This window comes from Dermochelys coriacea, chromosome 6 (assembly GCF_009764565.3).
Source record: "Dermochelys coriacea isolate rDerCor1 chromosome 6, rDerCor1.pri.v4, whole genome shotgun sequence".
Lineage (NCBI taxonomy): Eukaryota > Metazoa > Chordata > Testudines > Dermochelyidae > Dermochelys > Dermochelys coriacea.
This window is the reverse complement of record NC_050073.1, coordinates 48,187,920-48,260,008: the sequence shown is the minus strand read 5'-3', so window position 1 is coordinate 48,260,008 and position 72,089 is coordinate 48,187,920. Positions and strand designations below refer to the sequence as shown.

Here is a 72,089-nt window from a genome sequence, read left to right as displayed (position 1 = left end):
TCTGATTAAAAAAAATAAAGGCTTTGATGCTGAAATGATATAGGGCCAGAGTCTTCATCCATTCAAGTCAACAAGAAAACTTTTCATTGAATTCAGTGCGGTCAGCATTTCACCCAAGCTGTTTCTTTTCCTTTTCCTTTACTGTCAGGCTCTCTGAACAGCCTGGAGAATTTTCCTCATCCTCCATTAGTTCAGAGTCAACAGGCATTAGAAAAAACCTCCAAGAGTTCTTCCTCCTGAACTATCCATCACTAATGGCAGATAGCAGAATGATCAGTGGATTTCATGGTGCCCAGAGCAACTACAATGCAGTTTGATTTTCACTGACTTGATGCTGCCGAGATGGAAGTAATAATACAATATTTTATCCAACTTGCATTGCAAGTTATAAGTACATGTCAAGAGACATTAGATCCATGCAGGTGGACCCTTGCTTCCAAATAGAGCCTATTGTTTTACACAGATAAAAGAATCTGCTGGTGTTGATCTTATTGCAAAATTACAGTCTTGCTATATATTCATAGAATCATAGAATCATAGAATATCAGGGTTGGAAGGGACCCCAGAAGGTCATCTAGTCCAACCCCCTGCTCAAAGCAGGACCAAGTCCCAGTTAAATCATCCTAGCCAGGGCTTTGTCAAGCCTGACCTTAAAAACCTCTAGGGAAGGAGATTCTACCACCTCCCTAGGTAACGCATTCCAGTGTTTCACCACCCTCTTAGTGAAAAAGTTTTTCCTAATATCCAATCTAAACCTCCCCCATTGCAACTTGAGACCATTACTCCTCGTTCTGTCATCTGCTACCATTGAGAACAGTCTAGAGCCATCCTCTTTGAAACCCCCTTTCAGGTAGTTGAAAGCAGCTATCAAATCCCCCCTCATTCTTCTCTTCTGCAGACTAAACAATCCCAGCTCCCTCAGCCTCTCCTCATAAGTCATGTGCTCTAGACCCCTAATCATTTTGTTGCCCTTCGCTGTACTCTTTCCAATTTATCCACATCCTTCTTGTAGTGTGGGGCCCAAAACTGGACACAGTACTCCAGATGAGGCCTCACCAGTGTCGAATAGAGGGGAACGATCACGTCCCTCGATCTGCTCGCTATGCCCCTACTTATACATCCCAAAATGCCATTGGCCTTCTTGGCAACAAGGGCACACTGCTGACTCATATCCAGCTTCTCGTCCACTGTCACCCCTAGGTCCTTTTCCGCAGAACTGCTGCCGAGCCATTCGGTCCCTAGTCTGTAGCGGTGCATTGGATTCTTCCATCCTAAGTGCAGGACCCTGCACTTATCCTTATTGAACCTCATTAGATTTCTTTTGGCCCAATCTTCCAATTTGTCTAGGTCCTTCTGTATCCTATCCCTCCCCTCCAGCGTATCTACCACTCCTCCCAGTTTAGTATCATCCGCAAATTTGCTGAGAGTGCAATCCACACCATCCTCCAGATCATTTATGAAGATATTGAACAAAACGGGCCCCAGGACCGACCCCTGGGGCACTCCACTTGACACCGGCTGCCAACTAGACATGGAGCCATTGATCACTACCCGTTGAGCCCGACAATCTAGCCAGCTTTCTACCCACCTTATAGTGCATTCATCCAGCCCATACTTCCTTAACTTGCTGACAAGAATGCTGTGGGAGACCGTGTCAAAAGCTTTGCTAAAGTCAAGAAACAATACATCCACTGCTTTCCCTTCATCCACAGAACCAGTAATCTCATCATAAAAGGCGATTAGATTAGTCAGGCATGACCTTCCCTTGGTGAATCCATGCTGACTGTTCCTGATCACTTTCCTCTCCTCTAAGTGCTTCAGGATTGATTCTTTGAGGACCTGCTCCATGATTTTTTGCAGGGACTGAGGTGAGGCTGACCGGCCTGTAGTTCCCAGGATCCTCCTTCTTCCCTTTTTTAAAGATGGGCACTACATTAGCCTTTTTCCAGTCATCCGGGACTTCCCCCGTTCGCCACGAGTTTTCAAAGATAATGGCCAAGGGCTCTGCAATCACAGCCGCCAATTCCCTCAGCACTCTCGGATGCAATTCGTCCGGCCCCATGGACTTGTGCACGTCCAGCTTTTCTAAATAGTCCCTAACCACCTCTATCTCTACAGAGGGCTGGCCATCTCTTCCCCATTTTGTGATGCCCAGCACAGCAGTCTGGGAGCTGACCTTGTTAGTGAAAACAGAGGCAAAAAAAGCATTGAGTACATTAGCTTTTTCCACATCCTCTGTCACTAGCTTGCCTCCCTCATTCAGTAAGGGGCCCACACTTTCCTTGGCTTTCTTCTTGTTGCCAACATACCTGAAGAAACCCTTCTTGTTACTCTTGACATCTCTTGCTAGCTGCAGCTCCAGGTGCGATTTGGCCCTCCTGATATCTTTCCTACATGCCCGAGCAATATTTTTATACTCTTCCCTGGTCATATGTCCAACCTTCCACTTCTTGTAAGCTTCTTTTTTATGTTTAAGATCCGCTAGGATTTCACCATTAAGCCAAGCTGGTCGCCTGCCATATTTACTATTCTTTCGACTCATCGGGATGGTTTGTCCCTGTAACCTCAACAGGGATTCCTTGAAATACAGCCAGCTCTCCTGGACTCCCTTCCCTTTCATGTTAGTCCCCCAGGGGATCCTGGCCATCTGTTCCCTGAGGGAGTCAAAGTCTGCTTTCCTGAAGTCCAGGGTCCGTATCCTGCTGCTTACCTTTCTTCCCTGCGTCAGGATCCTGAACTCAACCAACTCATGGTCACTGCCTCCCAGATTCCCATCCACTTTTGCTTCCCCCACTAATTCTACCCGGTTTGTGAGCAGCAGGTCAAGAAAAGCGCTCCCCCTAGTTGGCTCCCCTAGCACTTGCACCAGGAAATTGTCCCCTACGCTTTCCAAAAACTTCCTGGATTGTCTATGCACCGCTGTATTGCTCTCCCAGCAGATATCAGGAAAATTAAAGTCACCCATGAGAATCAGGGCATGCGATCTAGTAGCTTCCGTGAGTTGCCGGAAGAAAGCCTCATCCACCTCATCCCCCTGGTCCGGTGGTCTATAGCAGACTCCCACCATGACATCACTCTTGTTGCACACACTTCTAAACTTAATCCAGAGACACTCAGGTTTTTCCACAGTTTCGTACCGGAGCTCTGAGCAGTCATACTGTTCCCTTACATACAGTGCTACTCCCCCACCTTTATTAGGCAAACACCTTTATTAGGCAAAGGTGTACTGGTGCAGAAAAAATAAGAACCCATGGAATTCTAAACCCATATTTGAATCAAACAATTGTAATTTGAATATGTTTTTCATATCCCCTTTTCAGATGACTCGTGAATAGCAAGTGCCAAAAAAACCCTCTTCTTGAAGTGGTTCTAGCCAGGGTGAAAAGCAGACATGCCAGAAATCTGCTAAGAACCCATGCTTCTGTGAGATTTCCAGATCCCCAAAGTGTCCAATTTTGGGTGCTTATGCAGACAAAAACAGAACTCTCTGCCTATTCCTCATCATTACTTTAGCAGTCCATTTTCACAGGTTAGTATGTGCTGCTGCAAGTTGAATTGTTCTGCCAATATAAGCAGATGATTATAAGCCAAGTCTTCTCTGAAAGGGAGACATTTCCAGCTCTAGCACAAAAAGGTTTTAAATTTCTCTTCTATTTACTGTACTAAAATTAGGTGTCTTGTAATTTAAATTACATTAATTATAAATTTCAACATTTAAAACATATCTATCTAATCTATATCTATTTCTAGATATACATATAATCTTCTTCTAGTAGAGATATAGTAATGAGCTGCAGTCTGCCAAACTGTGAGCAATAATGATTTCAAGGTCATGGACTGCAATATCATAGGGGGGTCGGGGCAGTAAGGCTGCTAAATATCAAAGACCGAAATGATATCTCCTTATCCTCAGGATCTGCTGAAATCATGTTAACTACAGGAATTTGTTTAAATAGCTTGGCAAGAAGGAAATTAGTGAGTTTGCTAGAAATGGCTTTGCATGTACATTTTCCCTTCTCTATTGATTCAGAAACTAGCTACAAAAAGGAAAGAAATGAGGAAATTAAATAATTGATTTTTTTTCTCCAGATTTAAAAGACATGTAAAGAAAAAATACACACTTATATCTGAACTTTTTTGACAGCTGCATCCATATTGGCTCCAAGGAAATGAGATGAAGTCTGAACTAGTGAGAAAGGCAGCATGGTCTGGTTTTTGGTATACAGCATTAGAAGCCAGGACTCCTGGGTTCAGTGATTGCCTGTGCCTCTGTTTCTCCATCTATATAATGGAGTTAATCTATAATATCTGAAACCCAACTGTAAAATGGTAGTTACCTGCTCTATTCGCTAGTGTATTATGGGGTTTTATTAATCATTATAAATCACTTTTCAGACCTTCAGAAAGGTGCTATGGAGCATCACAGTGTTGCTATTACTATTCAGAAAACATATTTTTCTAAGAAAGTTCCTTTAGAATCCCTTCATTTTCGTCCATATTTATTTCCTATCCCTCCCCCCAGGTTTTTGCATTTCAGTAAGACTCCCTCACATGAGAGGAGGGCTTCACATAACCTTCCTTGGAGCTTTTGTACCCTGCCTTGCCTGGCAGCTAGAGAGAATCTGTGGAGAATAATGGCCAAAAGCAGCTAGTTGCAGCTCCCTGATCTTTGACTGCCCAGTCCTGGAGGAACAAGAGGGAGTCTACTCTCAATCTGCTACTTCCATAAATTCTGTAATGTATCTTACATTGGCTGAGGATCAGGGTGTGCCAGTCCCTGCCAATGACACACCCCCAAGCATAGGAAGGGCAGCTCATGTAGGAGGCAGCTTCTCTGGTGGGAATCTTCAGCTGGTTTAAAGTTTTGTAGTGGCCTTAGAAGACCAGAGAATCCAGCCTTAGATACTCTTCTTTCAGAGACTGAGTGCATTGCATCTGCAGAGCCCCCCAGGATAAGAACATCAGGTTTACCACGTTATATCAGACCATTGGTCCATCAAGTCCTTCAGTAATGCTTAATACCTGATAATTAAAATGAAGAGCACCCATAAAGCACCTAATATTTATGTAGTGCTGTAAATGTGGGGAAATAGTTCTTCCTGATCCCTGAAATTCTCAGCTTAGAACATGAAGTGAGACCTTTGATCATTCTGACCTTTGATCACCCTGACCTGCATGCATAAATAGAAATTCAAATAATGGTTGTAAATTTTTCCAGCTCTTAGGTACATTATTTGACTCAGTGACCTCCTGTTGCAGTGAATTTCAGATATTTAGTCTACTCTGCATGAAGCAGCTTTGCATATTAGTGATAATATCAAGTAATCAAACAAATACTGCAACAATAGAATGACAATTCTTCATAAAATATAGTTTATTCAATTGACATTAGTATTACTTAATTTAATTACTTATATTTGAAGATGAGTTTAGAATCCAATAAGAATTTCGACTCTCCAAAAATTATTGAAGTTTGGCTCTGAGATTTCAGTTCAGGCCCATTATAGTAATAAACTCCTGAGTTACTAAATTCAGATCTGTATCTGGACCTTATAAGTAGTTCCTCAAAGTTCAGGGAGTTCAGATTTAGTGATCTAGTTCAGGCCTGTCTCTGTTTACAGCATGTCATAGTTCACTACTAAATGTTCTGCAGTGAATTTTGTAAAAAAAAATGCTGTTAGAGACATTAAGAGTAACAAGAAAACATTCTACAAATACATTAGAAGCAAGAGGAAGGCTGGGGACAGGGTAGACCCATTACTCAATGAGGGGGGAACAATAACAGAAAATATGGACATGGCAGAAGTACTAACCGACTTTTGTGCTTCAGTTTTCCCCTAAAAGTTTAGTAGCGATTGGATGTCTGACATAGTGAATGGCATTAAAATAAGGTAGGATCAAAAGCTAAAATAGGGAAAGAACAAGTTAAAAACTACTTAGACAAGTTAGATGTCTTCAAGTCACCAGTGACTCATGAAATACATCCTAGAAATTCAAGTAGCTGACTGGGGGGATATTTAAGCCATTAATAATGATTTTCAAAAAGTCATGGAAGACTAAGGAGATTCCAGAGGACTTAGTGCCAATCTATAAAAAGGGGAATAAGGACAACCCAGGGAATTACAGACTAGTCAGTTTAACTTCAGTACCCAGAAAGATAATGGAGCAAATAATGAAGCAATCAATTTGCAAATACCTAGAAGATAATAAGGTGATAAGTAATAGTCAGCATGGATTTGTCAAAAACAAATAATGTCAAACCAACCTGATAGCTTTCTTTGACAGGGTAACAAGTATTGTGGATAAGGAGGAAGCAGTAAATGTGATATATCTTGACTTTAGTAAGGCTTTTGTTACTGTCTTGCATGACTGTCTCATAAACAAACTAGGGAAATATAACCTAGATGGAGCTATTATAAGGTGGGTGCTTAACTGGTTGGAAAACAATTCACAGAGAGTAGTTATCAATGGTTCACAGTCAAGCCAGAAGGGCATATTCAGTGGGGTCCTGCAGGGATCAGTTCTGGGTCTGGTTTTCTTCAATATCTTCATCAATGATTTAGATAATGTCATGGAGAGTACACTTATAAAGTTCATAGACAAAACCAAGCTGGGAGCAGTTGCAAGTGCTTTGGAGGATTGGATTAAAAATCAAAATGATCTAGACAAATTGGAGAAATGGTCTGAAGTAAATAGGATGAAATTCCATAAGGAAAAAAGCAAAGTACTCCATTTAGGAAGGAACAATCAGTTTCACACATACAAAATGGAAAACTGCCTGAAAAGAGTACTGCAGAAAGGGATCTGGAGATCATTGCTAAATATAAGTCAACAGTGCAACACTGTTGCAAAAAAGAAACATCATTCTAAGATGTATTAACAGGCGAGTTGTAAGCAAGACACAAGAAATAATTTTTCAGCTCTATTCTGCACTGATTAGGCCTTAACCTGAGTATTGTGTCCAGTTTTGGGCACCACATTTCAGGAAAGATGTAGACAAATTGAAGAAAGTCCAGAGAAAAGCAACAAAAATGACAGAAGATCTAGAAAGCATGACCTATGAGGAAAGACTAAAAAAATTGGGTTTGTTTAGTCTGAAGAAGAGATGACTGAGGGAGACATGATAATAGTTTTCAAGTACATAAAAGGTTGTTACAAGGAGGAGGGAGAAAAATTGTTCTTGTTAACTTCTGGGGATAGGACAAGAAGCAATGGGCTTAAATTGCAGCAAGGGCCATTTAGGTTGGACTTTAGGAAAAACTTGCCAACTGTCAGGGTATTTAAACACTGGAATAAATTGCCTAGGGAGTTGTGGAATCTCCATCATTGGAGGTTTATAAGAGCAGGTTAGACAGTCACCTGTCAGGGATGATCTAGATAACACTTAGTCTTGCCTTGAGTGCAGAGGATTGGACTAGAAGACCTCTAGAGGTCCCTTCCAGTCCTATAATTCTATGATTCTATGATTGTCGTCTTTGCCAAATTAGGCCCTAAGTTAGACATCACTAAAGCATTTTCTATTTTATCTTTTCTGATAAGTGGAGAGAGGCAGATGAACTTTTGGTGTTAATTTTTTTTATGCGTATGATTAATTGAAATTACACTTTTTTAATCACTTGACAACCCTACTTCATTTGTTTCGTTCCCATTCATTTCATCCAGTGACTCTGATTTCTGTTATGGAGCAGGATTAAAAAGAAGAACTTGATCAGTTTTCATGAACTATCATAATATTTAGCAACAACTCTAGCTAGCTTTATAAGAAATGGATTCATCATCTCCTATCTCTAGTCCAAGTACCAAAACTGGGGGCACATCTTTTAGTTTTGAAGAGCATCTCTTGATCACTCAGCCTATAACTACTTATTTCTTTAACACTCTTTTTTTATGGGCTTGTCAAATCTTTCAAGCTATTATGTCCACCCTTTTCTGCCACAATATAAACTATTTCAGATACCTCAATGAGGTTAGTGAGTCCCAGTTTCCTCTTGAAAGAGCCAGGTTGGCGTGACTGTGTCAGGCTATACATACTTATTTCACTCCTTAATTAGACTGTCTGTGAATTTCCCCAGAGCAGAGCTGAGATTTCCTAAGCTATATATCCCAGGGTTTTCCCTGGCTTCTGTTTCAGTACAAGGAATCACACAAGTGGCCTTCCGATCTTCAAGAATGGTACTGCATATCTTCCTCATTAAGTCTGCTACTTCACTTTTTTTACTTCAGACCCCTCAGATGAATACTATGCTGTCCTAGTTGTTGAGCTCTCCATAACTTCTTCCTTAGAGACTTCAGTCTCTGAAAAGGCCACGCTCTGATTTCCATTAAAAAGTGTCCTTGGAATAGGAATTTCCCTTTTGGCTTCTACAGTAAAGACTAAATGATTTTATTTTATTTTTTGCTTCAGCTTGTCTGCTACTCCACTCTCAGCTTTAATTGCCAACATCAGCTGTATTCCCTCATTGGTCTAGAGAATCCTCAAGTTACACATGCAGCTCTCTTCTCTCTAATATATTTAATGTTTTATTGTTTACTGTGACATCCTTGCCTATGTGTCTACACTATGAAATTAGGTTGATTTTATAGAAGATGATCTTTAGAAAGAAATTGTTTACCGTTGATTGTGTATGTCCCCACCAAGGGCGTTAAGTCAGCAGAGTGCATCTTCAATACCTTGGCTAGCATCAACTCACGGAATGGTGCACTGTGGGTAGCTATCCCACAGTCCCCGCAGTTTCTGCTGCCCATTGGAATTCTGGGTTAAGCTCCCAAAGCCTGATGGGTCAAAAACATCGTCACGGGTGGTTTTGGGTACATATCATCAGTCTCCCCTTCCTCCTTCCCTCCCTCCGTGAAAGCAATGACGGACAATCGTTTAGTGCCTTTTTTCCCGGGTTACCCATGACAAGCCTGGAGCCTGCTCAGCTCACTGCTACTGTTGTGAGCATTGTGAACACCTTGCGCATTATCCTGCAGTATGTGCAGAACCTGGCTAGGAGATGCCAGCATGAGGACGATTGTGAGGAAGACATGGACACAAACATTCCTGAAAGCAAGGGATGTGGCAATTGGGACATCGTGGTGGCATTGGGGCAGGTTGATACACTGGAACGCCAATTCTGGGCCCGGAAAACAAGCACAGACTGCTGGGACCGCATAATGTTGCAGGTATGGGATGATTCCCAGTGGCTGCAAAACATTTGCATGCATAAAGCCACTTTCCTGGAACTTTGTGAGTTGCTTTCCCCCCGCCCTGAAGTGCAGGAATATCAAAATGAGAGCTGCCCTGACAGTTCAGAAGCAAGTGGTGATAGCCCTGTGGAAACTTGCAACACCTGACTGCTACCAGTCAGTAGGGAATCAATTTAGAGTGGGCAAATCTGCTGTGGGGGCTACTGTGATCCAAGTAGCCAGTGCAATCACTGACCTTCTGCTAACAAGGGTAGTGACTCTGGGAAATGTGCAGGTCATAGTGGATGGCTTTGCTGCAATGGGTTCCTAACTGTGGTGGGGTGATAGATGGAATGCATACCCTGTCTTGGCACCGGACCACCTTGCCAACCAGTACATAAACTGCAAGGGATACTTCTCAATGGTGCTGCAAGCACTGGTAGATCACAAGGGACATTTCATCGACATCAATGTGGGATGGCCAGGAAAGGTGCATGACGCTTACATCTTTAGGAAGTCTGGGCTCTTAGAACAGCTGCAAGAAGGGACTTACTTCCCAGACCAGAAAATTACTGTTGGGGATGTTGAAATGCCAATAGTTATCCTTGGGGACCCAGCCTACCCCTTGCTCCCATGGCTCATGAAGCCATACACAGGCAGTCTGGACAGTAGTAAGGAGCAGTTCAATTATAGGCTGAGCAAGTGCAGAATGGTGGTAGAATGTCCTTTGGACCCTTAAAAGCTCGCTGGTGCTGTTTGCTGACTAGGTTAGACCTTAGTGCAATAAATATTCCCATTGTTATTGCCGCTTGCTGTGTGCTCCATAATATCTGAGAGAGTAAAGGGGACATGTTTATGGCAGGGTGGGAGGTTGAGGCAAATCGCCTGGCAGCCAATTTTGAGCAGCCAGACACAAGAGCGATTAGAAGAGCACAGCTAGGAGTGCTGCCCATCAGAGAGGCTTTGAAAACCAGTTTCATGACTGGCCAGGCTTTGGTGTGTCAGTTGTATGTGTTTCTCCTTGTTGCAAACCCACCCCCTTTGTTGATTTTAATTCCCTGTAAGCCAGCCACCCTCCCCCCTTCGATCACAGCTGGCAAAGGAAATAAAGTAACTATTGTTTTGAAACCATGCATTCTTTCTTTATTAATTAAAAGAAAAGTGAGATAACTGACAAGGTAGCCCGGTGGGGTGGGGAAGGAGGGGAGGAGGGAAAGACAAGGCCACATTGCTTATTGTAGCCACACTACAAATCAAAGCTGTTTGAATGATAGCCTTCTGTTGTTTGAGCCATCCTCTGGAGTGGAGTGCCTGGGTGCCCAGAGCCTCCCCTCCGCGTTCTTGGGCATCTGGGTGAGGAGGATATGGAACTTGGCAAGGAGGGCAGGCAGTTATACAGTAGATGCAGCAGCAGTCTGTGCTCTTGTTGCCTTTCTTGCAGCTCCACCAGACACCTGAGCATGTCCATTTGCTCCCCCATTAGCCCCAGCATCACTTCACCTAATGCTTTCCTGGCCTCTGATGCAGAATGCCTCCATGCATTCAGCTGTGCCCTATCAGTGTGGGAGGACTGCATGAGCTTGGAAAACATGTCATCACAAGTGTGTGTTTTTTGCTTTCTAATCTGCGATAACCTCAAAGACGGAGATGATAGGGGGAGCATAGAAACATTTGCGCCTGCGGGGGGATAAAAAGAGAGAGTAAAATTTAAGATGATACATTTCTGAGAACAAAAGGGAGATTCTTTCATAGTGAATCAAGCAATTCACAGCAGACAGCACATGTGCTTTAGGTACAAGGTCACATTTTGCCTTTTATAGTGAGAGCCTGCCAGTATGGTGACACATCACACATGGCTGGGCAACAGAATTCGGATTCCAGGCAGCAAAGGTAAGCCAAAGGGTATGCGGGTTGGCTTCTTCCGCCTTCATAATATGTGGAAATGGTTTCAAACTGCAGCGCCCTCCTTCCATAACAAGCAATGCTGGTTGGGTTTGCCATTTAAAAGGAGGGGCTACAGTTTTGGGGTTGATGTGCAGCACACCCCTCCCCCGACCCCACCGTGTGGCTATTCTCTGAGATGATTCCTTTTAGCCAAGCGCAAACAGCCCAGCATGAATGAGTTCCTTTTATTGTTCCCTTACAAAAATTCCCCTATTTCAACCAGGTGACCATGAATGAATGATATCACTCTCCTGGGACTGACACAGAAAGACAAAGACCGAATGTTGCTTGAATGCGACCAAAACCCAGGACCATTCGCTGCCATGCTTTCTTCTGCTATGATTCCAGACTACTTGCTACTGGCTTGGCGTTGTAAAGTGACCTACTGTGGAGGATGAAATAAGGCAGTCATCCCCAGAAACTTTCTGCAAAGGCTTTCAGAGTACCTCCAAAGAGCTTCATGGAGATGTCCCTGGATTCCCTTTCCATCCCCAGACATGTTAACAGACTTTTCCAGTAGCTGCACTGGCCGCGAATGCATCCCAATTCTTCAAGGCAAATCAAACATTAAACACAATTGCTTTTAAACCCTGTACTGTAGTTACAAATGTGCACTCACCAGAGGTGCCTTCTCTGGCTTCAGGGGCTGGGAACCCAACTTGGGAGGATATTGGCTCCAGGGTATGAAAAGGTCCTGGCTGCCAGGGAGAATGGATTCTCCACTTGCCTGATGAGCATTCTCCTCCTCCTTATCCACAATATCCTCCTCGCTGTTGTGTGAGACTCCCCCCTTGCAGGTCTCCATGAACAGTGGTGGGGTAGTGATAGGGTCCTCGCCTAGAATGCCATGCAGCTGATCATAGAAGTGGCATGTGCGGGGGTCTGACCCGGAGCAACCATTTGCCTCCTTTGTCTTTTGGTAGACTTGCCTGAGCTCCGTAACTTTTACGCAGCACTGCTGTGTGTCCCTGTTGTAACCTCTGTCTACCATGCCCTTTGCAATTTTGGCATATATATTAGCATTTCTTCTTTTTGATCGGAGTTCGGTCTGCACAGATTCTTCTCCCCATACAGCAATCAGATCCAGTGTCTCCCGTTCACTCCATGCTGGAGATTGTTTGCAATTCTGCAACTGCATGGTCACCTGTGCTGCTGAGCTCACCACGCTGACCAAATAGGAAATGAAATTCAAAATTTCCCGGGGCTTTTCCTGTGTAGCTGGCTAGTGCATTGGAGTTGAAAGTGCTGTCCAGCGTGGTCACATTGGAGCACTCTGGGATAGCTCCCGGAGGCCAATACTGTTGAATTGCATCTGCACTACCCCAAATTCGACCCAGCACGGTTGATTTTAGCACTACTCCCCTCGCTGGGGAGGAGTACAGCAGTCAATTTTAAGAGCCCTTTAGATTGACTGAATGGGGTTGATTGTGTAGAATCATAGAATCATAGAATCATAGAATATCAGGGTTGGAAGGGACCCCAGAAGGTCATCCAGTCCAACCCCCTGCTCAAAGCAGGACCAAGTCCCAGTTAAATCATCCCAGCCAGGGCTCTGTCAAGCCTGACCTTAAAAACCTCTAAGGAAGGAGATTCTACCACCTCCCTAGGTAACGCATTCCAGTGTTTCACCACCCTCTTAGTGAAAAAGTTTTTCCTAATATCCAATCTAAACCTCCCCCATTGCAACTTGAGACCATTACTCCTCGTTCTGTCATCTGCTACCATTGAGAACAGTCTAGAGCCATCCTCTTTGAAACCCCCTTTCAGGTAGTTGAAAGCAGCTATCAAATCCCCCCTCATTCTTCTCTTCTGCAGACTAAACAATCCCAGCTCCCTCAGCCTCTCCTCATAAGTCATGTGCTCTAGACCCCTAATTATTTTCGTTGCCCTTCGTTGCACTCTTTCCAATTTATCCACATCCTTCCTGTAGTGTGGGGCCCAAAACTGGACACAGTACTCCAGATGAGGCCTCACCAGTGTCGAATAGAGGGGAACGATCACGTCCCTCGATCTGCTCGCTATGCCCCTACTTATACATCCCAAAATGCCATTGGCCTTCTTGGCAACAAGGGCACACTGCTGACTCATATCCAGCTTCTCGTCCACTGTCACCCCTAGGTCCTTTTCCGCAGAACTGCTGCCGAGCCATTCGGTCCCTAGTCTGTAGCGGTGCATTGGATTCTTCCATCCTAAGTGCAGGACCCTGCATTTATCCTTATTGAACCTCATTAGATTTCTTTTGGCCCAATCTTCCAATTTGTCTAGGTCCTTCTGTATCCTATCCCTCCCCTCCAGCGTATCTACCACTCCTCCCAGTTTAGTATCATCCGCAAATTTGCTGAGAGTGCAATCCACACCATCCTCCAGATCATTTATGAAGATATTGAACAAAACGGGCCCCAGGACCGACCCCTGGGGCACTCCACTTGACACCGGCTGCCAACTAGACATGGAGCCATTGATCACTACCCGTTGAGCCCGACAATCTAGCCAGCTTTCTACCCACCTTATAGTGCATTCATCCAGCCCATACTTCCTTAACTTGCTGACAAGAATGCTGTGGGAGACCGTGTCAAAAGCTTTGCTAAAGTCAAGAAACAATACATCCACTGCTTTCCCTTCATCCACAGAACCAGTAATCTCATCATAAAAGGCGATTAGATTAGTCAGGCATGACCTTCCCTTGGTGAATCCATGCTGACTGTTCCTGATCACTTTCCTCTCCTCTAAGTGCTTCAGGATTGATTCTTTGAGGACCTGCTCCATGATTTTTCCAGGGACTGAGGTGAGGCTGACCGGCCTGTAGTTCCCAGGATCCTCCTTCTTCCCTTTTTTAAAGATGGGCACTACATTAGCCTTTTTCCAGTCATCCGGGACTTCCCCCGTTCGCCACGAGATTTCAAAGATAATGGCCAAGGGCTCTGCAATCACAGCCGCCAATTCCTTCAGCACTCTCGGATGCAATTCGTCCGGCCCCATGGACTTGTGCACGTCCAGCTTTTCTAAATAGTCCCTAACCACCTCTATCTCTACAGAGGGCTGGCCATCTCTTCCCCGTTTTGTGTTGCCCAGCACAGCAGTCTGGGAGCTGACCTTGTTAGTGAAAACAGAGGCAAAAAAAGCATTGAGTACATTAGCTTTTTCCACATCCTCTGTCACTAGCTTGCCTCCCTCATTCAGTAAGGGGCCCACACTTTCCTTGGCTTTCTTCTTGTTGCCAACATACCTGAAGAAACCCTTCTTGTTACTCTTGACATCTCTTGCTAGCTGCAGCTCCAGGTGCGATTTGGCCCTCCTGATATCTTTCCTACATGCCCGAGCAATATTTTTATACTCTTCCCTGGTCATATGTCCAACCTTCCACTTCTTGTAAGCTTCTTTTTTATGTTTAAGATCCGCTAGGATTTCACCATTAAGCCAAGCTGGTCGCCTGCCATATTTACTATTCTTTCGACTCATCGGGATGGTTTGTCCCTGTAACCTCAACAGGGATTCCTTGAAATACAGCCAGCTCTCCTGGACTCCCTTCCCTTTCATGTTAGTCCCCCAGGGGATCCTGGCCATCTGTTCCCTGAGGGAGTCAAAGTCTGCTTTCCTGAAGTCCAGGGTCCGTATCCTGCTGCTTACCTTTCTTCCCTGCGTCAGGATCCTGAACTCAACCAACTCATGGTCACTGCCTCCCAGATTCCCATCCACTTTTGCTTCCCCCACTAATTCTACCCGGTTTGTGAGCAGCAGGTCAAGAAAAGCGCTCCCCCTAGTTGGCTCCCCTAGCACTTGCACCAGGAAATTGTCCCCTACGCTTTCCAAAAACTTCCTGGATTGTCTATGCACCGCTGTATTGCTCTCCCAGCAGATATCAGGAAAATTAAAGTCACCCATGAGAATCAGGGCATGCGATCTAGTAGCTTCCGTGAGTTGCCGGAAGAAAGCCTCATCCACCTCATCCCCCTGGTCCGGTGGTCTATAGCAGACTCCCACCATGACATCACTCTTGTTGCACACACTTCTAAACTTAATCCAGAGACACTCAGGTTTTTCCACAGTTTCGTACCGGAGCTCTGAGCAGTCATACTGCTCCCTTACATACAGTGCTACTCCCCCACCTTTTCTGCCCTGCCTGTCCTTCCTGAACAGTTTATAACCATCCATGACTGTACTCCAGTCATGTGAGTTATCCCACCAAGTCTCTGTTATTCCAATCACGTCATAATTCCTTGACATCACCAGGACCTCCAGTTCTCCCTGCTTGTTTCCAAGGCTTTGTGCATTTGTATATAAGCACTTGAGATAACCTGTTGATCGCCCCTCATTCCCAGTATGAGGCAGGAGCCCTCCCCTCACAGACCTTCCTGCCTGTGCTTCCTCCCGGTGTCCCGCTTTCCCACTTACCTCAGGGCTTTGGTCTCCTTCCCCCGGTGAACCTAGTTTAAAGCCCTCCTCACTAGGTTAGCCAGCCTGCTGGCAAAGATGTTCTTCCCTCTCTTCGTAAGATGGAGCCCGTCTCTGCCCAGCACTCCTCCTTCATGGAACACCATCCCATGGTCAAAGAATCCAAAGCCTTCTCTCCGACACCACCTGCGTAGCCATTCGTTGACCTCCACGATTCGACGGTCCCTACCCAGGCCTTTTCCTTCCACGGGGAGGATGGACGAGAACACCACTTGCGCCTCCAACTCCTTTATCCTTCTTCCCAGAGCCACGTAGTCCGCAGTGATCCGCTCAAGGTCATTCTTGGCAGTATCATTGGTGCCCACGTGGAGAAGCAGGAAGGGGTAGCAATCCGAGGGCTTGATGAGTCTCGGCAGTCTCTCCGTCACATCACGAATCTTAGCCCCTGGCAAGCAGCAGACTTCTCGGTTTTCCCGGTCAGGGCGGCAGATAGATGACTCAGTCCCCCGGAGGAGAGAGTCCCCGACCACCACCACCGCCTTCTCCTCTTGGGAGTGGTGGTCGTGGAACCCCCAACCTCAGGACATCGCATCTCATGCCTCCCAACCAGCGGAGTCTCCTTCCGCTTTCTCCCCCCAGACATATCATCTGGTCCACTCTCCGCATTGGTACCTGTGGAGAGAACATGAAAGCGGTTAGTTACCTGTGTCTGTGTTACTGGAACCCGGACATTCCGCTTACCTCTTCTGGAGGTCACATGTTGCCAAGCTTCTTCACTGGCCTCTTGGCTCCTCTGTGCAACCTGCTCTATATCTTTAGAGCTTTGTGCCCCTAGAAGGCTATCCTGAGTTTGGTCCAGAAAATCCTCAGTCTCTCGTATACAACGCAGGGTCGTTACCTGTTGCTCCAGACCTTCAATCTTCTCTTCCAATATGGAGACCAGCTTGCACTTTGTACAGACAAAGACACATTGCTTATAACATTGACCTAATGCGGCTAAATTTGACCTAACCTCATAGTGTAGACCAGGGATCTGGCTTTATTATTTCTGCTTCCCATCTTGCCAGCAGGAAATGAAAATCAACTTGTGTTGTCTGAGCAATCGGGGACCTCCCTGTTAGTGCAGCTACAATGGAGCCACTATGCCAGAGAGCTGCGGGGAGCCCCAGAAGTCTCCTTCTAAGGCTATGTGCAGGGGTTTTCACAACATATTTTTGGTGGCCTCAGAGTATGGCCACCAACTCTTGCTGGTGGCCACTCTGAGAATTTTTCCTAAAATACTTAATTAACTTTAGGAAAAAACAATAAATATGCACATGTACATGTCCTGATCATTGTAATTTATTTATTGTGATACAGGAGGGCCAGGGAACAGTGGTAGAGTGCTAGAGGGGAAATATATAAGCCCTAGGCTAATTAAGTGGTTCCCTGTAGACTAGGGAGGGTGGTTATAGGTTAATTGGAGAATCTGCAGTCAATTAAGGTCCTGTCAGGAACCTAATAAAACCTCCTGCTTCAGGCAGTCAGGGAGAAAGAGGAAGGAGAGAGGACTGGAGCTTGGAGGTGTGTTATGAGACTTGAAAGATCAGAGAACTGAAGTAAGGGAGACCCTGCCCCAGCAGGAGAGGAAGACTCCCTCCCCTAGCATCTAAGGACCGAAGGTACCCCACCCAAGGGGGAAGAGGGTAAGAATCCACAAGGGCTGAGTGGGGCTGGGGCTCAGAGTGAGGAGCAAATCCAGACCCCTCCCCCGCTTACCTCCTTTACCACCTTCCTGGGCCACTAGCGGGGCCCTAAGTGCTCCAAGAGCAGGGGCAAGGGGTGGCATCTTAGCCCCTGCCAAGAAAAGCGCAGGACCCACCATACTAACATAGGCCATCTTGTCACATTATTAAAACATTTGGGGTTTTTTGCAGACTCAATAAGAAAAATAATGTACAGTTGTCTCTATTCTTTACTGGACCTAAACAGAATAGAAACAAAAATAAGGTGCTTTGCATGTTTTGATTTTTTTTTAAAAAATATTGCTAGTTAGTAAGACTGCTACTCTGAAAAGTGATATTTGTATATTTGTTCATATCACTTTTCACAGCACACTTATCAGCCCTGGCATGCTGGGGGACAAATTAAGCCCTGAATGAGGAGGTGTGTAAGGAGGCAGGGAGGCCAGGGGCAATGGGGGTCTGGAGGAGGCAGTGAGGATTGAGGTGATGGTGGTGGGTGAGACCAGAGATGGAGTCCCAAACCCTGCAGCTTGGGGACAGAGTCCGCCGCTGCATGGCCAGAGCCTGCTGCCCACCACCTCAGGACTGAAGCCTGAGCCACACCACCCCTGGGAAGGTGGGGAATTAACACTGGTTACCTGTTCCTACAGTATTTGTAGCTCCGGAATGGGGTAGGGACCAACCATTGCAGGCAGCCCCAGGGGAGGAGCCGCTGCTTTGCTGTCCCCTTCCCAGTCACAGCTGCCAAGAGGCTGTGGCTGCAAGAAAACCCCTGGTGGCCGCATTTGCGAAATGCTGATGTAGACGCTTCAGTGACAGGAGGGGTTCTCCCATTGGCACATGTAATCCAGCTCCCTGAGAGATTGTAGCTAGGTCAATAGAAAAATTCTTCCATCAATCTAGTGATGTCTACACCAGGGGCTAAATCAGCTTAACTATGTGTGTGGATTTTTCACACCCCTGAGAGACATAGATATGCCAATGAAACTTTTCAGTGGGGATCAGCTAAAGCAAAGTAAGGTCACTTTACTTCCACACACAAGGCCCACATAAATTTCACCAACAAAAGCACCAGTGTGGACAGCACTAAGTCGCGGGAGATGCCAACATAGCTACTGCCACTCATTGGGGGTGGTTTAACTATGCCATCTACACAGGAGACATTACAGTGGCATAGATGCAGCAGTACAGATGTGATGCTGTAAGGTCCATAGTGTAGATATAGCTTAATTCACTTTAACTTCACACCTTTATTTAATTCACCTTAACTTTCCTGAAGCCTGGTCTACACTAAGAAATTAGGTCAATATAACTATGTCTTTCAGGAGCATGAAAAATCCACCCTCCCCACCAAATGATGCAGTTAAACTGACCAGTGTAGACAGTGCTAGGTCAACAGGAGAATCCTTCCATCAACCTAGCTACCACCTCTCCGGGACGCATAGGTAGCGTTTTCATTGAAGAACTATAGCAGCACCGCTGCAGTAGTGTTTTAAGTGTAGACAAGCCCTGAGTGTCCCCGTGTAGACAAGCCCTTACTTCCTTGGGGAATTTCTGAGGGAGAACTGAGTAAAGACTTCAGGATTTGATTCAATGCTTGTAATTTAGTCAAGATTCTCATAATCTGAGGAGGGTAGCAATAAACAGTAACAAAGCTACCATAGTGAATTTAGTCATGCACATTGGGAGACAGTGGCACTAGTGTATTGCTTTGTTTTCATGAAGTAGTATCCATATTTTTCTGAAAGCTGCATGAGAATTACCCAGCCATTATGAATAATGCTATCAATCTAATGATGCAGTAAGGTACAATGAGTGATCTCTCCCCATTTCACTGATGGTGTTTGTTCACTATTGAATGCAGTGTTGCAGCTGTGTTGGTCCCAGGATATTAGAGTGCTGGGTGAAAAAACATCACATCAGCTGTGGGTGAACACTTTTCACAAAATGATCACTCTATATCTGACCTATCAGTCCACATCCTCAAAGGAAACCTGCACGACACTTTCAAAAGATGAGCCTGGGAGCTTAAATTCATAACTTCGCTAGACACTAAAAATCATGGTCTTAATAAAGACATGGGATTTATGGCTTATTACAACAATCTGTAACCCACTTACCCCACTTTTGTTCTATGACTGCAGTTAACAAGCCACTTCACATTTAATGGTCCCTTGGAATATGTGTTAACTACTTATGTTAAACTGTTCTACCTCTATTTAACTGTGACACTCTGGGTATGTCTACACTACGAAATCAGGTCGAATTTATAGAAGTCGTTTTGTAGAAAGCGTTTTTATACAGTCAAGTGTGTGTGTCCTCACACAAATGCTCTAAGTGCATGTAGTTGGCGGACTGTGTCCATAGTACCAAGGCAACCGTCGACTTCCGGAGCTTTGCACTGTGGGTAGCTCATGATCAGGAGACAGGGGAAGAAGTTTTCTAAGGTTCTGTCTCCACTAGTACTTTTGTCAGCAAACTTTTGGCGGTAAGGGATGTGAAAAAACCACACCCCCGATGGACATAAGTTTAATCAATAAAAGCACCAGTATGAACAGCACAATGCTGGCAGGAGAGCGTCTCCCACCAACATAGCTACAGCTACTTTAAATATGCCAATAGGAGAATTCTCTGCTGCAGGCATCTTAGAGCAGCGCAGTCACATCGGTACAGCTGTACCACTGTAAGGTCTGTATTTGAGACATCGCCTATTTGCAGATACATGCCATATCATAAGGAACCTGTGGGAAGGATCCTGCTTTTGCATTCTTGGCATGCCATTTATGTATCATGTCAGAGTTAACTATTCAACATCTTCCTTATCTTATACTGGACATGCTTATCTTGGCATGTTGGATCAGTATAAAATAATTTATCCAGGTATTGCATATCTCGTTCATAATTTCTTAGGAAAAATATAAAGATAAAGGGTGCTGAAATTTTGTTTCTCTCAGAAGTGCCGAATAAACCACAGCTCCAGGAAAGGAAACTGTGGATACCTTTAACCTCTGCAAATCAAGTCATTAGTATTCTAGGTACTTTATAATTCATGGTATGCCCAAGTCTTGACATCCAAAAAAGGAATGTTTCTGCCCAATGTAAAGCATTCCAGCTCTGCAAATTCAAATCTGTATTCCTCCTGATGTGACTTCCATATACGCTGTTATCTGAAAAATAAGATTAAAGTAAAAACCATATGAGAAGTGTCAAGTTAAACTTCCAGAATGTGCTCACACACTAAAGGTATGTTCACACTACAGGCACAACACCAGTACAGCTGTGGTGTGCATCTGTGCCGCTGTAGGGCAGACACTCGCTACAGCGATGAAAGGATTTTTTCCATTGGTGTAGTAGTTAATCCACCACCTCAAGAAGCAGTAGCCATTCTCAAACTTTTGTATTGGTGACTCTTTCACATAGCAAGCCTCTGAGTGTGAAACCGCCCCCTCCCTTATACATTAACAACACTTTTTTAATATTTAACACTATTATAAATGCTGGAGGCGTAGCAGAGTGTGGGGGTAGAGCAGGGCCGGTGCAAGGATGTTTCGTGCCCTAGGTGAAACTTCCACCTTGTGACCGCCCCCACCCCAGGAACCCTACGGTAGCTCCCCGCCACCACCCCCCCTCCCCTCGGCCCGGCGAGTCCCCGCACCCCCCTGCTCCAGCTCACCTCTGCTCCACCGCTGCCCAAAACCACTTGGCACCCTAAGCAACCGCCTAGTTCACCTAGTGGTTGCACTGGCCCTGGGGTAGAGGCTGACAGCTCATGACCCCCCACATAATAACCTTGTGACCCCCTGAGGGGTCACGACCCCCAGCTGGAGAACCCCAGAGCTACATTGTTGTAACAACTAGGCAAGGTACTAACAAACTTCAACTTTATTTTTAAAGTGGAAACCTCTTTACCAAGCTTGCACCCTCAGTAGCTCTCACTCTGCCTCCTCAACTTCCCCCCTCCTTCCTGTTTCCTGTCCTTTCAGACTCCCAACAGCCAATGCTCCTTGTTCTAATCATTACAAGCAACATCTCCTCCTCTCTTAAGAAACTCTCCCAATTAAAATAAACGTTGTTCTAACCACAGAAACAAATTTGAAACAAGACACTATACTGTTGCCAGAAATATTACACTGAAAACACTGTAGATACTACATAACATAGTCTCTAGTCCAAACAGGTGGTCGTCTGGGTCTGACAGGCCATCTCTCAAGCCCCGGTTCCAGTGCAATGTCTTGTTATGTTGATACTACAGTGAAATCATCCAATGCAGACTGGGTGTTGGCATAATCTCCTCTTGGTGCATAGGCAGGTGCAAGATAAGAAACATTCCATACCCACCCATCAGAAAGTAGATAGGTGTAAGGTCCCTTCTTCTCTATGATTTTAAGAGGAGCTGTGAATTTATGGTCCCCTTTGCATAAAATTTCAGGTTTTCGTATTCTAATGAAGGAACCACACTTGAACTTTGGTTCCTTAGCACCCCGCTGCTTGTCTGTGAAAGCCTTATACTTTGCTTGGTTCTGTTCAACTGTTTTTCTCACATCATCCTTGGTTGGGGCATCAGGTCATGTCTTTAACAATCCATCAATATTCAGTTTAATATTCATCTGTTTCCCATGCAGTAATTATGTGGATGATCTTTGCGTTGTGGCACATCGTGTAGCCTGGTATGCTTTCAAGAAATCAGTAGTGAAGGTTATCCACAATCACCCTTCCAGTTTAGCTGTTTGCAAACTCTCTTTCAAACTTCTGTTAAACCATTCAATTTCCCCATTGGCTTGAGGGTAATATAGGGTTGATCTGTGTAAAATGTTCCTCTCTGTTAGAAAAGTTTCCAACTCCAGGGAAGTAAATTGACTACCATTATCTGAAACCAGTTCTTTGGGGTTACCTTCTATGCTAAAAACTGAAGAGAGGAACTTAATTACTGTAGCAGAAGAGATTTGTGATATAAATGCTACCTCAGGCCATTTACTGAAATAGTCTATTAAAGTGATAGCATAATGGCAGTCACTTGGAGCAAAGGGTCCTACAATGTCAATCGCCACTTTTTCCAATGCAGATTCAGGAAGAGGAATAGGCTTTAATGGAGGGGTACATGTCACTGCTGTCTTATCATCATATCACTGGGACTTGGTCCTGCTTTGAGCAGGGGGTTGGACTAGATGACCTTCTGGGGTCCCTTCCAACCCTGATATTCTATGATTCTATGATTCTATGCATTTGGCAAGTGACACAGGATTTTATGAGTGCTTCAGTTTGAGAGGCCATCCCTGGCCACTAATACAAATCCCGTAGTCTTTGTTTGGTTCTGACAATTGCTTGATGAGTATTGTGTGCCAGGTGTATGAGTTTTGACTGTAATTCTTCTGGCACAAATTGCCAGTGTGTTCCTTGTAGCACACAGCCATCAAGCAAAGAAAGTTCATCCCAAACTCTAAAATAAGGCAGCAAAACTGGGTCAAGGTTCTTAGGGTTACTGGGCTATCTCTTTGTCAGAAATTCCCATAGTTTTTGTTGAATTGGACACACTAAACAAGCAGCTTGAAATTGTTCTTTTGTAACTGCAGTAAGAGTGCTTGTAATAAGAGCAACTACTACATCCTCATCCTCCAGTGGACCATCTGGTGAAGGCAAAGGCAGGTGAGAAAGGCAATCATCTACCACATTTTGGTTTCCAGGCTTATATTCCAGCTCATAATTGAAAGAGTAGTCTTGCAGACCATCTAACATTATGATATCCTGCTCTTCCCAGTCCTTTCGTGGTGAGCAACATCATCAAAGGGCTCTGGTCTGTGCGCAATTTGAATGTGCGCCCCACAAGTAAGTCCATTTTTCAGTAGCCCAGACACAACCAAGTGCTTCTTTTTCAACTGTAGAATATTTCCTCTCAGCATTACTTAGTGTCCTTGAAGCAAATGCAACAGTCCTCTCTGTGTTGTCCTCATGAAGTTGTGTGAGGACAGCCCCAAGTCCATAATCAGAAGCATCAGTAGTTACAATTGTGGGCAATGCAGGAGTGAATAGTGCAAATACTGGACTATGTACAATCAAGTCTTTCACAGTTTCAAAACTAGCTTGTGCATCCATTGTCCACACTAAGGTTGAACTTCTCCACAGTAATTCTGGTAATAGTTCCATGACAGAAGCATAATTGGGAATGAATTTTGCATACCAGGAGGTAAGACCCAAGAAGGAATGTAAGGTTTGCAAATATGTTGGAGGAGGAACATTTGAAATTGCCAGGATATGATCTGAATCAGGTTTTAGTCCAGCCTGTGAAATTGTATGCCCCAGAAAGGAGAGTTCAGTTTGTCTAAATTTGCATTTGAACCTAGTGAGCTTGAGGCCTGCTTTGCTGATGCAGTTTAGTACAGACTGCAGGTTATTGTCATGCTCCTCAGAAGTATTTCCAAACACAATAATATCATCCAGATAGCACTGAACTCCATGTTTATTCTTCAGAATCAATGACATCATTTTTGGAAGGCACTTGAGGCAGATGTGAGATGGTATGGAATATGTTTAAAACAAAATAGTCCCTTGTGTATAATAAATGCTGTGAGGTCTCTGCTATCTTTATGCAACATAACCTGGTAGAATGTGGTCTGCAAATAAAGAGTAGAAAACGTCTTTGCTCCATGGAGTTCTGCAAATACTTCTTCTATATGAGGAAAAGGATGGCTGTCAATCACAATAGCTTTATTTGACTCCCTTAAGTCCACACAAAGGCGAATGCCTCTATCCTTCTTCTGTGTCACTACTATAGGTGAAACCCATTCCAAGGAGTCGATCTCTTCAATAATGTCCTTTTGAACAAGTTTTCTAAGTTCCTCTGAAAACAGCTTCCCTGACTGAAAATGGTAAGCGCCATAACTGCTGTCGTACAGGCATCACATTATTCCGCATTTTAACTTTATTCAGAAACCCATAAGCACAGCTGAGTTTCTTCTCAACCTGGTGTAGGGTCCCAGATGAAACTGGTGTGTGTATCACAAGAGTGCTTTGCTAAGGAAGATCAATTCGTCCATTAACTACCCTGAGATTTAAAGCAGCCAATAAATCTCTGCCAAGGACAGGAGTGCCTTTGTGGACAATGTAGAACTCTGCAGTTGCACAGCAATCACCAAAAGTAACTATTGTTAGCAGGCAGCCATGTACTGGAATACGTTTTTTCAAATAGCACACCAAGTGAAGTTTGGTTTCAGTAAGAGGCACATCTTTAAAGTAGTGGAAATAGATTGAATCATGTAGTATAGATACTGCTGAACCAGTGTCCAACATTAGAGGAATAGAGTGTGATTTGCCTGAGGGTATGGCAGAAACGTTAACAGTGCACTTTATTTGTTCAGGAATATGTGCAGTAGTGATTTTGTCCAAGCTCAGCACAGTAACATCTGGTATTGTAACTGCATGCACCTGTTGCTTGAACTAGCTGCTGCGACATATTTTAGCAAAATGTCCAATCTTTTTGCAATGATTGCACTGAGCTACTTTTGCCGGACATCCTGTGTAGCTTGCAAGGTGTTGTGGGGATCCACAGCGAAAGCATGCTTTTACTGTATTTTGAATTTGCTGATTCGGTGGTTTTCCATTATTTCTCCTCTTGTAATCATTTGCCTGCAGCGATAGTGAACTTTTCTCAAAGAAGCCCCAGCCTGGACAGTGCCTCCTGTATCCATGCTCATTATTTTGGCTTCAGCTGTAGCTGAGTCAATCTGAGTAGCAATGGTTATTGCTTTTTCTAGTGTAAGTTGTGGTTCTAGAAGTAAGCGTTTTCTTACACGAAGCATGGTTGTTTTCTCAATGAGCTGGTCTCTAATCATCTCATCTGACATATTCCCAAAGTCACAAGTTACAATCAGACTCCTCAGGGAAGCAATATACTGCATTATAGTCTCCCCTGATTTCTGCTCATGCTGGCGAAATCTTTAGCGATTCACTACTACATTCACTTTTGGCACAAAACAGTTCTTTAATGCAGTGAGTGCAGTCTCATATTTATCATCTGCCAGGGGAAAAGTGTAAAATATACGCTGCCCTTCTGCTCCAAGGCAGTAGATTAGCAGAGCACTCTTTCTTACTTCAGAAATCTCTGTAGCAATGATTGCAAGCAGATAAGTCTCAAACATATGGATCCAGGCAGTAATAGCAATGGAGGCTCACCTGGGCTTTGCAGAAATGATGCAGGTGGAGGCAGAAGATCCATCCTCATCACCAAAATGTTGTAACAACCAGGCAAGGTACTAACAAACTTCAACTTTATTTTTAAAGTGGAAACCTCTTTACCAAGCTGCTGCTGCACCCTCAGTAGCTCTCACTCCGCCTCCTCAACTTCCACCCCCCTTCCTGTTTCCTGTCCTTTCAGACTCCCAACAGCCAGTGCTCCCAGTTCTAATAATTACAAGCAGCATCTAAACACCACATATATCAACAGAAGAATTCTTCCTTCAGCCTAGCCAGGTCTACGCTGGGGGTTAGGTCAACCTAACTATGGCATTCAGGGCATGAAATGTTTCACAACTGGCATAGCTGGGTCAACCTAAATTTTAGGTGTAGACCAGGCCTGAGTGTCACCAATCATCATTATAATCCTACACTGCAGGCCCATGGAAACATGCATGTCAATTGGTACAATAAAAAAATGTACATGTGCATGTGTGTACACACAGTCACATGTACACACACACTGTTTTCAACTCAGCTTTAACTAAGTCTCTGATGTTGTTCCTGCACATTTACAAGCTCTATATAGGTCATTTAAACATCTAACCAACTAATTTCCAGGTACAGTCATGTACCTAGATATTTAAATTATGCCAGTTACCACCTCAAAATATAACATGCATAATTCTGTCCTTAACTTGCAGTGTCAAAAACAGAAGCTAGTATTTCCCTTTGCTGCTCATTATTTTATATATAATCATTTGAATACTTATTGAAATTATAAGCAGAAATAATAGTATGTGATCATGAAGTTAAAAACTATCATAATGCATACACACATGGGGGCCAAATTAAGGTTACATGGGAAACCTCAACTCTGGCATTTCCTAACTTTTGAGTGCTTGACTTTGCAACATAATGTTATTTTAATTTAAATTAATTATATTAATTAATATATTAATTGATTAATATACTTACAGTCTGGTATATTATATCTTAACTACCATGAATGGCTTATTTCCCATATTTTGCTCTGATCCTAAATAATTTTAATGACAATGCAGGACAATATAAAAAGAGCATATTGATCACATTCATAGTACTATTATTGCAATATAACTCTAGGTTTGTATGTTGTCTAAACTAGCTAACTTAATGGCATAGAGATACAATCCATAATCTCCTATTCCAAGGACACACTTCTTTACGTTTTAGCTAGAAACTCTTTGTTGGCTGTTAATACAGGGTCTATGACAAACAATTGAGCAGTTCAGATACCAACCAGTAGAGGGCAGAGGTTCACATACATTGGCTGATTCATTCAAGCATTTCAACCTTCTTTCCTGTCTGTTTTATACTTAAATGCTAGTTAGTAATAACCCCCACCATAAGTAGAAAACAAGAATTTCTGCAGGTTCTGCATAGGGATAAATCCTAACATAGGTATGGGAAGGCCCTCTTAAAGGACTTTATTGTCCCCATAAATATATGTTACTGATATCTGAAAATTGTATCTGACCTTCTTTAACACTGCCAATCAGTATTTCACTATTGGATTTAGGTTTAAATGTGGGGTAGGAAATAACTTAATATACGACAATGAAATAATTACCAGGGCACATGAGAGCCACACAGAAAGGTGGGGGGAAACTCCCGGATAGCCACATGTGGAAACAAAGTATGAATAGCTTTGAGGGGAAAGCTTTTGTGTGCTATCTGTAAAGAAAATCCCCAAGCTTTACTTTACACAAGAGTTTTCAAAAGATCCTTGGCTTTTGTTGAAAAGAGAGTCTAATGAATAGCCTATGTGAAGCCATTTACAGCTCGAAGACATGCAGATCCTTTGGTAAATTCTGCTAATAGTGCTCAACACTCTTTCCATTCAGCATATGCTTTGGTGGCTACTCCTCTGAAGCTTCTGGGAGCCTTTATCTCTTGATATTTTTAATTACCAACTGGGCCAGTCACTGGCTGATGATATTGTTCTGGCACAAGAATAATAGTACTTGGCACACAGTGTTCCCTCTAATTTTTTCCATCCATGTGGGGAATAAATTTTGTTATGTGCACTGAGGTATGTGTGGATGTGCGCCACCGGTAGAAACAAAAAACCTAGGTATAATATATATTTTTAAAAAGTGGCCATCGGGATAATTACTCCAGCCAGAACAGATTAAGCATTTTAGAACTCACTACTCAAAGAATTCAATTTAAGTGTAAGAGAAATAAAAATTATGAAATGCATAGACCAGTCAAAGCACTAAAATAACACACTTCAAAAGAATAAAATTACAGATAATATGTGTGCATTGCAGGAAATACCAAGAAGTAACAACAACAATAATACAAGTATGTGTTGGAAGGTGAGTGTGAAAGAGACGCTGTGTGTGTGAGTGTGACACAGAGAGAGACAGGCAGAGCCAGAGACTGTGTGAGCTGGCTGCTGGGGAAAGCTCAGAAACAGTGCACTCTCTCTTTAAGAAAAGCACTCAGTGCTCACCGCAGCAGCTCTGAGTCCTGAGGCAGGCTGTATCCTCTGTCCCCTGCTCTGCAGAGATGAGGTACCGGGCTGGAGGGAAGGGGGCACCCTGCCATCAGCACCCTCCGCTCCTTCCACCACCCCCTCCTCTGCACAGCCAGCAGGATGGTCCTGAGAGCAGCTGCAGAACGGAGCAACGTGGGGGAAGGGCACCTGAACACCTGCTGCTGGCTGCAGGCGCTCTGCTAATCAGCTGGGCGGCATTTGAATTTCTCCTGGGCATCCCACAAGTGCGCAGTTTACAGGGAACACAGCTTGGCAGTTATATAACACATTAAATTTTCAAAGGCTGCAAAAGCATTATTTTTCACAACACCCAGATAAGTATTATTAGCTGCATTTTTCAGAACAAGACGTTGTGAAAACAAGGGATATAACAAGGGAAAGTTACTCACCCCAAGCCATGCAGAACAATTTAGTGATAGATGGGGATTAGAACTTTGTAGTTTTTCACTCTCAGATGTGTGTTTAGGCCACTAGACTGTGATTACGTGTTTCAGAAACTTGATGACCTTTTACAGCTTATCTACACTTGGAGATTTAGCAAAACAGCTATTCTGGAATAATTATTTCCATATAACACTCTGTGTGGACATTCTTATTCTGGAATAGCCTTTTTAGTAACTTTGCAAATGTAGACAAGCCTTTAATGAAGCTTCAGAGTTTTGCTATGAACTCGTAACATTTGATGAAGTGCCTGGGAGCTTTGTAGCTCTATAGCTATGAATCTCTGGGCCTGTTCTTATTCACACTAAGAGTACATCTACACTGTACATTGAGTAGACATGCCCACACTGCCCTGACTGAACTAACATGGTAACAACAGAAGTATAGCCATGGTGGTGCAAGCAGGTAGGCACCCAGGGTATGTAACTAGGGTCTTGGATGAGATTGCATTTGACTGCTTGTGCTGCCACAGGTACATTTCTATTTTTAGTGCACTCAGATCTAGTGCAGGTATGTCTCCTCAAACTGGAATTAAATCACCAGCTCTGGCAGTGTAAGTAGGCCTTAAGGTTGAAGTAATTTACATTTATGTCCACTTTAAGACCCTTTTACACAGCCAGGGATTTAGGACCTCATCCAAAGCTAATTAAAGTCAATTTGGGGGTCTTTCCATTTACTTCAGTGGGCTTTGGATCAGGCCCTTAGTGTAAATGAGAATCTATGTCAATCTTGGGTGCATGAGTTAAGACGCATAATTTTCCATTTGGGTATTAATTCCAATGCTTAAGAGTGAATTTTGGCCATATTTAAGTCAATGAGTTGGAGTTTTGCCAATGAGTCCAATGGAGCCAAGATTTTACCCAGATCCCACATTTAGGTACCCTCCTCAGTTCAACACCCAGATGCCTAAAACTGCAGTTTGGGTACGTGAGTGTACTAATAACCATTGCTCATTTACAATACATAAATGAATCATTTGGATAAAGTAAGAAGCAGTCTACACTTTCATCCCAAATTCAAACCCAACAAATACCAATCATTTACTTGTTTAAGCATTGCTACCCCAATTGTTTTCCTTTCTCAAACCCCCGACTTCATTGCTGACTTCCTTGCCTGTTATTCTGGGATAGTTGAGAAACTTTTTCTCACTAAAAAGACTGAATGCTTGTGTGACATGTGTGCTCTTTTTGTTTGTCATTAAGTTTCATAGTTCCAGTAACTGAGGTGTTTATCTTTCTGGATTGGGCTGCCGCATGAGATTTCATCATGAAAAATGTTATATAAAGTAACAAGACAGACATGCAAGAAACACAATAGCTAGCATCTTCAGTAGAGCTCAGCACCCTCAATGGGGTTTTTGAAACAGCTCAGCTCCCACCAAAATAAGTGGCCAGATTTTCAAGTGAACACAGTATAAGAAATTATGAAACTTTCAGCTGTGGGTACTGAGTACTTAAAAATCTGATCCATAGTGAAAGAAACAAAGTAGTAAAAAAAAATATACACTATTTGATACAGTTAACTAGTACTATGGAATCTACACATGAGTCCATTGGGGCACCATGTTCTCTGGTTTCCACGTGGCTGTATCTAGACAGACAATCATTGGATGATTAAGATCTGTGGTCCTATTTGAAGGGCTATAAAACAGCTATTCAACGAGTCCAAAGGTAAGCATATTGCAGTTTTGATCTTATTCCCACCTGCCACTCAATGATATCGTCTGATTGATCATCTAATATAAATAGAGATTGAATCTCTAATGAAGGATTCAAGTAAAATTACTCCCACAACGAGTATAATCCAAGTCAAGATTTTATAAATTTTGACTTAGGTCAAAATTTTGTTTGCCTTCCTTTTCATAAAAAGATTTACATGCCCTGTGATAGCCTTTTCCTTAGATAGCTAGCACAACTATTATATTTAAGTAATTATGTGACAGATCTCCTAAATTATTATATTAAACAAGGATGAAAATTTATCAAAATATTTAAGGGACCCCTCTGTACAGCTATCCATCTTTGTTCCCTTCTCTTTTATACTTTTATATAGATGATTATGCTATGTCAGTATGGTTGTGATTGCCTGAAATGGAGTTACTCCTGATTTACACTAGAGTAAAAGCAGAATCAAGTCATTTGTATCCAGATTCAAAATGTCTTTCACATCATGAATCAAGAGCAACTACAGGCCAATTCCTTTCTCAAATTTCACTCAGTCTTTATTCAGCCAAAATAATTCCTGTGACTGTTTGTTTCCCATTGTGAGAAGATTTGCTGCTTTCTCGGTTCATGCATTCATTGGGGTGAAACTCACTCCTGTTCAGCAGGGCAGCAGAAGGGCTGTGCACCTCTTAACCTTATTTTGAAGGTTTGTGATGGATTTCAGTGGTGCCTAGACCAAGCCCTAGTCCTCTGCACAAGGTTGAATTTTTCTCTTGAAAAATTTATGAAACTTACATGGTTCAGGGGTCACCCAGATCAATACGTAGTTCTAACACCCCATGCCTTTTAACTGTGGTTGCTTTAATGCTCTGCTGCTGTGGCTCCAAGCCCTGACACCAGTAGCCAGCCAAAAATCATAAATGTCTCACCCTGGCTTCCACCAGTCTAGTTATGCCTTACAGAGTGACCCCAACAGCCCCGAGTTTCCTCACATCCATCTTTTCCCAGCTCTTAACTGCCAGACATTCATACTTTTCCCCTCTGGTTCATCACTGCTAAAGGACTGAAAACAGCCTCCAGTAATTAGTTCACTTTGGGACACATAGTCCACAGCATTTGCACAACAGAGACTTGATTGGGGTAAAAATAAACAAAAAATTCATTTAATAGGAAAATCACAGATTCACAAGCTGAAAGAAAAGGAAAAAGCAAACATATACAAGTTGCACAGAAAACAAGCATAAAGAGGCAACTTCAAGATTTTACACTTCTCTGTTCAATAAATTCTTTTTTCTAATACAAGTTACCTTCTACCTTTGAACAGTTTCCTAGCATGCCCCTTGTCAGAGAGGCGATCCAGCATTTCATGGGCATCTTCCTATTTAAAGGTTCCCCCTCAGTTTCTGGATCACCTACACTTCAAACCATGACTCTCTGAAAGGATTGCAGGTTTGTTTGTTTTGTATTTTTCTTTCTCACAAGCAATGGTGATTCATGCTAGGGAAAATTGCCTCTCGGCTTGGCAGTTGGGATGTCCCAATGTCTTCCCACTAACAGTAATGGTCCATCATTTTTCTCTTCTGGGATTGTACCATGGATTGTTACTTGCATCTAGTTTTGTGTAAGCATTTGGCTTTGGAGAAGCTCCTCCCTGCTGTGAGATGTATTTGAAATTGTAGTACAGGGCATGAGCATAGTATTCTGTATACTTACATGTACAGATTCATAACTAGACCTTTGGGCACATTTACATGAATAAAACACAATTAAACTAAATTGATATATAACCTCTTGTCAAGAAGGCAAAGGATTTCCCATGTGTTTGATGGTACTTTTCAACTTACAGTTGAGTCCACGCTTTTTTCATTTGTTGCTTTCTAACAAGTTCCCCCATCTAACCGGAACCTGCCATTCCATGTAGCTGCACCACTGTAACTACAGTAAAGAGACCAGTGTTAGATATAGTGGATTCTTAGCAAAATGTTCAGATGTATCGTCTTAAACTGCAACTTTCTTCTCCTTCACTCCAGGCAGTAAGATACCTATGATATAGACAGAGTGCCATATTCCTGCACACAACAAACTCAATTGGAGAAAGTAGCCTGAATACTAACCACTTGGGTACTTGGCTTTTTCTTTTTCAGCTTCATATACTTCACATTTTCTGCAAGGGCTCACACTATACAGCTCAATTCTTCTTAGCACTTTTCCATGTCACATCTCACAACTCTGTGAAGAAATGAAATCATATCTCAGAACAGCCTGGAGATTTTTTGATCTGATCCATTAGGTTATGGTGTTCAATGAACCAACTTATATTTTTCCCCCGATTTCTTCAGTGGAGTTTATAAGAAGAAAGGAAAAAGTTAATTGAAATCATACTCTGCAACCATAAGAGGAAAAAGAACACACAAATATTCCCTCCTAATCAAATCTAGCTTGCTCTATGGCCAATTGTTACTGCAAGTCCAAGAATTGGATTCCAGCAATGATTACATTAGATGTAATTAAGGAACAGGTCCCATGGCAAAGGAAAGTCCATCAAGAAGGTGGTTGTAGTGCCACAAATTGTCCATAAGCTCTTCTCCAATGGAATTGCTCTCAGACACCTAGCACAATTCCAAAAGTGGACAGCACTGGCCTGGTTAGAGGGGGAGGGCAGACAGCTTCCATCAACTGAGACCCCAGTAGTTGTTAACCCCCCAGGCAGAAATGTCAAGGGCAGGCAGGGGGCACTACTTTTGCCTGTCTTTCCTGTAGGTTAATCCCCAAGAGATGTAGCAAATGGGCAGCTGGTGTATTTACAGCAAAAGAAAGTCTGACCAGTATACTTAGGTTTCAGAGTAGCAGCCGTGTTTGTCTGTATTCTCAAAGAATTTGTTAGTCTCTAAGGTGCCACAAGTACTCCTTTTCTTTTTTCAGTATACTTAGAAAGATGAATGAAGCAATCATATTTCAAATGCATATGAGAATAAATAAATAGATAAAATCAAAACATAACTAGATAGGTGCTAGGTAGTTTAATAATCCTCAGTATCCTAAACACTCCTAGAAGATTACTCAGTAGACAACTTTATAATGGCCCCTGGTCTCTGCATCAAGACTGAGTAAATGGGCTTGGCATAGCAGGTTGACTAGTGGTTTAAGTGGGGAAAGGTCTAAAATCCCCCTCATGTACCTCAGTTGCCAGTGCAATAGCTTCTGGCTGCACTACCTGTTGGGTTCTACCAATGTTATAGATCCAGTGGCTGCATTCTCACCAAGACCATCCAAACACCTCCATGCTCCCACTATGGCAAGAATAGAACCCTGACAGAGCAGAGTTCTGTGTCACGCACTTTCTTGTAGTGCTCACATCCGCCCACACCAGTCACCATGCAGTGCGATCTACTAGTTCCTCTGCCCCATGGGAAAGGGAACAGTATTTGCTCTAGGGTAGTTATATTCATGTCCTGAAGTGCTCCTGATGTTGGATTGGAACTATAGCTTTGTAATCTTTGATAGTTACATAAAGGGAAACATTTCTGAATTTGTTCAAGATTCTTCAGGTCACTCAGATATTCACATATTTATATGTTTCCAAGCAATTTTAATTAGTTGGCAATTACATTTTTCTTCCTCCTGTAGCTGATGCCTGACCAGACATGAGTAATTAACACATGAAGGGAGACTTCATTTCCTAGAGGATAGAATTAGGGAGGTAAACAAATCATTCATAAAGCTAAGATTTTGTCATGAATATTTTTAGTAAAAGTCAGGGACAGGTCATGGGCAAAAAAGAAAAATTCACGGAAACTGACCTGTCCCTGACTTTTACTAAAAATATACCTGACAAAATGGGGATCTGCGGGTCCCCACTCTGCCTGAACAAGGCAGCTGTGCAGGGGCTAGAAGCCACCTCCAGTAGCTGGGGTCTGCTTCCCGGAGGCTTGGGGCTTCTCCTGCCACCAGCGGCCAAGGTCTCAGGCCCGGGCTCCCCATACTGAGGGTCCTCTGCTAGGGGCTCTGGGATTCTCCTGCCATTGCCGGCAGCAGCCAGGGGCTCAGGCCCGGGGCTCAGGCCTGGGGTTCTCCCACTGTGGGTTCTCTGCCAGGGTTTCAGGGATTCCCTTGCTGCCACCAGTGGCTGGGGTGTTCTTCTGTTGGCAGCCTTCTGCCGGTAGGAGCTTGGGGGTCCCCACCACCTGCAGTGGCCAGGTCTCAGGGGTTTCCCCACCACCTGTAGTAGCTGGGAGCTCCGGGAGGCTGCCAGAGGTGCCAGGGCTCCCACAGCTCCCTGCCCCCAGTGGAGTCAGGGAACCCTGCAGCTCCCAACCATTGCAGGCTGAAGTCAAGGAGGTCACTGGAAGTCACGGATTCCATGACTTCCACGACCTCCATGACTAAATCATAGCCTTAATCATTAGGCTAAAGTAAATAGGTCAATAAGCTAAAAAGACAGAATGTCCGAACAAGCTAAGATAAGAGGGAGAACATCCCGGGAATTATTTGCTAACAATTAACAAGGTAAGTTAGGAATGTACAGAGGAGGTCGAGCATGGACAACGCATGCTGCACAGGGATTGGTTCCCGCAAAGTAATCAAGCAAACCCAAAAATATGTGATGTAATATATAGCAAATGCAATGAGATGTATAAATGTATATGAATATTAATGTGTAACGTTGGATGTGTGGTCTACCTTATACCCACCCTATACGCTTGAGTCTGATCAACTCAGTGTAGCTTTGCTGTATGCAAAATAAAGGAACATGAGTGATGAAATCGAGAGTTGAACTGAGTTTTTTTGGATCCCAGAGAACTGGATAAAATGTTCTCCCAGAACTGAAGAACATGTTCTGGATAATCTGAGTGGAAAAGGTATTGAAGGAAATACTGCGCAGCCTCGTCAAATATTTTCCCTTTTCTCCCAACTTGTCTGATCCCCTGAGTTCCCCAATCTTGTTTTTCTCCTTCTTAACTCTGAGCACAATCACCTCTTCAATTGATTTCCATGATTTGGATCTATGGGCTTCCATTCTCCTTAGTGTTTGTCCTTCCTCTCTCAATTTCCTTCTCCCCAAGCTCTATTAGCACATTTATGTAGTGCTGGAAAACTTGGGTTAGTATCCACAAGTTGGGGTACTTCCTCAGGTACGTGTAGTTGAGGATGTCAAAAATGGTGATGGCCTATTTGAAATTTACCTGTAGCTATCGTGTTGCACATTGCATCCTTTCATCTCCTCAGCATACACAAAATGTGGACATCTCTCTCTTTGTTAATGAGTTTGCATAAATGCAATGAAACAGATATAATTTCTTCTCCTCCTCCATCACTCCAGAGCAGCAAGAAGAATGGTAAAGTGAAAACCGTGAAATCTCTATCAGATACTGAATCATAGGGCTTGTGTACACTACTGCTTAAAACGATGTAACTTACATCGCTCGGGGTGTAAAAAACCACCTCCCTGAGCAACATAAATTACATCAACTTAAAGCGGTGTCTATACAGTGTGTCTTCACACTGCGCCTGTGTAGCACAATAATGAAGACAAGCCCACAGTGATGAGTTAAATCTTTCGATTCATTTCTAGAGCCTTAGCATGGTAGTAATAAAGATCATTTCAGCAGGATGAGTGCTCGATGAGAATGACAGAGACAGTAATGAAAATATTACCTTCTGGGGTTTATCAACTCCACGTACTATAAGACAGCTTGAAGAGAGTCCATGACAGTGATTCATGGCTTGAAACTCAGGACCATCTGCTCTCTCAGAGAGTTCCCTGGCCAAGGTAAAAAGGTGAAAAACAGCTTTATCGTCTTTGCTTTATAAAGTTTATCTAAAACTGTCCAACGATCAGTAAAATACTGGCACTAGTACGATTATGGCAGACTCAACCTTCCATATGTTTCAATATCAATGAACTCTCATAAAGCAACTCTCCTGTGTCTTGTCATGTGTTGTCTCTAGGCTGTTGACATGAAGTGTAGATCTGTTGCTCTCTCTTTCAAATCTCAGCTTTTATCCTATGCCACCTTTTGCAATTTATATACTCCCTTTAGTTTGACTGAAAGTGTTACCACATAACATGGGCTTTGCATAAAATCTCCAGCATGTGATACTAGAACTTATTGTCTATAGTTTGTTATGTAAGTAACTTCTGCAGAGATAAAAGAAAAGGAGTACTTGTGGCACCTTAGAGACTAACAAATTTATTTGAGCATAAGCTTTTGTGAGCTACAACTCACTTAGCTCACGAAAGCTTATGCTCAAATAAATTTGTTAGTCTCTAAGGTGCCACAAGTACTCCTTTTCTTTTTGCAAATACAGACTAACACGGCTGCTACTCTGAAACCTGTCATTCTGCAGAGATATTAAAGTCATAGTAGTTACCATTTAGACACTGGTTTACATCTTTGAAGCAACTATTTGACATAAGTCATGGTGAAAATGTCAAATGAATGGAGTCCATATTTATTCTTTCATTATTCTCATGAAGAGAGAAATACCACCCTGTCTTTTTTCTTCCTATTTTAGGTAGCACTGTGCCATTTTTCCCTCCAAGTTGAATGACAATATATAATTGTGCTGTCTGTATAACAGAGCAACAATGCCAGTTTTTTAGGGCTTTACAAGTATTTTATGAACATGACATAAAAACTAAGCAAATAATAATATTTAATATTAATACAGGCTTTCTCAGACATGGGTGAGGTTTTTCATAGGAGTGGGTGGGTGAGATTCTGTGGCCTGCGCTGTGCAGGAGGTCGGACTAGATGATCAGAATGGTCCCTTCTGACCTTAGTATCTATGAATCTATGCAGGAGCAGGCAGTATGCTGCCACTAGCACTCCTCCAGAGCTATAAGAAGGCTGGCTAGGACACTAGTTGAAAACACACAGTCATTTCTTGTAGGAGATGTTTTCCCCTAAATTTCCTGTGGGGAAAAAAATTCCAGCAGAGAACTGAAATGGGAAGCTTCATTTTTTTGGTAAACATTCACCTCCACACACACACACACACACACACACACACCAAAAAAAGAGTAATGAAAATTTCCGTTTTGGTGAAAAAGTCAAGTTTCATTAAAAAAAGGTTTTGGAAAACACACACACACACACCCCTCTGCTATCATTCCATAACCCAAAGGGGCCATAGTCAGTGAAATTTATGGGAGTGACCAGGGCCAGTCCCTCTGATTCCCCCTCCCCTTGCCAATACTAATACCAGCGTTCAACTGCGGCAGGCAATGGAGGAAGCATGTGCTGATTATATCTGATTGTGTATGGGAAATCTCTGTTCAGACAGTATTTCTCTGATGAAAAAAGCCAACATCTGATTCCATTTTTAACCCTATTAAAATAGTACACTGGGAACAACTGGGAAATGTCAAGGAGCTACAGGGCAAACTTCTCTCTGTACAGAGCCAGTTCTGCAATTCCACCACTGACTTCTGCTTTTTTCCTGAAGGCTCAAAACATCTTCCTGGCAGAAAACCACTGCATGTAACTGCACCTCCCCTCTTTCAGCTAGCTAGCAAAGCTGCAGCTGCATTGACTGACATATGCTGGTCCCTCTTCACTACTGCTCCCCCATAAGTTCACCTCTATGCATTGATCCAGCCTCTATCAGACATAGCTCCTAGCTGAGCTGCTATTGATTTTTACCTCCTTTCTTAAAAGTAGAAATGAAGGGGCTAATGGCACCATAAACTGGAAAGTAGAAATGATGACACAATAAAACCCCATTTCTAAATAGTGACAAGCATGTGGCTAGAACTCCCAATAGCAACACAAACTTTGACAATGTACTGTCACAATGGGTTACAAAAACTAAAAGGCAGTGGTCTGGGAGAAAAAACACTGCATATGGGTAATGAACAGTGTTAATTGGGTTAAGTGAGTGAAACTATAAAGGAAGCACAGGTGCTACCTTCAAGGTTTGTGCTGTGACCAGAGCAGTTGAGAGGGCTGAGATCTAGATCTAGTCTTAAAACTGACTGAACTTGAACTGAACTGTGTTTTCCTGAATCCTTTATTACCAATAGCAAGCAGAGACAGAGAAACAGTGTGTCAGAGAGCAATAGGGCTCTTTGAGCAGAGAGGAAACAGAATGAGCCCTAGAAACAAAGGCAGAGTCTTGAAAAGGAGAGAGGCTGTTTCCTAAATAGCTAAACTAAACTAATAGTGTAGTAGAAATGGGAAGTAGAAAATCTTAGCTTATATAGCTTGTCCCCCACCCTAGCTAGTGTAAGATTTTTTTAAAATTAACTAATCCTTTGTCCATTTCAACTTCAAATATCTTAATGAATGAAGCTCCCCCCTTTTCACTTGGGAAACTTTTTCAATTTAATATGCAAAGAAATCTGTGATATATTCTCATTGTCCTTTCATTTTTATTTAGCTATCCTTCCTAAGTAATTTCTTCATTTTTTTTCAAACCATTTCTTAACAAAATCTTATGAAGACTCAACACATTAAAGGAGGTAAAATATTCTATTGATTAAGGATATGACAGAAAAGCCCCATCTGCTTATGGACTTTTCTGTGTCAAAGTAAACCTAAACTGCCGAATGGTTATCAACTCACATTTGGGGGCATGCATCTACCATTCAGTTTGATGCTGATATGAGTTTGATTTGTATTAGAGCAAATGCAGTCTCTTAGGGATGTGTGCAGGAAGTTAAAGAAACACAAGAACTATACCTGAGCTATTTTCCTTCTCATCTTTTAGGAATTCATCTAGCTGGCATGGCCCCAGGTCAGCCATACCATAGACAGCCTTTTCATTTGTTGTTACTAGCTTGTGGTATTTCGGGAGTGGTGAGGGGTTTTGCGGGGAGGGTTGTTTTGATCTTTGTGCTGCTCTGAAGATCTGATGAGAGATGGGCTCTGAGAGAGGCAGTACCCAGGATTGCAAACCCTCCAGGATTGTCCTGGAGTCTCCAAGGATTAAAGATTAATCTTTAATTAAAGATTATGTCATGGGATGTAACCTCCCAGAAATACGCAAAATTGGCAACCCTAGCAGTACCTGATAGCCTCATGATCTCTTCTTACACCACAGTCAGCTTCCTCTATTTCAGTGGCTCCAATTAGTGGGGACTGGAAGGGGTCTTTTTGCCCCTTTCCCCATGTCCCAAGATGTTTGGCCATGCTCAATGTTCCATAGGCTGTGGAGCTCGGGGGGCAGGAGAGGGAGTGGCTTGATCACTTTTAAGCAGTGGTCCTATATTAAATCAGTATGACTGTTGCTGGAGCAGTCAGGAGCATAAGTGTTGCTCCGACTGTGTGGTCACTATGTTGTTGATCCATTCAAATGCAGTGCTGGCTGGGCCAAATTTCTGCAAGTGGCATTGCAATCCTGTGTGCCAGGTGGCAATGCTGCTCAAATCTGGGGGCCGGCTGTTCCAAATGGTGTTGTGACAGGGTGAAGAAAGTCTGTACCTGTATGGCAGAGCGCTGGGGAATCCATGAAGAACTTGACTCCTGGCAGCACCAGCTCATGCTCTGAGTGGGTGAGAGAGGAGTGACTCCCCAGCAGAGGGAGACCTGGGAGGAGTGAGGGGGGAGCAGAGACTGGAATGGGATCCCTGCTGACGGAGGACACCAGAATTTCCCATAACCCAAGAAACATCTGAGTTGGCGCTGTTGCTCCATTTGACAATTAATTTGTTTTCTTCCTCTAGCATAGTGTGATTTATTCCCCAACCTTGGTCTTCACCTGAATCTTTCCTTAGGTCAGATCATCCTGTACAGGCTTTGAGTGGAGGACAGGAAACTGTAAGCAAAAACTTTGTAGTTACTTCCTGATTCTGTCAGAGGGGCAGGGAATGGGTTTTACTCTAAGGGCTTGGCTACACTTGCAAGTTAGAGCGCATTAAAGTAGCCCCAGGTGACCTAACTCATGACCCGTCCACACTGACAAGGCACTTAGAGTGCCTGGACTCTGCAGCTGGAGCACTTCTGGTAATCCACCTCCACGACAAGCATCACAGTTGCTATGCATCGGCTGAAACACCTCAGCGTCAGTGTGAACGAGGTGTTGCATTACTGCATTCTGATTTGCCTCTCTGGAAACGTACCATAATCCTCTTAAGTCAAGTGGCCACTCTTCTCGTTGTTTTGAACTCGGCTGTAGGAATACGGCTATGCCCTTTCAAAACTCCGTTTCCGACAGCTGCCATGCTTATCTTCTCTCGGACAAAGCAAGCCATTACTGTGGAATGTTGCTTGCTCTGTGTGTGGGGGGTGGGCAGGGGGAAGAGGGGTCTGCTGCTGTCTGAACTTACAAGATAGCATGCTGACACGCTCTCAGACCCCCCAAAAACCCACTCACTCTTCCCCCAAATACACACAACACACTCCCTGTCACACTCCACCCCACCTCCCCACCCCTATTTGAAAAGCACTTTGCAGCCACTTGCATGCTGGGATAGCTACCACAATGCACTGTTCTCTGTGGCGTTGCAAGAACTGCTAATGTGGCCACGCCAGTGATCTTGAATCTGACAGTGTGGACACGCTGCAGTGCTTTCCCTACTGCACTCTCTGAGGGCTGGTTTAACTCACAGCACTCTACATCTGCAAGTGTAGCCATGCCCTTAGTAAGCCTTCCCATGCTATGCCCCCTCCTTCCCACAATGAGTGCACAACTCTTGTGGTCCCCACCAGCAACTGCTTCTCAAATCTCCCACTTCCTAATGGTGAAAGGTCACTGTGAGGAGGAGAAACCCAGCATAAAATATTATGGTCTGAAAGGGAATGATGCTGAAAAGAGGAATGTTCTCACTAGCCCAAGCCCTCTGACCTACATAGATGCAACATCTTGGTCCACTTGCAGGGGGTTCTAGCATGTTCGGGGAAATAAATGATGATGCTCTAGATCCATTGCTTTCCCTGGCCCTTCTGACTCCCAGATATACCTGGCTTTTCATGCATGGAATTGAAGGAACATACCAGGCCCTGTGACTAAGAAAACTGAAAGCAAAGGGATTAGATTTAGATTTTAAATGAACCCAGAATGAGACAAGATGTAAATGTAAGCATCAATCACATGATCCTGTCATTTGTATTTCAACAAAGGGTTGTTAATTGCTTTGTTGTACACCTGAAGAAAGGCCCTGTCTATCCATGCTATAAATTGTGCTGCTAAAGAATGCATGTCAGTGGTCTTAATCTGTAAAGAGATTAATGAGCAAAAATCTGAAGAAGGGTAGAAAAAAAAGATGATAATGTTACTTGAAAATATATGGTTCTGTAAATGTCATTTTTTTCTTTAAGACAAGGGGGGGTGAGATAATATCTTTTATTGGACCAACTTCTGTTGATGTAAGAGACAAGCTTTTGACCTTCACAGAGCACTTCCTTTCTTTTGGTGACTATTGAAGCTAAAATGAATGAATTAACCAAAGCTGAACACCCAGAAAAAATAAATGTCATTGTATTGTGAGATTAGTAGTAGTTCTTTGGATATAATTGTGAAGATGGGCACTTATATAAGGCCCTATGCACCCATCTCACAGGTTACAAATGAAAATTGAATAGCAGCATGCACCCAAGAGACAGCAGAACTCAGCCACCAGTAAAATGCAAAACTCCCTTCCCCCATGGAAATCTAACCTTCATTAAGCAACAATACACGCAAATGGATGTTCCTTGCAGTGTAAGTATGACACCCAATAAAAGGTTAAATTTTATATAACACTAGATCATCCACTAGCAGCTAGCAATAACATCATATCCTTTAAGACATGACTGACCATTGGGAGTTTATTACAGTGATGTGCTTTTGGCTTGATATCCAGACAATGTTCCTGTGGCCCCAGATGGAACTGGAATACTCTCTCCTGCTTCCTTGTGCAGTTTTAATTAACCTCCGATGTATACATCTCTTACTCTTAATAAAACCACCAGTTGTTTCCATTTCCTTCAGATTTTGAAATAGGATCAACTGTCCCTAGCTGCCATTTGATTTGTTTCACTGCCTGATTTCATTGTGAAATCAGAAATGCCTGATCCAAAATTATGATAAAATGTCAGTTACTCTTTATAATTATTTAACCTCTCTCTCTTGCTCTCTCCCCTTGATCTTGGAGGTTGGAATTAATATAATAGTAATAGTAATATAATATTAATAAAATAACAATCAGAATTAGAGCTGAGTCAGAACCCCAAATTTAGTTCTACATTGCAATCTAAATTGTCTCTAACATATACAAAAATTCCTGATGCATACAGTTGCCGGATATTTAGAGATCCTCTGGCAGACCCTAAAGGCAACTAGCATCCAGCTTGAATTTCTTAACCATTCTCTGAAAGTAATTTTTGTTGCCTTTTCAGATACATTTTATTATCCTAAATTCTTTGAACAGTATAGCCAAAATAATACAATCCTGTCAGTGTGCATGAGGAGTTCAAAACAGAGTTAATGACTGAAAGCTCACCATTCTTGGTCAAGGAATGAGGCTATAGAATGAACTTCCAGAGGAGAATAGATGTTTTATGACATTTAGTTTATGCTGCAATCTCTCTTTGAGAGAACATTTTCCATCATAACCAGCATGACAGTTACAAGAAGTGTTCTTATTCCCCAACCTTCCGAACAATCCTCTACTTCCAATAGTAACCAGAAAAGGGAGAAGAGACGAAAAGGGAGAAGAGACAAAAACTTCATAAACTTTTGAGGGATTTTGTTATGCTAATCTAATGAAAATGATATACTGAAGATAAATACAGGTTTCAGAGTAGCAGCCGTGTTAGTCTGTATTCGCAAAAAGAAAAGGAGTACTTGTGGCACCTTAGAGACTAACAAATTTATTAGAGCATAAGCTTTCGTGAGCTACAGCTCACTTCATCGGATGCATAAATAAAGTCTCTAGACAACCTCTATGAGATCCATTTGTACTTTCTCATGTAAACAGGTCCTCCTCCTTGCAGTAAACCTCCATAACTATTCTGTAACAGTTTATGGGACATTGTGAGACTCCAGGTGGAGTTGAAAGTGACTGAGTTTCCAGCGATTTTTAGGGGAACTATACCAGTTAGATAGATTTGGTTCTATCAGTGGAACATTGTAAGTGAATTTGAGGTTTCAATAAATGGGAAATAAAGTCTATGAGAATACAGATCAGGGAATGGAAATACTATTAGCAGCTGTAGGGGGCTTTCACATGATCAAAGTGAGTTTGAAAGCCAGCATAATGTGTGGTATACAAGCTGCTTTGTGGTGGCCATAGGCTGTATGAGGATAACTGGGGCTCTCTTGAAAATAGGGATGTTTCTTCCAATTGCAGCTCCAGTGGGGGAGCTGGCAGGATATATCACAGGTTTCCCTTCACACACATCCTCCTCCTGTTTAGGAGGAAACCTTGGTCTACTATCCCTTTGCCCCTTGCATCCCTAAACACATGCAATAGCTATGGGCATAGTCCCTGTCTTCTCCCAGCTTGCACATGGCTGAATAGTTTGGGACAGATCACACATAGAATCCTGGATCATGCAGAAGGAGAGCCCCATTCAAATGACTTTGCTGGGGACCTTGGATTTACCTGAGCCAAACTTTGATCCTAAAGATGACCCATGTGCACGTAGGCAGATATATGCACGCTTGTGCTACAAGTACCTAGTCCCTTGGCCCTTCCTCACACAAAATGCCAATTGAAATCAATAGTTTTGCCTCAGGTAGGAAAGCAAGGTCAGGCCCAAAATGTATTATTCAAGAAAGTTCTAATAAAGAGCTTGTGCACAGTGCAGCAGAAAAATGCATCGGATTAGAGCAGCAGCAGCAAGTGGCAACTGCTTTTTGGAAATACAAAGCAAAATGATTTCCTGCATGCAAGATAATTTGCAAATGCTAAAGACATTTAATCCTACCAACACCCTGGCTGTCTAATTAGCAACTCATGCATCATTGTTCAGCAAAAGGCAGAGGGGGATTCTAACATTTGTATTTAACAATGAGTGGGAAATGAATGTACCAAAAAAACCCCACCAAACGAAATCCCATTGTCTCTGGGAATCCAGCTCATACCTGCGCTGTACAAGTGCACAAACTTTCTGCTGTCTCCACAAACAGCAGTTGCTTGGCAACGGGAGCCCAGCTCCCAATAATAACCTGAGCAGTTTTACAACTGCTGTTGGCCCCCATCTTCCTACACCCACATGTATTTATTTATTTTAAATAGGGGAAAAAATCTTGCCTTATTTACAGTGGAGCAAATTGAAGATTCTTAATGAATGCAAAATCAGATGAAACGTTAAGCGGGGGAACAAATAAAAATGAGGCACAGATGTGTCCTTTTCCATCTCTTCTTCTCTTCCGCTCTTGAAACATTGTTATTTAAAACACCTATCCACTTTGGCTCTGGGGCCTAGTACACCGTGGTGTCACAGCCCATTGAAATCTGAGACGGACAGGTCTGACCCCAACCAGCAAGCTAATTAGAACTGCACAGCAGCGGAAGCAAGGAGCTGAGCTGAAATAACGGGCAGGGTGAGTAAATATACAGGTGGGATTTGTCGTTAATATCCTCTGAAAAAAATTAAATCTTGTTTGAGTGAGTCAGTAGGTGGAATGGGGTGGGAAGGGTTAGAAAGTGAGTGAACAAGTCATGCTGTGAAATTAATAGATACAAAATAGACTGCACCACTAAAGCAGCTAAACTTCCTTTTATAATAACTTTGGGAGGAGGCTGGCATAAAGGATGTGGCACAGAGCAATATAAGTGTTTAACGGCTAGGAGGGAGCTTTTAGAACTATGTTAGAATAACTGTGTTGAATGTAATGTAAAGCTTGGCTGTGTGCTGTGGAGGTGAATGATGTAAAACAAACTTCAGTTCCTCTGAATATCTGGAAGATAATGACTTAAGCACAGGTACAACCATTTGAGACTTTTTTCAAATCACAGATGATCCATCTGCATGAATGTCACTTTGATTCAATCCCTGAGTTTCTCATGTTGCACTCTGAGCCTTTTCCTCCCTTCAGTTCCTTTTTTCCTTATTCTCCTCTATTAAAGGCAGATAACACAGCATCTTCTATTAACTTAGAATCATAGAAGTTGTTAAAAGTAGCTTTGGAAGGAACTGTGTTCTTGTCACTTGTTAAAAAGTAACTTCCTTGCTAGGTGGGTATTTTCAATATCCCAAAACTCTTCCACAGGAGTACCTGTGTGGAGAAATTCTTTGGCTGTGAGATATACTAGGGGACAGAGGGGGAAAAAACAGCTTTTTTGGATCTTTTGGAATGAAATTAATTGGAATCTAAGTGCATTGCTACGATAAATAGAACAGGTGGAAATATCATTGCAGAATGAAGCAGTGAAGTGCTTGGCTTTTATAATGGCTGTTCTAGAGCATTAGGTGCCTGTGCGCACATCTTCATCACATTCATCTTCACACTGCAATCTTTCATCTGCGGGAGAAACCCACATTAGTGAGATGCCCCAGTAATGTAATATCAAGGCTTTTTTGTTCAGGGAGACTAGATTCTTACCACTCTTACGTTTTAGTTTCACAAATTCCTTTTGTGGAGTGGTAGGTTTGCTGCTCAAAAGCAAGTCACATCAGATCAGGCTAGTATGGCATTGTTCAGCTGTACTGGGAGGACGCCAGGAGACACTGGATGTGGTTTTATTAGACCGCAACTTTAATATTAACTGTCTGAGAGTTGCTGACAAATTCTATGATGATTTCAATATGTGCCCGGGGGCTTCCGTCAGCCTCCCGCTATTTTCCCATCCTGGTCCTCAGCCAACCTACTGCTGGGACCTTACCATCCCCACCCCTTGAATGAGGGTAAATGAAGGGGGTTGGCTTCCTGCTGTGCTAGTCATAGGAGCACTGAACCCCTCTACCGCCGTTCCCACTCCTTTAACAAATAGCATCTTTACATCTTTTACCAATCTCTTTATCTGGTTACTGTATCCCTTCCTACAGAGTACCTGCACAGGACATCTGCCACAAGGAGGCAGCCTCAATTAGCTTGGCTGCCTCCCACCTTATATACAGCCGGGTTCCCAGACATCCCCTAATGCCCCCTTTAATAGCAGCCAAAACCATGTCAGCCCCCAAGTCTGACAAGTGAACCCCATTCTCCCTGAATAATTTTGGTGTCCCATATACTACGTCGGGATGTGAAGTTACCAACCCCCCTTATAACTCCCACGAATTTAGCCACCTCCCTATTCACATGCATCCTAGCCTTGTCGACTGTGGGGGCATCATAGCTCCCCACTACACCCTGCATTGCAGCATGTCCAGACATAAAAGTGTTTTTACACCTGGGAAAAGTTCCAAGATCTGTCCCAAGTCCCTCTTAGCACTGAGCATTAAGGCTATCCCTTTACACCTTCCCAGAGCATTTTCCCCAAGGTGAACCACAATCATATCTGGTGCACACTCACAGGCCCCTACAGTGTACAGAAGGGGCATCAGCTGGTCCCATAATACACCCCTCTTTCCATGCCATCTTGTGACGGCTTCATCACTGAGACTGAGTTGTGAACCTGGAAGCATGCCTATGTACCCAGAAAGCAATACTGTGCCCACAGATCCACAGAACAATCTGCCTGGCCTGTCTTCCTGCATTTGGAACGAAAACACAAAGGAAAATTATCACTGATTGCCATGGGTGGCAGGTATAAGATGCCAAGGAAGGCTTAGCCTTCCCTGGTGCTGCCGCTGACCCGACAGCTGAAGCCACCCTTCCCCGAGACCCACATTGCCTCCTCCACTCCATACACACCCCACCCCAGGTCCCCCCTGCTTGCCACGTCCCTCCTCCTTGGCCGGGTCGTCTGAGGAGGGTTGGGTGGCTGATGGTGGCGGCTTGACCCAATGCGGCTCAGGTGGGCAGGCCGGGACCCCTCAGAGATTCTCCTTTTATGGGTTGGGGGAGGGTTCGGGGCTCTGGTGTGCGGGGTAGTAGCCTTAGATGGAAGGGGCTGGCCAGCAGGCTAGCCTCCCCAAAGCATGGGTTCACCCGCCGCCCATGCTGATTGCCTACTGGTGTCTCATGTACATTCTGTATGCTTCCAAATGTCTATGTCCAATTGCGCCTAGTCCCCATACCTATCTGTGCCGATGATGTTGCAACCCCAATCCTGAATGAGTGAGAACCAAATTCATGGTCTGGGAGTCCCAATCTCATCAGTCCCCATCTCAACACTTTAACAAACTCATATGCTGTGAGGGGACTCCTGTCTCTGTGCATAAAGAGGGACACACCCATCCCCATTCTTAGCACCATGTAGGCTATCAAAGCTCCACTAAGCAGACCTTGGGTTCACCACCCTCCCATAGAATAATGGATTCACCCCAGCCTTCTTGATCTGTCTTTGACTTCCACAAGGTTACTATAACCATTTGCCCCTCCCAGTGTATATCCAACAGTTCCAAAGCCCTTTCAGAAAAATCCTTACAGGACCGAGATACAAATTCTCTGATCCTAAAAAATCCAAAAAGTGATACCAAAAATGCTGCCCTGAACAAGGCCACCGCCTGTTCATTGTGGACAGGATATATATGACATATATTCTCCAGGATCCACACCAAATCCCTAAGAGTACCAACTGTGATGGGACAATGTGTATGATTCCTGAAGTCAGGGGTCAGTGCTGCATGACCACCCTTCTAGAAACCTTCAAATTAAAAAGCTGCTGCAAGCATATGGGGTAACCCTTCAGGCTACTTACAAATGTCAGGCTGATAGGTGATTGGAGATAGTTGAGGACACCAGTTGTCGAGTTACTAACAATACCATTTACTGCAGCACATGTTCCTCTATAATGGGCCATGTAGATAAGTGGCCTTCCAGCTCCTGAAATTGCACAAAATCATTAAAACTTCTCCCACAGCTCTGCAGTGTTTGTGGAGCCACCGACCTCTGCACTACACTAACAGCCATCATACACCAAGGTTCCATAGAGCTAGCTATATCCATTTGGGTTCCTTGCTGGCTCCTGGTGCTGGTTCCCAACATCTGTCCATCTGAAAATGAGGCATGCATCTGCTATTCCATTATCAGTCCTGAGCACATGCTTGGAAAAGAAGTGGTGGACTTCTTTTGGATCATGCCTATGGGAGAAATCCACAAATTCTGTAGAGGTAATTGACTGAATGGCCCTGCTACCCTATTCTCATTTAATTCCTGTGTAATTTTTTTCGTTACAATATGACCCATCTCCACTAAGGACTTCAAATTTGTACACATCACTTGACCCCCTTTCCTTGTAAAGATGATTCTAAACCTCACAGTAAACCAATCCCACAAATATGCCCCATTATCTTGTTAAGGGTTCTCCTGTGGGATTACCCTAACACCTCCATCTTAATTGAGGAGAGTGCCTTTGTCCAACCCACTGTTTTCAGCTCATCCACCACTTGCCTCTGTTTTGTCCCCCATCTCCTGCTCCCTATGTGCAGCACCTGACCTACCCCCAATCCTGTTCCCGCGCTGTGACCTTCCTCTACTGATCTGTCAAAAACGGGCTGTCTGGGCCCCAAAGCACATTTCACAAGTGTGCCTGAATATGCAGATGCTACAAAAACTAATGTTTTCATTGAATGTCCAGAAAATGTTGTTACATGACGCAGGCCTCTGTTGGACTTGTGACAGAATGAACATGCCACTGTCCATGTGGACTTCAGGCTCCTGTGGCATCATTCACTCCAGTCACAGAGTATGATGTGATATGTCCCACCAGATCTCAGTTTGTGTGGTCGCCTCAATCTAAACTGTTTGTCATAATTAAACCAAGCCATGTTCCTGAGCGTATTATATGCCAGCCTGATTATATCCATATATTTAATCAATGTTGGGTTTCTGTCTAAGTAAGCCTCTGGAATAACTCCCACATAGATCAGGAAGGCCGTCTCCCAATTTTCACATGTTCTAGCTATACATGCCCGCCTGGGCATTTCGCTGCCCCTGTTGCTCTGCCCCAACTTCCTGTCTGGCAGCACTTCTCTGTGCAACAATGATAATATGTGTACATACTCACCTATCAACATTTTATCCCTGGTAGTACTGAGAAAGTGAACTCCATCGAGTCAGCCACCCCAGTGTAACGGTACTCGAGGGTGACACTCTATGTCCTGTTGCCCCCCAGCAAGCCTTGGGGCTGCAGTTCTATTCCATGAATAGAATACCATGAATAGTTCTATCCCATGAATAGTCCCTGTCAATGGGTGAATCAAAAGGTGCCCAGAAATTTACCCCCCATTAGGGGCTCACATCCTCCGGTGAGGGGCCTGCCCTGCTTATCTCCTGTTTCTCAAACTCGAGCCCATGCTGGGCTTCCATTATTACCCATTCCAGACCCCCGCACCCATGTGCACTCCCAGCTGCTGCAACAACTGCAGATTAGCTTGCAGCAGCTATGTAACACCATTAGCATCCATAGAAAGTGTTTGTACCCCAGACATCTCAGATACAGTTCCAACTTCCCAGGACACCCAGTGCTCCCCGTGGTCTATGTATTACCCTGCTACGTCCACCCTCTGCTCCACTGTGTCAGTGCCCTAAGGGGAAAGGTGCGGTCCCTGAACTGCACAACACCTATTACCACACTGGGTGACAAGGACTCACATTCACACCCTGCCCATGCAACATCCATCTGGTGTCATCATGGATACACAGGTCCAGTGCTCTGGAACAGCTATGAAACGATCCCTTGGAGGACACTTTCAGTGTGCCAGACCCACTTAGTGTCTCACGCTGTCACTCGGATAATCTGCTAGGGTACTTACCCTTGGACTAAACCTCAGCACCTTCAGAGCCCCTGCTTCACACCATGAGCTCCCTTCAGTCAGTCCACCAGAGTTAGGCACTTGAGAGAGACTTGTACACAGAGGCGGATTAGAGGTTGTTGCACCAAAGCAAGTGGGGGTCCCTTCCTACCTCTTCTGCCTGCAGTCCCCTTGGCACTCCTGTTGGGGAGTGGGATCAGGATGCAGGGGCTTCCCCTACTCCCCAGCGATGGGCGGAGCAGGTTGGGGCACAGGGGCACCCATTTTTCTGGAGGAACCCCCAGTTGGCTGGTACCCCTGGGCATGGGCTCCGTTGGCCCAATGGCTAACCCACCACTGCTTGTACAGCCAAAGGGAGCAAACACTGCCACCTTCAGCAGCTGCAGTGACTCTCAGCCAGTGTTGTAAAAGCAGTAGGGTTTATTAGATGTCCAGAACACAGCATAGAAAGTTCTTGGTCAGCACACAGAAAAGAAAGTTATAGCATGGTCCATTCTGGATACCCAGATCCCCAGCCAAACAGTGTCCACCCTTGGCTTCTGCTCTGTCCCTCTGTCCTCTTTTTCAAATTCCTGAGCTAGTCCCACCTGGCCCCTCCTCATCCTTTGTTCTCCAGCTGATCAAACATGGCTGGCTTCCAGGAAAGATGGGCCATCCAGAGATGTGCTCATCTTAATTAATTAGCCTCTTAGAGTTTGTATGGCAACTTCCACCTTCTCTGTATGTGTGTGTGTAAATATATATATCTTCATACTATATGTTCCATTCTATGCATCCGATGAAGTGGGCTGTAAACCACGAAAGCTTATACTCTAATAAATTTGTTAGTCTCTAATGTGCTACAAGTACTCCTTCTCTTCATCCAGAGTTGTTAGTTGTTAGGTAGTAAATGTCCCACTGATTGGATTTGCCATTGTCTTCATGGATCCTCCACTGACTTGGGCCACAAACCCTGGAGAGTTAGACTCCACCACCAACCCTGGTAAAATATGTACTAGGAACTATTTTGGATACGTTCTCTGGCCTGTGTTATATAGATGATCAGATTAAATGATCACAGTAGTTCCTTCTGGCCTGAGAATCTACAAATCCCTTCATTATTTTTTACACAAATTAGGCCTAATTCCCAACATATCAGTTTTGGTCCATTCATTTCTGGTTCCATTCTTCTGTTATTCAACAGTCAAGATCTCAACACAATCCTTGGGGTGGTATCAGTTTGAACTAATCCACTCTCTCTCTCTCTCTCTCTCTCTCTCTCGTAATCTTTTTTCTAAACAATTTTATATAACTTTTTAAGCTGGACATTTGTAGACTTGGGCAATTTAGAGTGCAGGTATCTGTATAACACTTGGACATGAATGGGATTGCTCATATGCCAAAAGTTGCACACACGCTTAGGTACCATGTTGAATTTAGGTATAAGTGCAGATCTTTCAAGAGAGGGGAAACTGTGATAGTCAGTAAAACTATTTTCTAGTTGAGAGCCCAGAAACAGTGCATGTATGTCTTTGCATACTGACTCTGTATATTGCCTTTGGGGAACCTTTCAGTGCTGTGCCATCATAGGAAGGGATTCCTCCCCAGGGTGATTGTGGAGTGAAGGGCACTATGTCGAATGTCAAATGGAATTATTGCAATATTCTTTTCTGTGCACATTGAAGCTCTGGGACATGCATTCCTTATCACTTTCTTTCATGAGGAATACCTTCCAAGGCATCAGATCTGTGGGTCTTTCACCAATTTCTAAGACATGGCTACTCTACTGAGTACTGAATATTGGTTATTGGTGGAATATGAGGTTCACTGCAAGATTTGGCAGCTTTTAAATAATGCTATGGGTAGATGGCCCCAGATTTGTTTCCAGGACATATAGCCCTTCCGTTTCTTATGGCCTTTTCTTTATTCCTCACATGAAAACTTGATAGGTTAATCACACTATGCTCCCCTGATATGACACCTCCAAAATTCTCCTTTCTGTAGTTCTTGGAAGAGCTTACAAAGATTTATATCTAACTACAACACCTGCTTGTCAAGTTAAACTTTTTAAAAATTCACTGTTGCAGAGCATTTTGACATTGCTTGCTAGGAAGATTCTGTGAAGAGAAAGATGAAGAGGGGAAATAACCTGGTGATACACATTAGCAGCCATGAAATATAGCACGGATTGACAGTGAATTGACTGCAGATTCTGGTGGCTCACTGTGAATTACAATAAAGTAGCTGCAGTATTACTATTGGGGAACAGTGGTAACTACATCATGGCTATCAATTTGTACCTCGCTGTATTTCTCAGATTATAATTAATCTAGGGTGGGTTGTTGTTTTTTCAGTTGTTATTTTAAGTAAGGGAGGAAGTCAGCCTGCTAGGTGTGGACTTCAGTGGGAGTTGAGGTCACTCAGCATCTTAAAGAAGGCTCACAGAGCCTTCATAGAGATTTTTGAAGGGTTTTTGTATATCAAAGACACCTCTGGATTTTTTAGATGATTTCCAAAATCAGATCAGCCAAGTAATAAGGGCCACATTGAGGCCCTTTAAAATATAAAGGTATTCCTATTTTGATTTTATCCCTTCACTTGAAGTAGGAAGAAGGTCTTCCTTTGTGTTTATATAGCACCTGATCCTGAACAGGATCTCTGGGTTTTACTTGAATATAAATACTCAATACAATGTTATTCTTAAAGGAGCTAATGGTCATTGAATGCAAAGACAATCACAGATCTCATTAAAGCCAATGGGTGTGCCAAGTACAACTCTTTCAGGCTCAACAGGAGCAATGAAGCCTCTTTATTTAGTAAAAGCAGCTGGGGTCCATGGAGCAAGCAATTGCCCTATGCATGGCAAGTTAGACCTAAGCCACGTGGCCTAAGGGGTTTACCTGGTTGCAAACACAGGGGCTAGGAGACTGGGTGTAGGCTGTGTATGTTGGAGTCAGTGAAAGCCAGGAGAAACAGTTGTGAGTGTAACCCTGAGAAGAAGCTAAGGGACATGGATTGTTTGGGCACAGAGCTCACTTAAATAGCTGATTTGGGGATTTCTGAGCAAGAAATGGTCTGTTTGATGTTGGTTTCTACTGGCAGAGAGAAATGACTTTTTGCACCATTTTAAAACATACATGATTACCTTGTGAACATGCCTGTCATGTCACCAATTTCTAATCCTAATAGAAGCAACCCGGCAAGGCCTCAAATTTTGGCTAACTGCTTGGGCCAGAAGGGCAATAATCATAACAATAATAAGCATAAGCATAGAGTAAGAAATTTGCTACCATGTTGTAAAATAAGTGTTGATGAACATCCCTAGTTGAATTTTTCTAGCCAACTCTTCTTCTAAGAAATGGCCAGCAACATTCTAAGCCATCCCTTTGCACTTCAGTATCTGCAGCAAAGTGTTCTTTTAAACAAAATGACTTTTATACAATTGCATTAGGCCCAGAAATGAAAGTGCAATATATTAAACTCAGATTTTAGATTGTCCTGAAAATACATAGATTCAGGTCTTTTATTGTCGTTAGACAGAGACAATTTATACAATTGCTCTGCTGAGCAGAGCTCCTGTGCTAGACAACAACCTATATTTCAATATTAGATTTGGCATCTGAAATATATCTGAGGGATTTCTTCCACTCTCCCTCTTGCCTTGTACACTATTGTTGTTGTTGTTGTTGTTATTAGTTTATTTCCGTTGGAGAGTCGCACAGTAAATCTACAGACCTTATTATCCAATCCTTGAAGAGAACAACCCATGGACCAAAGACACAGTCTTGTGTTATGGAAACAGCAGTGAGGCTGAATCAAAGGAGTCTCCAAGAGGAATTCTGGGATTGCAGATGGTGGGAGGTATGGCTAAAACTAAAAGTCACCTTTCTGTTCCCCCCAGTCCTGAGCTAGCCAGAAGCTAAAACACCCACTGGCATAACTGAAAGCAGATTTAGGAATGCAGTTAGCTGCTGTACCAGCTGAAGATCTGGGAGATACCATGCACTCTGATCTTCCCCAAAATACACACCTACCCATGCCCAGCGCACTCTTACCCAGCTATTGGAAGGGAGGCGCAGCCTGTGGTGTAAAGTTGACTACTTGTGGCTTTGTGCAACCCCAGTGTTCCCTGGGTGATCCTTTGAAGCCCCTTTCTGCCTGAATCAGAGAGAATTCTTCCTGGGGAGTGCATGCAGCAGTTGTGCTGCCCTTTAAATAGATCCAGTGTGTGCTGTGCAGTCCACATTCAGAAGGGAGTGAGGCATGGTCCCACCCTCATTTCCTTTACCACTCTGATAGCTAGTGCACTGCTGATGCTAGCATGAAGCAGCATCAGTGGTCCCCAGCCACATTGTCCATGAAAAAATAGAGGGGGAAGATTCCTGGATCCTCAACTCTCAACCCTTTGCACACTATGGAGGGCCAGCTACAATTTGGCCTGGTAAATTTAAAGGGGTTTGATAAACTGTTTGATCAGCATGTGCTAATTCAGTTTTACAACTCTCCTGGAAACTTACCAGCCCAGACACAAAATCTCCTCAGCCCCTTTCTACTATGGCTTTGAGGGGGGAAATGAGCATTGTTTTATTCACACTACATAAATGCAAAGGGGTAAATCCTCAGATGGTATAAACTGGCATAGCTCCATTGATTTCAAATGGATCTGCCTCAGAGTGTTTATACTTTTTTTCCTTCCACTATTGCATTCTCAATATACTATATACAGAGCACTGTCTCTTGGATTAAGAAGACGTGGTGAACCACAAATAATCATGGCCAACAGATGGGATTTAGATCTGAGCTTTCTTACATTTTAAGGATGTTTGGATCTGGGTTTTGGTTCAGGACCATCTCTAAAAAATTTTTTGAATGTTTTAATCAATTTTTACCTCTATTAAATGTCTCTCAGAAAGATGTAAAGAACAAAGGACTAATTCTGATCTCACTCAAGTCAGTTTTACACTAATGTAACTTTGTAGATATAAGTGGAGTTTCTCCTAATTTCTACTGATAGAACTGAGATCTGAATCTTGTTCCAACTCTGTGCGGACAGATACTGTACAGCATGAGTTGCACTTGGAGGAACCTAGAAGGAAAATGTCAAAAGTATCTTAACACATATCTCTTATAAAAGATGTAAAACCACTGCAGTTCATACACAAGTTAATTAGTCTGTTGTTATCAAATTGCAGGTGTTACTCCTGCATAAAGGGTAGCATTTCTGACATTTTTCCTAGTCAAGACAGCTACCTATTCAATCACCTATTCAGATATAGCAAAGAGTTTTGTAGCTTCTCAAAAGCAAACCTTTCCTCCCCCCCCCCCCCTTTGGGAAATCTATGTCTTTTCTAACTCCGTGGGGAAAAAATGAACTAATAGGACATTTTGGAATCTGAGTTACGAATGCAGTCTCATGGGATTTTTTCAAAATTCAGAAACTAGATAGAGAGAAGCACATCAGAGAGTGATGAAATAAAGAATGATACTCACCTTTGTCTGACCGTCAGATCATACATTATCCAAAACTTTGGAGTGATGAACCTGTGAAGAACAGAAAGCAGTCAGAGAACTGTGAGCTTCAAGGTTCCATCTGAACATAAAGCTATATAAAGAACAGAGCAATGAACTAAAGAAGGCTGCACACATTAACCTAGCAGAGTAATGGAGAAGAATTCAGCCTCAAGGTAAAGGCCTTATCTACACTACAAACAAAACCATCTCAGGGGGTCAATTGAAATGTAGTTGTCTCCTGACACCGTTAAAACACTCATCCATTTTCCAGCCAAGATGGATTCTTCACTGTGTTAAAGCCTTGGACTAGCTTGCAGTAGCAGAGCTAGATTTCCCCACTAATAGGAGCTTCCTAGCTTTTCTGTTGTTCAAGATGCTATGTAAGGCTTTAGTGCAGTCCAGGGAGGTCCAGTGTACACTATCAAATAAACTGTGGATAAGCCATGTCAAGGACCAGGTGCATTTTAATCAGATCCCCTAACTAGTGTGTATTTGAAGTGAGCAAGGGGGAAGAATTTCATTTTGGATAACATTTCATGAAATGCTAAAAAAATTCCTTCTGGGTTTTTTAACTCTTGTCCAAATTTCAGCTGCCTGAATCTCAGATATAGTAAATCTCAAGGTCTTTAGCTGTCACCAAATGCAAGTATTACAACTTGATAGGCAATTTTAATTCTTCTGCACCTTTACCCTGAACTGTGGGTGAGGAGGTTCACTTCCCCAGTTCCCTTACAGTGCGTCTGTGAGAGGTCCTCAAGTCTTTGGGCTTTAGATGGATGGAGTGGATTTCACACAATCTGAATGCAGAAACAAATCACATTTAAGTGAATAAAGAGAGACAGATGGCATAAGAAAAAAAAAAGAAAAATCCTTTTCCAGGTCTGGAGCCAGCCAGTATTCCCAAAGATTTTATAACATTACCCATTGTAGTCTATACATATACCATATAAAATGAACTGTAAATCTAAGGACCACTGAACAATGAATTTTCCCATTATGTCACAATTACAGAAATATCTGCAGTAAATATCTTTTGAGCTGATCCAGGAAGAAACTGTAAAGAGTGTTTGCAATCCTTCAGAATATAGCCTTTTGTGCCCTTGGTGGGATGGGGCTCGCTCCTTGGAATGGGGAAAAAATACAATGTCTTGTTGAATCTAAAGTTGTAACATTATTTTGTGTTCATTCTTTCAGATGATGTCACAGCATCCTCTCATGCCGAGGATACCCCTCCAGGCAAAGGAACCCCAGTTATTAGGAACAACTGGGTAATAGTAATGCAGGATTGATTATTACAAATATAGATAGTTGGATTTGTGATGACTGGAAGAACCGTATGGTGAATTCACTGCTGGGTGTGAAGATAGGCACACAGGATCTGGTTCAAGAGATAAATATAGCTGAACTACTCAGTAATAACAACCATAATATCATTATATTGAACATCCTTGTAGGGGGGAAATGCCTAAGAAACCCACCACAGTAGCATTTAACTTCAAAAAAAGGGAACTACAAAAAATGAGGAAGTTAGTTAAATGGGAATTAAGAGGAACAGTCACAATACTGAAATACCTGTAGGCTGCATCATAACTATTTATAAACACCATAATAGAGACTCAAACTAGATGTATACCTCCGAATAAAAAAATAAAAGCAGTAGGAGAACAAAAAGAAATGCCACCATGGCTAAACAACAGAGTTAAAGAGGCAGTTAGAGACAAAAGGACATCATTTTAAAAACTGGAAGTCATATCCTAATAAGTAAAATAGAAAGAGCAAGTCAAGAATAAAAATATAATTAAGCAGGTCAAAAAAGAATTTGAAGAGCAACTAGCAAAAGACAAAAAAATTAACAGCAAACATTTTTTACAAACATATGGGAAACAGGAAGGCTGCCAAAAAGACAGTGGGGCCACTGGATAATCAGGTTGCTAAAGGAGCATTCAAGGAAGGCAAGGCCATTGAGAAGAAGCTAAATGAACTCTTTGCATTGGTCTTCACTGCAGATAATGTGTAGCAGATTCCCACACCTGAGTCATATTCTTTTTCAGAAACAAATCTGATGAACTGTCACAGATTGAGAGTCAATAGAGGAGATTGTGGAACAAATTGATAAATTAAACAGTAATAAGTGACCAGGGCCAGATGGTATTCACCCAAGAGTTCTGAAGGAACTCAAATATGAAATTTCAGAACTAGTAACTGTAGTATGCAATCTATAGCTTAATTCAGCCTCTGTACCATATGGCTGAAGGATAGCTAATGTAACATGGATTTTCAAAAAAGGTTCCAGAGGCAATCCTGGAAATTACAGGCCAGTAAGCCTAATTTCAGTACCAGGAAAATTGGTTGAAACTATAGTAAAGAACAGAATTATAAGACACACAGATAAACATGATATGTTGGAGAAGAGTCAACATAGCATTTGTAAAGGGAAATCAAGCCTTGCCCATCTATCAGAACTTTTTGTGGGTGTCAACAACCATGTGGACAAGGGTGGTCCAGTCGATATAATATATTTGGACTTTCAGAAAGCCTTTGACAATGTCCCACACTAAAGGCTTTTAAGCAAAGTAAGCAGTCATGGTATAAGAGGGAAGGTCCTCTCATGGATCTCTCATGGTTGACAGGAAACAAAGATAGGAAACAAATGGTAGGCATATATGGTCAGTTTTCACTGGAAAGAGAGATAAACAGTGGGGTCCCTCAAGAGATCTGTACAGGGACCAGTGCTTTTCAACATTTTCATAAATGATCTGGAAAAGGGGATAAACAGTGAGGTGGCAAATTTGCAGATGAAACAAAAGTACTCAAGATAGTTAAGTCCGAAGACGACTGCAGAGAGTTACAAAGGGATCTCACAAAACTGGGTGATGGGGCAACAAAAAGGCAGATGAAATTCAATGTTGATAAGTGCAAAGTAATGCACATTTGAAAACTTCATCCCCACTATACATACTAAATGATGGAGTCTAAATTAGCTTTTACCACTCAAAAAAGAGATCTTGGAGTCATGGGGTACAGTTCTCTGAAAACATCTGTTCAATGTGTAGTAGCAGTCAAAAATGCTAACAGAATGTTAGGAACCATTAAGAAAGGGAGAGATAATAAGACAGAAAATATCATAATGTTATTATATAAATCCATTGTATGCCCACACCTTCAATACTATGTGCAGTTCTGGTTGCCCCAACTCAAAAAAGATATATTAGAATTGGAAAAAGTACAGCGAAGAGCAACTGAAATGATTAGGTATATGGAACAACTTCCATATGAGGAGAGATTGAAATGACTGGGACTGTTCAACTTAAAAAAGATATGTCTAAGGCGGAATATGATAGAGGTCTATAAAATCATGACAGGTAGTCTCTAAGGTGCCACAAGTACTCCTTTTCTTTTTATAAAATCATGGTGTGGAGAAAATGAATAATGAAGTGTTATTAGCCCCTTCTCTTAACACAATAACCAGGGTCACACAATTAAATTAATAGGCGGCAGGTTTCAAACAAGCATAAAGTACTTCTTCACACAATGCATAGTCAACTTGTGGAACTCATTGCCATGGGATGTTGTGAAAACCAAAAATATGACTGGGTTAAAAAAAGAATTAGATAAGTTCCTGGAGGATAGGTCCATCAATGGTTATTAGCCAAAATGGTCAGGGACAAAACCCCATGTTTCTGTTGTCCCTAAACCTTGACTATCAGAAGCTGGGACTGGATGATAGGATGAATCACTCAATAATTGCTCTGTTCTGTTCATTCCCTCTAAAGCATCTGGCACCAGCTGCTTCAGAAGACAGGATATTGGGCTAGATGGACCATTGGTCTGACCCACTTTGGCCATTCCTTTGTTCCTATTAATTACTATAAAAACAGCCCTGCAAAATAACAATTTAAGAGGTACATAGGAGAGGCCGTGTTGGTTTTGAGTAGACTTTTGTTTTTCAAAAAATGTTTTTCTCTGTATAATAAATGTTACAGAAATCTTTGCTTTGATAGTCTTCAATATAATGTGGAATAAAATAGGCTTCACCTGGATAAGATCATTATAAGTTCTCATGACAGTCATGGAAATGGAAAGAGCAAGGGAAAGAAATGCAAAAGGTTAACCAGGGAGGAAAGTGTCTCAGAAATCTTAATACAGAGGCCAAAGACTTAATAAGCCTGAAGACAATTACAAATGATCTTTCAGACCAAGGATGAGGAGCAGCTAGGGATGGACTGCAATTGCTTTGCATTCTGTTCTAGCCTATCCTATAATGGAGACTCTTATTCTGTATATAAGTTTTCATCACCACCCATTTAAATGTTACACATCTGCGCTTTGTTAGCAGTGTATTTAACAGTGTTTCTGAAAATGCCCAGGTTTATGGTAAATCATGTGTGTATTCTTTCCTACATTTTTTTAGTCAATTTGGTTAATTTACTGTGGTTCTTATTAGACAACCACCTACTGCCCAAAATCCTCTATATCTCCTTGGAACAGGTGGTTGTATTACCAAAAGCTTCAGATCATCATTTGAACTTTTGGCTGCTTATTAGAGCTCACATCTCTGAATCATTTGAGGTTACTGCTTTCTACCTCAATCAAATTTAAAATTGGGCTTCCAAAGGTTAAAGCGTATCCCGGTAACCACTGAACCACCAAACAATATATCGAGGTCTGATTTTGAATAATCATAAAGCTGGAAAGTTTTATGGGAAGATTTCAAAGGCACCAATGGGAGTTAGGTGCCCAGCACCCAGTGAAAGACTTGATTAGACATAATTAGACTTTCAATGGAAGCTGCATATTTGTGCCTTTGAACGTCTCCCCCTTAATATCTAATTTTAACTACCAATTTTGTTTGTGTTATTTGTATGTTTGACTGTCCCCACTCAAGTGCCATAGCAAGTGCTCTGAGTTACACTTTCAGATTAAATATATGGGGGGTAATTCATCCCTGTGAGTGCAGGAAGGGCAATTTGTACCCTTTGAAGGGAGCTGCAACTCCTAAGCAAGATTCTACACAGTGTATAACCCCCACTCCCACCTTCTACCAGCAGGGAGTAACTTTGTATTCTGACTAAGACTCCATGAGCCTCCAACAACAGAGTTTGCAGGAGAAACCTGCTGTATCAGAACATCTCTCGTGTGCACTTACCAGCCTACTCAGTGGGTTGTGCCAGTCAGCTCCACTCTCCTCAACAGAATAGGTCTTACAGGTAACTTGCACCACTCTACCTCTGCTCCAGGTGGACTTTTTATGATCATGAGTTTACAGTCTTCATCCTTCTAGCAGTAAACTAGTCCATCATTGTCTTGATGTCCTCTGGAGACATTCTAAGTGACTGGCTATGCATTTTTGCTGTTTCTAATGTTACATGATCATCAAACAGCAGCAATGGCATCTGAAATGCACAGTAAGTAATATATGATTCAGACAAGAATTACCTGTGTTCACACTGCTATTTATAAAATACACTGACAATAAGATGAAGTAATCAGCTTTCTCTATGCTTCCACAGCCAGTGCACCTATAACCAAACCCAATAAGTACATACACTTGCAGCATTAAATAGATTTCCTTTTTTGTTCTATTGCGCTATGCCCTAGAGTTCCAAAGCTGGGATGTATGAGTTTAGATACAAGTCAATTGGTAGCTGCCAGATAAATTATGCCTAAATAAATAGAAGTTCTAGATAAAATTAAACAGCCTGTGGCAAGACACTTGTGGAAATAAACCCACTGATACTTAGTGTATGATATATGAAAATTGTATTTGTCAGACCCAAAAGAATGAACACATATTGTGCAGGCGAGCACACAAAAGGCAACTAGTTTAGGACAAAATGATGTCATTCAATAAAAAGATTTATTGTGTGACTAAAATTAAAATTAAATTCCTGTTAAAATATTTATGTTGATGTGGCTGAAACCTTCTTCTTAAAGATAAATTAGGGAAGCCTTTGGCATTTCACAGGGATATAATTCCACTATTCTTCTGAAGCAAATTTAGTGCTTACAAGATGTTAATGGTAGTTCAGTTTTCAGGACAGTCTCCAAAGACTATTTTTTGTTCAGCAGGTGGTGAGGATTTGCATCCATATTTCAAATATACTTCTATCTCATTACTGGCTTCTTATTTCTTTGTGATTTATATCTCTATAAAATTCTGGCTTGCTCAATGGGGAATGGGATTTCAAAAAGGCAAATTCTGCATAATGTGGACATTTATCATTTTCCTTTTTTTTTTCTTTAGACTTCACTTCTTGAGAGAGAGTGGGAGAATGACATGCTGCACTTACCCCCCCAAAAAAAAGCAAGAAAGAAAGACTTTTCTATCTAAAATTCAACCGCTTTAAAAAAGCTTTAGAAATTGGGTACTGTATACAGAAATGGTACTCCACTGTGAGTGGCAATATTATTTTGCTATTACCTCTGTTAAACTGAACTGTAATCTTTAAATAATATATGTACATTGGAAAGTGAGTGTGCTTGGGTAACTGTTAATTTGTAAGAATTGTAATCAGTACAAATTCAGTAAGTGCTTTTTGTAATAGGACTGAACATAATGAATCGATTTGGTATTCATGCAGATGTCACAAGTAATTTCAGAGCTGTTACACTGTAATTTTGTAGCACTTAATAGAGATTATGGCGGTGGCAATTTTGTCACTGTAGATAAGGGGCTCTTTGGTGTTTCCTTCATAAATTTTCAGCTTCTTCTTTTCAGGTGTTTATGATTTAGGCCAAAGTTGAAATCCCCTGGCCTAATAAAACCAGGGCATAATTGACCAAGCCCAGAAACAGAGATGGGCCAAGCAGCAAAATTCAGAGCGGATTTTGAACACCACAAAGTTTGGGAAGAGAGTTCAGATCCGGAGCTTTGGTTCAACCCATTATACAGTCAAATATACAGAATCACATTGAGATTTTGGAAACTCTGCATGCATTTCCTTGAAACTCTCTGCACAAAGTTTGGGGTGTTTAAATCTAAAGGGGGAAAGGTCTAGCTATTACATTTGGATTTGAATGTCAAATCCTTCCAACATCCTACTCTGGAAAAAAAAAGGTCTCTCCCATCAGACCTCTCTCCATTCCTTTCCAGAAAGAAATCTTAGGGTTGTTTGTATTAATTTCTTTCCAGAAGATAGGTGATTTGGAGATGACAGGAAAAAGAAAGAAATTCTTCTTCTATATGAAACAAATTAATGACTTTCTTTCAAGTACTTGGATAGCAAAAAGAAAATAAATTCAAACTGAGTATTTTGAGCAGCTGACCTTTAAAAATAGCCTCACGGCCAGGTTTGGGGGGCTTTCAGAAAAGCAATGTGGGCCCTTGCAATCTGCAATACATAGTGTTAGGGGGCTTATTCCTTCACACACTTACTTCCCTGGTCCTCCTCGCATGAACAGAGAGCAGCAATACCCGAAGTCCAAAGGTGCAAACAATTCAATGTTTATTGGGGTGAACTTCCAGCAAGCATGATTCCAGTTTCCTTCCTTAGTGTCCCCCTTCCCAGCTCTGACACCACAGATCCTTACCTGTGTCCCTGTTCCCCTCCCGTTCCTCCCCCCTTAGCAAAACATGATTCCAATTTCCCCACCCCCTTCCCTGTTCCCATTCCCCCCCTTACTTCCTGATTGACTGCAGACTACATAGTAAAACTTGAGATATGCTTAGCTATACCTTAACCAATCATTTTACTGAAATTTAACTAACCAATCCTAACATATTGTAACATGATTATTTAACCAATTATTTCCCACCACCTTAATTAGTTTATACCCACCAAAATTAATTATACAGCAGACAGAAACAATCACAGAACCAGACAGAGATTATACAGACAAACAATAGGGACATGGGGACTACAATGATAGAACAACACAGAAATGAGGATTTCACATCTCAGCTATTAATAAGTGAGTTCTTGCCAGACAGGATGCTACCAAACTAAGTTTCCTTTTACATCTTCTAGGCACTTCCCTTTCTCTGGAGGTGATAGGCATAATCAGGACAGGATTCAGAGTAGCAGCCGTGTTAGTCTGTATTCGTAAAAAGAAAAGGAGTATTGTGGCACCTTAGAGACTAATAAATTTATTAGAGCATAAGCTTTCGTGAGCTGCAGCTCACTTCATCGGATGCATTTGGTGGAAAAAACAGACGGGAGATTGATATACACACACAGAGAACATGAAACAATGGGTTTATCATACACACTGTAAGGAGAGTGATCACTTAAGATAAGCCATCACCAGCAGCAGGGGGGGAAAGGAGGAAAACCTTTCATGGTGACAAGCAAGGTAGGCTATTTCCAGCAGTTAACAAGAATATCTGAGGGACAGTGGGGGGTGGGTTGGGTGGGGGGGAGAAATAACATGGGGAAATAGGTTTCAGAGTAGCAGCCGTGTTAGTCTGTATTCGCAAAAAGAAAAGGAGTACTTGTGGCACCTTAGAGACTAACAAATTTATTAGAGCATAAGCTTTCGTGAGCTACAGCTCACTTCATCGGATGCAGTGAGCTGTAGCTCACGAAAGCTTATGCTCTAATAAATTTGTTAGTCTCTAAGGTGCCACAAGTACTCCTTTTCTTTATGGGGAAATAGTTTTACTTTGTGTAATGACTCATCCATTCCCAGTCTCTATTCAAGCCTAAGTTAATTGTATCCAGTTTGCAAATTAATTCCAATTCAGCAGTCTCTCCTTGGAGTCTGTTTTTGAAACTTTTTTGTTGAAGGATAGCCACTCTTAGGTCTGTGATCGAGTGACCAGAGAGATTGAAGTGTTCTCCAACTGGTTTTTGAATGTTATAATTCTTGACGTCTGATTTGTGTCCATTCATTCTTTTACATAGAGACTGTCCAGTTTGACCAGTGTACATGGCAGAGGGGCATTGCTGGCACATGATGGCATATATCACATTGGTAGATGCTCAGGTGAACAAGCCTCCCTAACAGCCCAATAGCACCTGATTTCAATGTGACTAGTTTGGAATGTGAGGATGTGACCGGTCGCTTCTCAGCTTTTGGCTGACTCTGCTGCTTAGCCAAAGATCTTAGCCTACGAACAGGGTCTCAGACTGTCACAGTAAGAGAAGGCCCTTACACCGGCAGACAATGATTTTGATTCTTTCTTTTATACTCTATAACTAGCTAAGTGATAAGAATACACCTGAATTCTTAGAGTATAGGCCTCTACAGACTGGCCTGAATATCTATATCCTAACATATAGTCTTACGGCTAAGCATTAAGAATGGAAAGGGATGACTCTGAATTTCCCTGGCTCTTAACATTATTTTCAGTGCATGTGGATTTCTTGTTTAGTCTATGGAACTCTTCAGGATAGGGCTTGTGTTCTTCACACACTACCTATTGTTTGTGTCCCATGCAATTAAAGTGTTATAGAAAAAATAATAATCAATAATAAGGGAATTTAGTGCTGTGGTACCCCCAAAGACCAGAGTCCTACATGCACAGAAAAACAGCAGAGATGCAAGGTTCACCACACCACATGGGCCATGTATTTACACCTTGAGGTAGAGTTCAGAGAATAATTTAGTCTCCAAATCTTTGAGTCCTGCTCTTTCTGCTAGACTGGAAAGTAAAGTGCCAAGTGGTTCCAAATGTGATGGTCTCTTTGTGTAAGAGAGACTAGGAATGATTTGAGCCTACTAATGCATTTCACCTAACCAAGCAAACAGCAATGAGAAGATAACTTTTGATCTGGCACAGATTCAAATGAATGACCTAGAAATGAAAGTTTCCATACCCTGTTACCACTAACTGAAGCCAAATATGCTTTGGAGATTCATATATTTATATATATACAGAACTAGAGATGTGCAGCGGAGCTGCTAATTTTGACACACAACAGTTTACAGTTTTAAGTTGATGCTCCACAAGGGTCAGGATTTCTGTTCTGGTTTGACAGCATCAAATTTTTGGAATACATTCTTACAGTCTCCAAGTCACAAACCAATATATGATCCTTTGAGTTTGGATGTGACCCAGAACCAAACCTATGTGACACGTTTGGATCACCTTAGTCCTTGCAACCCTCAACTATAAAGGGGTTTGGATTCAAGGTTCTACTTTGGAATATCTCTCTAATAATATTGTAATTAAAAGGATAGCTTTTTGATGTGGCTGGTTTGTTCATGCTTAGAGAACAGATAGCCTGGGGATGGGCATGGTTTGAGAACATAAATAGAACAAATTAGAAGAGAAGTAGATTATTCATAGAATTGTCCTTTTAAAAGAAGTTGTGTAGCTAGTGTAGTCATTTGCAATGTGTAATAATCCAAAAAGAATGTATGTTAAGCATTATATTTCCATGTAGTTATATTTTCTTTATAATGCTACAACAGAATCAAGTGACCTGTCTAATTATTTTTTTCTTTCTCTTTAAAATGTTATTTTGCCATCAGCTAATTTTCCATATTTAACTTATACCAAAAATGTCTATGAACTTCCTTTACAAATGAGCCTGTCTTACTGCCATCCAGCAAAAGAGTCAGAAGGCAAGGATATGAGCCACTAAAATGAAAATAAATGCTTTATTACTCACCAATCTCTCGGGCTTCTTTGCCACTCATACTTAACTTCTTTCCCATATTAATTATTTGACAATTTACTGTTCCACACTCATAATGAAAGCAACTTACATTTATATACCACCTTATTTCCAGAAGGATCTCAAACAGTGCTGGCGCTAGGCATAAGCAGACAAAGCAATTGCTTAGAGCCCCAAGCAGCTCAAGGTGGCCCGTTATTCGCTTTTTATTTTTACTAAGGCTACAAGTCAGTCACGGAGATCACTTATTCTGTGATTTTATGTGAACTCCGTGATTTCAGCCCCGTAGAGCAGGGCTCAGGCTGTCAGTGTTGTGGGGGGCATTCAAAAATATTCCTGCTTAGAGCCCCTAATGGGCTAACACTGCCTCTGATATCAAAGCACTTTACATACTTGAGGCTTGAGCCAAAGCCCATTGAAGTCAATGGGAGTCTTCTGATCAGACCCTTACAGATCATATTCTGTTCTGGAGAACAAACTCTCCGTATATTTGAGGAGAGAAATTGGATATATGTATGGAACAACTCATCTATCTCTGGCAGGCAGTCTCTGGTGTGAAAGGCAACAGCAGTTAGGCAGTACACAGTGACACTACACAACAGTTCAGGATCAAAAATGAAGATACATGAAAGGTCATCAAACCTGCTTCCCCCACCCCGCCAAACCCCAAAGTTAATCTTGTGAAGAAAAATCTCAAAGTACTTAGAATCAATATCTGATTTCAGTTACACAGGTGTATTTCTTTTGACTTCTGCAAAGCTACTTTGGATTTGCACCAGCGTAGTGGAGATCAGATATTGGCTCTTAAAGTTCTCAGTTTTATGACAAGCTTGCACAACCTTGACTTTCATAAAAGAATCTTATATTATGCACTGTATAATGAACTCACCACTACAGGATATTTAATGAGATGTGTAGCTTAGTGTCATCTTATTAAGGCCGCTACATATGGAGAGTCCCAGAAGATCAGATAAACTGCCTGTGCAGTGGGCTGATCTACTGAGGGAAAGATTTGCCCAAACTCAGGGGGACAAAAGCGCAACACCACTGGTCCAGACAGATTGGTAGTAAAGAAGCAGGGGGTGAGAATACATGCTAATAACTCTTCCCATGCCACCAGACACCCTGCTTCTAATTCTCTGTTGCCGTCTCTCCATTCTTCTGGAGTCACTCAGTTTTGGGGTTGTTTATGCGGCTGCAGTCTTACATTTTTTCTCTATTATTGATTAGAATATACTTTTGGTAAGAATGCTTATTTAGAACATGTCAGTAAGGAAGCCAAAGAAATATGTATGGGAGTACAAATTGCTTCTGTTTTTTATTTGCTCAGGGAACATGGAAAACCCTTTGTGGACGCTAATAAAAAAAAGAGAAAATGCATTCGAGTTTCAGAAATATTAGTCTGCATCATGAAACTTGACACCTTTCAAATTTCCAATCAGTAAACAAAGTAATTCCCTCCCCTCCATGAATCAAATTAGTAAAAAATAGAAAACAATGTCCTGTTTATAAATTGCATAGTCACACTACTTCAAAATTTAGTAAGAACTTTCTGATTTCTAAGGTTTTGTCATATCTGGAATAAAAATGCATAGGTATTTTCCCCCAGAAAATGTATTTCCTTAGGTGGAACTCCTACAGTGCAAAATATCTGCTGCTGTCTACCCTGTATAAGATCCTTCTGTTTGTAACGTTGTCAGAGGGTTACATCTGGAGCTGTAGTGAGCCACAAGACCAAGATTTTTTAAAAAAACAATAGTCTGCCTGCTTTTCAAAAGTGCTGAACACCCCACAGCTGCTCAGAACATGCTGTTGAGATATTGGATGTTCTACACCTTGACAAATTGGGCAGATACCTAAAATGTAGATTCAGGACCTAACATTAGGCAGCTGGTTTTGAAAATCTTTGCCCCAAATTATTCAACAATATTTATAAGGAATATTAAGAGTAAAGAGAATTTTTAATGGGATTTTGTATTATAAGGCACTGTAAACCTCAAAAAGTCTTTTTGGTTTTGTTTTATACCACGTTGTGTGCCGGTGGGCAGAACCATCAACCAGAGAAGATTAATAACTCTCACCAGCAGCAGAGTTACCATCCTTTTCCTCAGGGCCTTCTTTTATTGATTCCTAAACAAAGGATTCCAGACAAAAACCAGCCATTTAGAACAGTAGATTTCAGTTGCCACAGACCTTTCCAGCTTCTTAGGTAGCTGGAAGGGGAAGGGCACACGCCCTTTTCCCCCTAGGTAGCCATCAGCAGTGCTGTATCCTCTCTATCTTTATATTCCCACCCTAATCACCTATGCGACAGGCAGAGTCAGGGGTTATTTCCTCACCCACTGGGGCTTTGGAGCACCTTTGTACCATTTATCACATGGCTCGTGTACCCTCCTATGAGACATCACAGTTATTTTCCATGAGAAGTATATTTATTGAATCTAGAAATGTTATCCTTTAAGATTGAGTCTGAACTGCAATGTAGCCCTTTCTTTCCTTGATGGGAAGGCATATATGAACGCCTGAGAGGTGTAGCTGACTAAGCCTGATGCTGGGAAGCAAATGCTGGAGGCTGCTCAGAATATTCTTGAGTCTCGGACAAGTACTTCTTAATTCTCTCCATGGATTCACCATCGATTGCAACTAAGTGCTGCCTTGTGGGAATTTGATGCTTGTGCAGTGTGGGAAAAGTTGGTCTCTGCTGGATCTGGCTGTAAAGAACTTTCTTCTACAAATGGGAGGAGACTGGGTTGCTCGATACACTGAAGGATTGATACTCTCAACCCAGACAGCATCTTTTAGTCCAAAATGCATAGTTTAGATTTGGATCTTACTCTGGATCCTAACATCTGAAGGGAGAGGTTAAGTCAGGTGTTCTAGTATCTGCCATCTCTAACATGTATTGCTCATACAATAGCATATATAACCTGCAAGGATTGAGCACAGGTTATTAACTGGATAGCTAGGTCAATGGAGATAAAGAGGTGCCTTTCATCTTTAGAAGGCAGCTCTGAATCCAGCCAGCATTGGTACTGACTGAAATATGTTACCATTTGATGGCTCTCCAGTGTTTCATGGGTTATCTTAGTCCAGTCCCATCTTGCCAAAGGAGAGGTGTCCACATCACAGAATCCACCTCCACTACCACTGATCTAGTTGGCAATCTCTGCAGAGAAACCAAGTACTGAATGACTCAGGAAAGTAAATGACCATCTTTCTCTTAGAGGCGGTCCCTCCAGAAAAGGGGGCAAGGCACATTTGCAGGCCCACATATGGGGAACTGGCACTGACACTGCCCTTGTTGTTCCTCATCTAGAAATTCAGTCTCCAGAACTCTCTTTCCAGTACGGGAGTCCATTTCTATTCAGTAAAGCACTTAAGCATATGCCTAACTTGGTCATTGATTTGACATCAGTGGGTCTTAAAGTTAAGCAAATACTTAAGGGCTTTGCTGAATCAGTCACTAAATGGACTGATTTCAGAGTAGCAGCCATGTTAGTTTGTATCTGCAAATGGACTGAAGCTCTAAATGGAATGAATAGTGCCATTGAACTCAGTGGGACCACTCTGATGAGTTAAGTCAGGCAGGATGTTGCCTTTACATATAAGTATGTCTCTGAACCAGATTAATTTAGGAAATGGATAAACAAGCATCCACTCTATTTAAGTAACAAAACACATGGAAACCTGGTCATGTAAGGAACAATGAACTGTACACATTTATTTAAAAGCTTTGATAACTTTGAACGTAATATTAGATAAATATTTGCTTTCAAACAGCATTTTCTATCACATTGTTCACGTTTGCCACGGAGTAATAGTTCTTCTTCATCTTTATTTATTATTTTCTGATTTCAAAAAACACAAAGAAGTGAATAATTTAAGGGTAGATGTTTACAAGGCTATGAGGTAACAAAGGCAGAGGAAAGGTTTGGAAGAAAACTACCATTTGCTGTACTACCTTCCAGCTCCCCTACTTGCTTCTCTCCAATTAAAAAGGCCCAGATGCTGAACTGCAGAACATATTGTGTCAAGCACAGTACCTAGCTCCCTGGTGGATGATGTTGAAAGCTGCCCTGGCAGCTTTGGAATTCATGCTTCAGACATTTCACACCCAGGGGAAGGCCATAAAGCCTGCAACATGCTGCCACTACCTTCTGGACATATTTTGTCTCAGGCAATTATTGTCTGGAATAGGTGGTTGCTCTTAAAAATTTATGCAGATGGTCACTGTATAGTAAAAAGGCGAGCCAGGAAGCTTCAGGAAAGCCTCTTATTAGAGTCTTGTAGTTACCACACTACAAATAAAGTTTTCTCAAATTGTTTATTATTATTTTATTACTATCTAATTGGCAACAGTGTGCTGTAGAGACAAAATGAAGACAACCCCTGTTCCAAGAAGTTTATAATAAGAACATAAGAGCGGCCATACTGGGTCAGACCAAAGGTCCATCTAGCCCAGTGTCCTGTCTTCTGATAGTGCCCAATGCCAGGTGCTCCAGAGGGAATGAACAGAGCAGGTAATCATCAATGACAAGTTTCAGAGTAGCAGCCGTGTTAGTCTGTATTCGGAAAAAGAAAAGGAGTACTTGTGGCACCTTAGAGACTAACAAATTTAGTAGAGCATAAGCTTTCGTGAGCTACAGCTCACTTCATCGGATGCATTTGGTGGAAAAAACAGAGGGGAGATTGATTCCACCAAATGCATCCGATGAAGTGAGCTGTAGCTCACGAAAGCTTATGCTCTAATAAATTTGTTAGTCTCTAAGGTGCCACAAGTACTCCTTTTCTTTTTGGTAATCATCAAGTGATCCATCCCCTGTCGCCCATTCCCAACTTCTGGCATACAGAGGCTAGGACACTATCCCTGCCCATCCTGGCTAATAGCCAATGAATCCTGCATAGAAACAGAGAAAACTTCGGCACGTTATGAAACCAAAATAAAAGAATAATTTAATTTTGTTGTTTGGTTTCTTGCATGTGCCACAGAACTGAGAAGCAAGGAATTTAACTGCAGAAGAAGTTTTGGCCTGGTGAATCAGTATAGGGACAACATATTCCATACATATGGGGAGGTGCGGGAGAGACGTGAGGCACTCAGGGTTTGATCACTAACAGAGTGGAGTGGATGGTAATATAATTTTAAGACAAGATGAAAGGTAGAGACTCGAGTGAACTCAGGTAGGACCATTAGTGCCTCATATATTGAGGTATATAGAACTCTGAAAAACATTTCCTTTTAGGCTGAGAAGTGACTAATAGAATTTTATCCAGGAAAGAGATTATTTCTACAATTTGGTACAATTAGTTGATTTATTTTTCTGCTAAAGGAGAGTTATCCAATAGATTTTCATCTGTTAACTGCTAATGATAAGTAGTCTGTTACTCATGGCAGATGGGATCCCAATGAGAGAAAGAAAATTCATTCTCCTCATACTTGTGTCCCACACGGGTACAGGCACATTAGAATCTGATCCAATCCCCCTTAACACATCCAGATGCCTTACGGATGTCAAAGGAAGAACTGAGTGAAATTCCATGGGAAAACTCAAATATGTCTTCTTCTAAACAAACAAAAAGAAAATTTTCAAACATAGGACTGTCACACAAACCATTAAAAGCAAGAAAGCACAGCTAAGGAGCAAATATTCCATACTGGGAGACAGATTATGATCTCAGTTACAGTAGCACAAATCTGGAATAACTCCCTGAACATTCCATTGGGGTCAATCAGAATTTACACCAGCACATGTAAGATTGAGATCTGGCTCTGTTTGTCATCTTCTACCCACTAATATTGGAATCTGCCGTAGCTGTTTGACTTTGAATAAGGCAAAATGCCTCCATTTATGGAACATATCCTTCTTAATTCTCCCTTGTTTTATTTGTTCAGATCACTATCTCAATATTCTTTTAATGAATTTTTTGTGTTGTAATAAAAAAGGGCTTGAAAAAATTGTGTCTAGGCTAAGGAAGAGTAAATCTAGTATTTTTTTTCTGTGCATTCTTTCCTATTCCACCTCAAAAATTTCTTCAAAACTGAGGTTTTGAACACAGAATGGAAAATTTCAGAGAAACAGCAAACATTTTGTAAAACACATGTGCCACCTATAGCTTCATGGTTGTCCTTCTGGGCCTCATGGCCACTTGCAACTTCATGGTACTGTAGCAATCAGGATGAAACCTAAATCTACCTGCTCCAAACATACAATGTCCAGCAGCCAAAAAAGAATCCCAGTTAATCATTAGCAGTCTAGGGGCAA

The 72,089-nt window shown here is 42.3% G+C and overlaps 2 long non-coding RNA genes across 2 annotated transcripts; both read left to right on the top strand.

Moving 5' to 3' along the window:
• Nucleotides 1-27,406: 27,406 nt before the first annotated feature.
• Nucleotides 27,407-38,090, top strand: LOC122460694. The gene is made up of 3 exons (XR_006282159.1): nucleotides 27,407-27,763; nucleotides 33,060-33,062; nucleotides 38,078-38,090. It is a non-coding gene; the product is annotated as an uncharacterized LOC122460694 (long non-coding RNA).
• Nucleotides 38,091-44,294: 6,204 nt separating this feature from the next.
• On the top strand, nucleotides 44,295-61,556 carry LOC122460732. The gene is made up of 3 exons (XR_006282204.1): nucleotides 44,295-44,516; nucleotides 56,459-56,532; nucleotides 61,509-61,556. It is a non-coding gene; the product is annotated as an uncharacterized LOC122460732 (long non-coding RNA).
• The last annotated feature ends 10,533 nt before the right edge of the window (nucleotides 61,557-72,089 follow it).